The sequence below is a fragment of the Xenopus laevis genome, chromosome 5L (genome assembly GCF_017654675.1).
Source record: "Xenopus laevis strain J_2021 chromosome 5L, Xenopus_laevis_v10.1, whole genome shotgun sequence".
Lineage (NCBI taxonomy): Eukaryota > Metazoa > Chordata > Amphibia > Anura > Pipidae > Xenopus > Xenopus laevis.
The window spans coordinates 3542034-3614122 of record NC_054379.1 but is presented as its reverse complement, the minus strand read 5'-3'; the positions used below and the strand labels follow the sequence as shown (position 1 = coordinate 3614122).

Sequence of the window (72089 nt, the reverse complement as noted above, 5' to 3'; positions counted from 1 at the left end):
ATTTACAGGCTTATTTCTCATTTAAAGCATGACAACACGAAGAAGAAAGAGACATGACAGTACTTCCATAAACAAGCGTGAAAGTGACTGTGATTGTCTCAAAATCTATGAAAAATCAACTTTTTTCCCCAATGCCCAACGATGGTGAGTTTCTAAGCACCAAGCTCTCAATGTATTCCAAATGTAGTTTAAACAGCCGAAAACTCATTGCTCTTCTCCCTGCAAAATCTTTTTTCATGCGTCCTAAACTTTTATTTGCTTCTCCTGCTTCCGATTCCAAATATCCACTTAGTTGTGGTTTATTATCCATGGCGGCATGGTAGTTGCATCCCAAATCACAGCTTTCATAGCGACATCCATTCACACATATGGAAGCCAAGTGTCCTGTGATGCCTCTGTCTCATCACGAAGCACTTGAACCGTATTGAAGCCTATTAATATTCCTCCATTCAGGAGCAGCTCTTTAAAATGAGATACATAGCTGCCTTTTATGAATGTTTTTTATTACACAAAGAGAACTGCAATCCCAGTTAGTTCCTCAGTGATTCGGCATCCGTTGTATTCATCCATGTCACAGCAATTTTGTGCTCTCCAAGGTTCACATAAAGTCTGCGTGTAATAATGTCGATGCTGGAATTCAGAAGCTGAGAGCACGGCCCATCAAAAATAAACATGGGAAAAATGCAATATTCTCTAAAGCCGTTAGCTACTAAGTATATAAAATTGATGCTCTGTTCTTTAATGGTTTGTGCACATATTAAGGGCTGTATACTCCAGGGTACAATACATTTAAAGGAAATACGTTCCTGGGGCCAACATCAAAATGAGACAAATTGCAGCTTTTCCTGCCATAGGGTCATCGTCACCTTAAACATTTCATGGCCCGTAGCCACTTTAATAAAGTGATCATAAGATTTCTGCAGGGCGGACTCCTGATGAAGAACTTATAGACTGGTTTCTGACAGAATCTCTATATTACTTGATGTATATGTTTCTGTCATTCATACATGACCTGTTCATTTCCAAGCAGGTTAGTATTTATTTTTTTGGCTCTACATACAATATATTCTATCATTTTACTGAGTAACTAATTGTGCGCCTCATTAGCGCCTGTTTTTGCAATTTTTGCTAGATTGGTCAGGTTAGTCAGATGATACCTCAATTTTCAAGTAACACCTAGATTTTCAATTGTACAGAGACTAGGACTTTGACTTGCCCATGGTAGGACATGTTGATCAAAGTTTGATCTCTGATCTGGTGTCGGGGATCACTGACCTCCTGTAGAACGTATGTGTCTGTATTTTGCACCATCCATTCTTTTATTGTAACAAAGTATCATGTTTCACATGTTTCATGAAGTTTTAGATTTGCTCCAGACATAGTGACACAAATTTATCAACCCTCCATCATTTCAAAATTGAGCCTAACAGACAGGATTTGATAAACAAGTAAAATATCAAACTGTCAATCCATCAGTATTCCCTAGTTTCATATTTATTCAATTAGCTCCACGATTCTGGCCTTCTCCTACATTTCATCTGGCCTTCTCCTACATCTCATCTGACCTTCTCCTATATCCCATATGGCCTTCTGCTACATCTCATCTGGCCTTCTCCTACATCTCATCTGACCTTCTCCTATATCCCATATGGCCTTCTGCTACATCTCATCTGGCCTTCTCCCACATCTCATCTGGCCTTCTCCTACATCCCATCTGGCCTTCTCCTACATCTCATCTTACATTCTCCAACATCTCATCTGTCCTTCTACTACATCTCATCTGACCTTCTCCTACATCTCATCTGACCTTCTCCTACACCACAGCTGTAAAATTACCATGCTTTTTGGCAAACTTCCAACATGCTTCAGAATTCTTTTTGAGTCATGGCTTCCTTGTGCCACCCTCCTTTGCAAGCCAGTGTAAGAGAAACCTTTTGATTGACTGATACAATGATTTATGGTGGTGGCTTCGTGCTTTGTGGCCACTTTTGATCATCTAGGACTGGGCATCTTGGAAGCATGAAGGGATGGTGCATTATACTTTAAGAGAATCTGTTTCTGTCTTGCTCACAACTGAAATGGTGAATTTTATCATTTTAAAGCCATTTACTGGTCTAAAAATGTTCCATTCAGTATAGCGCTTATGAGTTAAATCATGAGCAATGACATTTAAATCAGGTATATATTTTGCATCATAATACATAGCATGAGTTGTCTTTTTAAGTTAATATTCCATTCTTTAATATTTTGCACCCCAATACTAAATGCATTTTTCTCTATCCATTCTGTCCTCCAGTTACCCCAGGGGAAAATAATTGATCGTGGGAGTCAAAAAAACAATGTAAGCCTGGACGAAGCAATCAAAATGCATATGAAGTTTAAATGACAATATACATGCAAATATGATTGCAGCTGTGCGTGATTTGCATTTCCATTGTTAATGTAGACTTCACACTGGTTATTAGCAATGCCGTCAATGTTACAGAGATATATACAGTACAGAATAAATATCACAACTTCACAAGCCAATTCCCCCACTAGGAAAATCATTCCCTGTAAGAGTATTATTGTGATTGCCCCTTTTTCACCTTCACCTTAAAAGCATAAAGTGGAATATATGAACGTTTCACTGTGAATACCAACGCCGCACAATATGTTGGCACTCTACAAATACATGTTAATAATAATAATACAGGTATGGGACCTGTTATCCAGAATGCTTGGGACCTGGTGTTATCTGGATAACGGATCTTTCTGTAATTTGGATCTTCATACATTAAGGGGCAAATTTACTTAAGGTCGAATATCGAGGGTTAATTAACCCTCGATATTCGACTGTCGAAGTTAAATCCTTCGAATATCGAAGTCGAAGGATTTAGTGCTATTCGTTCGATTCGAAGGATTTTAATCCATCTATCGAACGATTATTGTTCGACCAAAAAAAGATAGCTAAGCCTATGGGAACTTTCCCCATAGGCTAACATTGACTTTGGTAGCTTTTAGGTGGCGAACTAGGGGGTCAAAGTTTTTTTTTTAAAGAGACAGTACTTCAAATGGTTGAATAGTTGAACGATTTTTAGTTCGATTTGTTCGAATTGAAGTCGTAGTCGAAGGTCGAAGTAGCCCATTCGATGGTCGAAGTAGCCAAAAAAAACATTCAAAATTCAAAGTTTTTTTTCCTCTATTCCTTCACTCGAGCTAAAGTAAATGGGCCCCTAAGTCTACTAGAAAATCATATAAACATGAAATAAAGCCAATAGGCTGATTTTGCTTCCAATAAGGATTAATTATATCTTAGTTGGGATCAAGTACAAGCTACTGTTTTATTATCACCGAGTAAAAGGAAATCATTTTTTAAAATTTGGATTATTTGATTATAATAGAGTTTATGGGTGATAACCTTTCTGTAATTGGGAGCTTTCTGGATAATGGGTTTCCGGATAACAGATCCCATACCTGTAATAATAAATAAGATCATACCTAGTGCCTATATCAGGACTATCCATGGCAAACAAAAAATTAATAGGTTTAACGTCTTTAAGAAATTTCACTAGTTTCTCCTATAGTTTGTCCATTGAAGGATCCCAACCAACAATCTTGGATTTTGGCTTGAAGAAGATATTTTTCAGTAAATCTTTTTGAAGCCTTTTTTTCTGAATACCCATATGGTGTGACAAGTGTTCTAGTCCTCTCGATTCTAAAATATTCGTGTAGGATCCTGCTTTTAGTCAGTGGTGGTGATGCCTAGGGCTGTTGTGAGCTGCCATTATCTGAAGGAAATGACAAGGAAAGTCTAAAGCACTGGGGGATGGCCATTTAGTAGGAGCTCCTAGCTCAGAATGAAATTCACCAGTCCAGAGATCTTTGTAACTATGTGCTGCACCTTGATAGTATTTCCCAAGGTTCCTGTGTTAATAATATTGGCACCAAATGTACTGCCTTATCACTGGCCAGGAAGCATTGCAGGTAACACATCTCAGAAACATCACGTAATTCCTATCTGGTCAATAGCACCAGTTTTGTAGGGTGACTAATAGGCCTGCGATAATATGTTAATCTTGAGTCCTAGTTACAATAAAAAGCTGTGTTTTAAAATGTGTAATTTGGGCAGCTCCAAGAACAATTCCACTGTAGGAAAAAGCAGTGCACGGGTTCTTAAAATTAGAATTTTACCCCCTGACTTGAAGGAGTTTTGATAGGTTTGAGATGGTGTAAGATAATGATGTAAAGGTGTCAGTGCAGTAGAAACTTGTCATTCACACTCAGTCATCATCCTCTCATTTTCACAACTTAGCAACAAGTGCATATTTTACTTCTAATATTCTATAAATAACTATATATATATATATGAGAATACAATTCTATATATGCCTGACTTGGATGGATTGGGTTCTCAAGCTAGTCTTGGTCACTAGTACCCTGGCCTTGAGGCAGAGCCACCTGTTTGGCTGTAAGAGCAGTTTATTGTTTTTCTATGCGGTGGAGCGATATCAGCTCTCCCAACAGTAACTCCCTTTTTACAATTTTATAAAAGCCCTGTGATCTCTTTATTCAGGGTTTTGACTCTTTGTGAGTTCAGGATCCATGGAGCTTGTGTCAAATAAACATTGTCTTTAACCTCAATTGATCTCCGGTTCCTGAAATTCCACCAATACAGTATTTACTAAATACTGTATATATATATGTAATTACTTTATAACTGACCCTTAGATGTTTTACTCTTATTTTTAATGGTATTATTCTTAAATCAGACACATTACAGTAAATCTTGCAAGTGGCTGTTTGATTGGACTCAATCACAATTGGTTCAAAGTTGAATTCCCAAGAGAAGTGTCCAATCAGTGAGCAGACTTCTGTAGGAAAAGTGGGGCAAGTATGGAAGAACTGTGTTTTGAGGTACAGGTATTACACCTATTATCAAGAATGCTGGGGACCTGGGGTTTTCCGGATAACAGATCTTTACATAATTTGGATCTTCACACATTAAGTCTACTAGAAAATCATGTAAACATGAAATAAAGCCAATAGGCTTGTTTTGCCTCCAATAAGGATTAATTATATCTTAGTTGGGATCAAGTACAAGCGACTGTTTTATTATTACACAGACAAAAGAAAAAACATTTTTTAAAATTTGGATAATTTGGATAAAATAGAGTCTATAGGAGATGGCCATTCCGTAATTCGGAGCTTTCTGGATAACGGGTTTCCGGATAATGGATCTCATACCTGTAGTGCCGATGGATGCCGACGTAATGATTCTCATTTTACTCCCCCCATGGACAGAAGTAGGTGGAGCAGGCAGAAGAGATACGTGATTTAACATAGGACGGAGGCCTGGCCCTTGGAAAAGTCCAATTATTAATGACATTCCTAATTAGAAATAGGTCTGTTTGTTGAATTTCTGCAATGTTCTGGGGGGAGATCAATGTTTTCACAATCAGAGCAGGAATAAGATCTTCCCAAATGTCATTTGAATCCGGGCAAGGTCTTTGCTCAGCAGGAAAATACAAAATCTGAGGGTTTTTTTGTTTTTTTGCAGTCTATTTGAATAAAATATTCTATTTTAACATCATCTGTTAAAAATAAAAATGAAAAATAAAAATATTCTATTATATAGGTTAAACAGAAAGGTATTTCTGTGGATGGCTTCTGCAATCTGATAACTCACAGGGATGTTTCCCAAATTGTCTTTTTTTACTAATTGCATTTTTTCTCTGAAGCAAAAAGGAAAGCGGACTCATTTTTGAAATAAGTAATAAACTAATTTTATTATTTATGGTTTTTGACTTATTTAGCTTTTTTATTCAGCAGCTCTCCAGTTTGCAATTTCAGCCATCTGGTTGCTACGGCCCGAATTCCCCGTAGCAACCATCCACTGATTTGAATAAGAGACTGGAATATGAATAGGAGAGGCCTGAATAGAAAGAGGAGAAATAAAAAGTAACAATAACAATACACTTGTAGCCTTACAGAGCATTTGTTTTTAGATGGGGTCAGTGACCCCCATTTGAAAGCTGGAGAGACCCAGAAGAAGGCAAATAATTCAAAAACTATAAAAAAAAAGAAAAAATGAAGGCTAATTGAAAACTTAAAGGTGAACCAGGCTTTTATAGTGAATGAGTGTGGCAGCTGAGTGATCCAAGACAGAGCATTTGTTTGTTTACATAGGGTCAGCGACCCCCATTTGAAAGCTGGAAAGAGTCAGAAGAAGAAGGCAGATAATTATAAAACATATAACTAATAAAGGTCAATTGAAAAATTGCTTAGAATTGGCCATTTTCTAACATAATAAAAGGTCAACCAACCCGTTTCACCATCAGGGTGAATCCAATGCAGCAGCCAGGGGTGTAAACGACAGCAGATACAGGTCCCGTGACTGTAGGGTCGGCTATTTAAAGAGATATTGGTGACCCAGTTGGGTCCTGACCAGTGTTGGACTGGGTTCCCAGGGGCCCTCTAGAAATGTTTAGACTGCAGTCCCACTCTTGCTCTTACTACATCTGTATCTGACTTCCAATCCTCCACCTTTAACAGTTCTGCAACAGTTAAAGGAGAACTTAAACCTAAAAATGAATGTGGCTAAAAATGTTCTATTTTATATAGTGAACTTATTGCACGAGGCTAAAGTTTGAGCTTGTCAATAGCAGCAATGATCCAGGACTTCAGACTTGTCACAGGGGGTCACCATCTTGGAAAGTGTCTGTGACACTCACATGCTCAGTGGGCTCTGATTGGCTGTTGAGAAGCTAAGCTTAGGGCTCGTCACTAATTATCCAGCAGAAAATGAGCTTCCCTGGCTGTAATATAAGCTGATGCTACAGGTTTGCTGATTATTCAATTCTGATGCTAATTGCACTGGTTTCTGTGCTGCCATGTAGTAATTATGTGTATTAATTACTAATCAGCCTTATATTGTGACATTTCTATTCTATGTGTACTGTATATTGTGAGTGGCTCCCTAAGCTCAGTAAGTGACAGCAGCACAGAGCATGTGAATCAGTGAATCAGCAGAAAAGAAGATGGGGAGCTACTGGGGCATCTTTGGAGACACAGATCTTTACTGCTAAAGGGCTGTGGTTGCCTTGGGCTGGTACACAAGCACAAAACATCATGTACAACATTTCTACCTACTTCTTTAGTTAGGCTTTAGTTCTCCTTTAAAGGGATACTGTCATGGGAAAAAAAAAAAAATTCAAAATGAATCAGTTAATAGTGCTGCTCCAGCAGAATTCTGCACTGAAATCCATTACTCAAAAGAGTAAATAGATTTTTTTTATATTCAATTTTGAAATCCGACATGGGGCTAGACATATTGTCAATTTCCCAGCTGCCCCCAGTCATGTGACTTGTGCTCTGATAAACTTCAGTCACGCTTTACTGCTGTACTGCAAGTTGGACTGATATCACCCCTCCCTTCCCCCCCCAGCAGCCTAACAACAGAACAATCGGAAGGTAACCAGATAGCAGCTCCCTAACACAAGATAACAGCTGCCTGGTAGATCTAAGAACAGCACTCAATAGTAAAATCCAGGTCCCTCTGAGACACATTCAGTTACATTGAGAAGGAAAAACAGCAGCCTGCCAGAAAGCATTTCTCTCCTAAAGTGCAGTACAAGTCACATGACCAGGGGCAGCTGGGAAACTGACAATATGTCTAGCCCCATGTCAGATTTCAAAATTGAATATAAAAAAATCTGTTTGCTCTTTTGAGAAATGGATTTCAGTGCAGAATTCTGCTGGAGCAGCACTATTAACTGATGTGTTTTGAAAAAAAAAATTTCCCCATGACACGATCCCTTTAAGCAACAACTTCCCTTCCAAGGGATCATTTCTGTTGTCCAGTTGCATTTGCTTCATCTCCTTCTCACAAAATTAAGTGCAATGAACATTTATTAAGAATATTGATTCACTTACAGCCGGACTCGAGATTGGATTCCCTTAATTGTCAGAGTATTTTTGATGAGACAGTCGCAGGAAATCCACTTCTGTCTTTTATATCACAACAGCAGAAAGAGGAGACGCGTGGAAAAGATTTGCCAAACAAAACAAGTCGCTGAGAACATGTGACGGATCAGAACCTTGCGGATATGTTGAGTTTTGGGTTCATAGGAGGCGTCTGCTTTAATTCTCTGCATGTTGGGAATGTGCTTTTATTATACACTGGCAAATTCTCCCATTAACCTGGAAAAGGACAAACAAAAAAAAAAAACAAGATCAATATTAATTTTCATTTATGTCGTCGCAGCAGCAGCAATTCTGTGATTGAGCAGATAAGATCCCGGTGCCAATGAATGTGTGTTGGTAAAACGGAAAAAGAATTGCGAATTTCAGCACAGACGTAGAACGGTTAGAAAACAACCGGCGGCACAGTCTCACGGCACCGGCAATGGACAATGAATTCTCTGGACACCGAACATAATCCAGTAATGGGGCGACATGGATTTGTTCTGTAACATTCCTAAACATGGAGCCAGAAATCCACTAACTTTGCTTTATGGACTGAAATACAGAAAGGGCTGCAGAGCAAACGAGTGATGGTTTAAAGGTGCAAAGGCAAAGCAAACTTTTAGAAATAAATAATAGATTGTTTATAAAACAGGTGATTGAATACTCCCTACATGGATACACAGTAGATAACAGATAAGTACTACTATAGTTTATATAAACAAGCTGCTGTGTAGCCATGGGGGCAGCCATTCAAGCACAGGATACACAGTAGATAACAGATAAGTACTACTATAGTTTATATAAACCATGGGGGCAGCCATTCAAGCACAGGATACACAGTAGATAACAGATAAGTACTACTATAGTTTATATAAACAAGCTGCTGTGTAGCCATGGGGGCAGCCATTCAAGCACAGGATACACAGTAGATAACAGATAAGTACTACTATAGTTTATATAAACAAGCTGCTGTGTAGTCATGGGGGCAGCCATTCAAGCACAGGATACACAGTAGATAACAGATAAGTACTACTATAGTTTATATAAACAAGCTGCTGTGTAGCCATGGGGGCAGCCATTCAAGCACAGGATACACAGTAGATAACAGATAAGTACTACTATATTTTATATAAACCATGGGGGCAGCCATTCAAGCACAGGATACACAGTAGATAACAGATAAGTACTACTATAGTTTATATAAACAAGCTGCTGTGTAGTCATGGGGCAGCCATTCAAGCACAGGATACACAGTAGATAACAGATAAGTACTACTATAGTTTATATAAACAAGCTGCTGTGTAGCCATGGGGGCAGTCATTCAAGCACAGGATACACAGTAGATAACAGATAAGTACTACTATAGTTTATATAAACAAGCTGCTGTGTAGCCATGGGGCAGCCATTCAAGCACAGGATACACAGTAGATAACAGATAAGTACTACTATAGTTTATATAAACAAGCTGCTGTGTAGCCATGGGGGCAGCCATTCAAGCACAGGATACACAGTAGATAACAGATAAGTGCTACTATAGTTCATATAAACAAGCTGCTGTGTAGCCATGGGGGCAGCCATTCAAGCACAGGATACACAGTAGATAACAGATAAGTACTACTATAGTTTATATAAACAAGCTGCTGTGTAGCCATAGGGCAGCCATTCAAGCACAGGATACACAGCAGATAACAGATAAGTACTACTATAGTTTATATAAACCAGCTGCTGTGTAGCCATGGGGGCAGCCATTCAAGCACAGGATACACAGTAGATAACAGATAAGTACTACTATAGTTTATATAAACAAGCTGCTGTGTAGCCATGGGGGCAGCCATTCAAGCACAGGATAACAGTAGATAACAGATAAGTACTACTATAGTTTATATAAACAAGCTGCTGTGTAACCATGGGGGCAGCCATTCAAGCACAGGATACACAGTAGATAACAGATAAGTACTACTATAGTTTATATAAACAAGCTGCTGTGTAACCATGGGGGCAGCCATTCAAGCACAGGATACACAGTAGATAACAGATAAGTACTACTATAGTTTATATAAACAAGCTGCTGTGTAGCCATGGGGGCAGCCATTCAAGCACAGGATACACAGTAGATAACAGATAATCAGTACTATTTTATTTACTGTATGTCCAAGATGTTTCCCTTGTTCCTAGGCGAGAACCAGGTTTTGTGCTTTAACACACACGTTATCAACACAACACACACACTTTCCATTGACTCTCATGTTGTAGCAAACCATGGACACAGACTGCACCCAGACATCCGGGAAGCTAATAAATGAAATTCAAGTATTTAGATGCAGAGATGATCATTATTGCAGACTCCAGAATAAAACGGCTTTATTTCTGCATCTAATGCGACTTGGGAATCCGCAGGCCTTGTTATGAAAACTGATTGAGAATGTAAGAAGTGAATATTTGTTACATATTCCAAAAGCTTAATAAGTAATGAATAATGTATTTACGGAAGAACAAAAGAAAAGATCATCTTAAAACACAATCATATTAAATTACCTTGTGGCTAGAAATGAAATAAAATATTAAAAGTCTGTGATAAACAGCAGAAAAACAATCAAGATTTCAATCCTTTGGCTGGAAATTGACTTTTACATAAATATACTGACACTTGGGGGCACATTTACCTAGGGTCGAATATCGAGGGTTAATTAACCCTCGATATTCGACTGCCGAATTAAAATCCTTCGACTTCAAATGATCGAAGGAATAATCGTTCGAAGGATTTTAATCCATCGATCGAACGATTATCCTTCGATCAGGAAATTGTTAGGAAGCCTATGGGGACCTTCCCCATAGGCTAACATTGGCCTCGGTAGGTTTTAGGTGGCGAACTAGGGGGTCCAAGAAATTTTTAAAGAGACAGTACTTCGATTATCGAATAGTCGAACGATTTTTAGTTTGAATAGTTCGAAGTCTAAGGTTGTAGTCAAAGGTCGAAGTAGCCAATTCGATGGTCGAAGTAGCCAAACAAAACATTCAAAAATCAAACTATTTTTCCTCTATTTTCCTCTATTCCTTCACTCAAGCTTAGTGAATGGGCCCCTCAGTGTATAGGGAGATGATTTCAGGTCCCCATTTCCCATGGATCAACCCTGTTTCATATCATTGGTCACCACATAATACAACTCTCACAAACTGCTCCCGACTGCTACGATTAAAGGGGTTCTTCACCTTTAAACTAACCTTTAGGATGATGTAAACATTGATATTCTGAGAAAATTTGCCATTGGTCTTTTTTTTATAGTTTTTTTACTTGTTTAGGTTTTCCTTTAGCAGCGCTCCAGTTGGGCATTGCAGCTATCTGGTTGCTAGGGTCTTGTTTACCCTAGCAACCAGGCAGTGGTTTGAGCAAGAGACGGCTATATGAAAACGAGAGGGACTGCACAGAAAGATAAGTAATAGAAAGTAACAATCACAAGAAAATTTTAGTTTTTCGGTGCCCCCCATTTGAAAGCTGGAAAGAGCCGGAAAAGAAAGGCAAGTAATTGAAAAGCTATGAAATAGAAATAATGAAAACCAATTGCAAATTATTATAACATAATTTAAGGTAAACCACCCCTTTAAATAAGTAATGTATTTGGCAGGTGTCAATCTTGGGGTCTACATCCCTTTATTTAAACGTTGCCTCTGTTTCTCCCATACCCCGGGTACCAAAAGCAAACACAAGGGCGTCCATTGAATTAGTAGGAATTCAGCCCTAGCTTTGGCCGCCTGCCCCCCTCAATAGTGCACCCTAACTGTTCCACTTACAGACTAAGGTGATTGGTTTCTACACAGGAGTCTCCAGTAAGTGCCCTGTTTTCTAGGGGATGTACAGGGAGCCAAAAGCTTAGGTCCAACCTGCCACCAGTACAATGTCCACCAATGACTGAGAGTTGGATCCCAGGTTTGGCTCAGCTGGAGACTGGGAGTGGTTTGCTGGTCTCTGGGGGGTTCTGGGAGGAATAGACCAACATCTGGTATTTTAAGGCAAGACTTCAAGCTAGAGCTAGGGGTCCTCAAACATTTCTTACCCATGAGCCACATTCAAATGTTAAAAGAGTTGGGGATCAACACAAGCATGAATATAGTTTCAGGGGGTGCCAAATAAGGGCTGTGATTGGCTATTGGTAGCCCTTATATGGACTGGCAACTACAGGAGACTCTGTTTGACAGTACACATGGTTTTTATACAACCAAAATTTGCCTCCGAGCCTGGAATTCAAAAATAATCTCCTGCTTTGGGTTCACCGGGAGCAACATCCAAGGGGTTGGAGAGAAACATGTTACTCACGAGCTACTGGTTGGGGATCCCTGGTCTATAGGGTTAAAGGAGATTTCGGTGTGTTGTTGTCCCATCTCTCTTTCAGATGCCAAGAAATGTACAACTCCAGGAGCACAAAAAATAAGGACAGTGTAGGACAGGGATGTCAGGGGCCCACCAAAAAAAACTTTTTCTTCCTCTTTTCATGAAATTTCATTAATCTCCTATCCTCTTCTCTTTATATACTTCTTTATATACTATATCTTCTATGCTTCCCTCCATGCCTCTTCTTTGGTCTGATACACAAATAATGAATGTTCCTGGTACAGGTATGGGATCTGTTTTCCGGAAACCCTTTGTCCAGAAGGCTCTGAATTACAGAAAGGTCGTCTCCCATAGACTCCGTTTTATCCAAATAATCAAAATTTGCAAAACTGATTTCCTTTTTCTGTGTAATAATAAAAGAGTCGATTGTACTTGATCCCAACTAAGATATAATTAATCCTTATTGGAGGCAAAACAGCCTATTGGCTTTATTAAATATTTGTATGATTTTGTAGTAGACTTAATGTATGAAGATCTAAATTATGGAAAGATCCATTATCCAGAAACCCCCAGGTCCTAAGCATTCTGGATAACAGGGCCCATACCTGTAATAATAAAACAGTATCTTGTACTTGATCCCAACTAAGATATAATTAATCCTTATTGGAAGCAAAACCAGCCTATTGGCTTTATTTCATGTTTATATGATTTTCTAGTAGATTTAAGGTATGAAGATCCAAATTATGGACATATCTGTTATCTGGTAACCCCAGGTCTCAAGCATTCTGGATAACAGATCCCTTACCTATAGTAATAAAACAGTAACTTGTACTTGATCCCAACTAAGATATAATTAATCCTTATCGAAAGCAAAACCAGCCTATTGGCTTTATTTCATGTTTGTATGATTTTCTAGTAGATTTAAGGTATGAAGATCCAAATTATGGAAATATCCATTATCCAGAATACCCTAGGTCCCGAGCATTCTGGATAACAGGTCCCATACCTGTAATAATAAAACAGTAACTTGTACTTGATCCCAACTAAGATATAATTAATCCTTATTGGAGGCAAAACCAGCCTATTGGCATTGTTTCATGTTTATATGATTTTCTAGTAGAATTAAGGTATGAAGATCCAAATTATGGAAAGATCCTTTATCCACAAAACCCCAGGTCCCAAGAATTCAGGATAACAGGTCCCATACATGTATGACATCTGCTGTTTATGTGATATACAAAAGGTGATTTTCCCATGGTTGGCAAAGAAATGGCTGTGGTGCTGTCCAACCCGGAGGCAGAAGAAGTCATCCCAAAATGAAGCTACAGTAACTAATATTTATGAGAATTGAGAAATTTTTAAAACGATATTTTAAAATGATATCAGCTAAATAAATGTTCCTGTGACAGCGCTGTCACACACAGTGATCCCGGTTGGAGCCGCTAAGCAGAGGAAATACAAGAAAAGCCTCACGGTAATCGATGTCAGTGTAAATCTGTGACATGGACTGAGAGACAGACACAGACTTAACAAATCCACATAAAGAGATTGTCAGAGGGGGGGGAGAGAGAGAGAGAGAGAGAAGAGAGAGAGAGAGGGGGAGAGAGAGAGAGTGTGAGAGAGAGAGAGAGAGAGAGAGAGAGAGAGAGAGAGAGAGAGAGAGAGCTGCTTTGTGCCTATTGACTCATTGATAATGGACAATCTGTCCACCAAAGACGCACTGCGAAAAGAAAATCAATATTTTTCAAAACCCAGAGAACGAAAAAAAAAAATCGCCTGTCATAAAAGCACGAGTAAATGTCAACTAAATATATAGAGGGAACGTGGAATTAAAGTGAAACTATTGTATTGTTATAATCCTCACCGAGCTTCACTTTGTGCCAAGAGCTCATTCCTGGGAATCACCGGCCCTGTAAGGATTTAACCCTGGTGTTGCTGAACTATAGCTTTAACCCTAGCCCAGCACACATCATCAGGGGTAAAATCTTTGGGGAGAATTAGAATATTTTTCACACGCACCTCTTGTGTTTCTGGGGTTCATTTATAAAGTTTGCGCAGGGCAGGTTGGTTGGCACAGTGAATATCTTTGCCCTGCACATGGAACATTTATATAGCTGAATTAGAGTGTGCAATCAGAATTGAGAATTTTTCTTTCATACTGTGAATTAGAGTCCTGCGCGGATCCATTTTTTGGAACCCGCACCCAACCCGTACCCGCAACCTGCAATCCGTAAACCAGGACCCACAATCTGAATTCTTACCCAATTGGACCCGCTACCCGACCAGCAAGTACCTTATCCGCAACCTGAACTCACGACCCGCTGACCATCAAGAATCAGGAAGTGCTGTCATTGTAAATCGGAAGTGACATCATCGGAAGTGGGCGTGATCAGGAAAAAAAGGAGTAAAACAGGAAGTGCTGTCATTGTAAACTGGAAGTGACATCAGTGGAAGTAGGCGTGATCAGAAAAAAGGAGTAAATCTCTATTGAGAAGACCTGCGGCTCGACCCGCAACCCACAAAACCGCAGAACCACAGACCCGCGTCTGTCAGGCTTACCGTCTGATCCAACGAAGAAGGAGCAGGATTAGCAGAATGCGAACCCACAAGCGCCTCGCACAACACTAACCCACCTGGAGTGGAACAGGGAGAAGTGAAGTGGCGAGTAGCCAATGAGACTGACCAGGCGAAGTACAGAGGGTTCAGGCAGAAGCGAAGTCAAACAGGCCGAAGTCGTGGGCAGGCAGCGAAGTATCGTAATCGTAGTCAGGCAAGAAGGTCAGGTCAGGCGGCAATAAGACAATCCGGAAACAGGCTGAGGTCAAACACAGAAGATCAAATAGTAAACAATGCTAGGGGTTCAGTCAAATAACCTAATAACGAGGCAAGGAGTCAGAGTACAGATTGAGATTAAATAGAGCTATTTGGCGCCAAACTAGCGTCATCACGCTGGCGTCGCACAGCTGACGTCAGTGCGTCCGTCATTGGCGTCCGTCGCCGGCGCCCATGCGTCCGCGACCGTCGCCGGCGTCCAACACCGCGCGCCGACGCGCATCGGTTCCCCGATGAGCGTGCCTGCGCCTGTGCCGGAAGGAACGCGAAGGCGAGTCCTTACATTGCCCCCCATCAAGGAGCGGCCTCAGGACGCAACTGGCAGAAGGTTTATCAGGGTAGCTCTTGTGAAAATCCTTCAACAGCTCCGCGGCATGGATATTAGAAACAGGCTCCCAAGAATCCTCTTCCGGACCAAAGCCTTTCCAGCTGACCAGATATTGGAGATGCTTGCCTCTAACACGGGAATCCAGGATCTTCTCAACCTCGAACTCTTCTTGCCCGTCTACTACAAACAGGAGGTGGAGGAGAAGCTGTACGGCCAGGAAAATGAAATGCGGAGGCTGGTTTCAGTAGAGCAGCATGAAACACAGGATGAATACGCCAGGTAGCCGGAAGCTTAAGTTGGAAAGCCACAGGATTAATCTGCCGAGTAATAAGAAAAGGACCCAGGAACCGTTGACCCAACTTCTTACTGGGGCAGGACAATTTGAGGTTAGCAGTGGATAACCAAACGCGGTCCCCCACCTTAAACTCTGGATCACTCCTTCGTTTCTTGTCTGCATATATCTTAAAGTTCTGTTGTGCTTCTCTCATGTTCTTCTGGAGTTTCAGAAAATTATCAGCCAAAAAGGTTAACCGGTCCTTGACTGCAGGAACAAGAATATCTGAAACAATGGAGGAAGGGAAGGTTACAGGATGTAGGCCATAATTTGCAAAGAAGGGGGACTGGTTAATAGAAGAATGTTGGGCGTTATTATAAGCGAACTCCGCCAGGGGAAGGAGATTAACCCAGTCATCCTGGAGATAAGAGGAGTAACATCTCAAGTACTGCTCAAGGGTTTGATTAGTTCGCTCCGTCTGGCCATTGGTTTGGGGATGAAAAGCTGATGAAAGCGACACAGAAATCTTAAGAGCACCACATAAGGCTTTCCAGAACTGAGACGTAAACTGTGGACCACGATCGGATACTACCTCATCGGGAAGACCGTGAAGTCTTACTACTTCCTTGATGAAACAATCCGCCGTCTCAGAGGCAGAAGGAAGTCCAGGCAAAGATTTAAAATGAGCCATCTTGGTCAAGCGGTCAACGAAGACAACAATAGTGGAGCAATCACAGGAGAGTGGTAAGTCAGAAATGAAGTCCATAGACACCGAACCCCAAGGGCGAGAAGGAACTGGAAGGGGTTGGAGAAGGCCAATAGGACGAACATGAGAATCCTTGAATCTGGTACAAACTTCACATGAAGAGACAAATTTCAAACAGTCCTTAGTCATCCCAGGCCACCAAAATAGCCTTTTAGCAGAAACAATAGTTTTCTTAATACCTGGATGACCCGCCAGTTTAGCGTCATGAATGTTTTTGAGAACTTCCAAACGCATTTGTTCAGGAACAAAGATTTTCCCCTCATGAAGAAGAAACCCTTCTTTAGGCACTAAAGAAGGTTCACAAACGGTTTTAGATGCATCCTTAATTTGATTCACCAGAACAGACTGCAACAAAAGAAAGTTATTTGAATTTAGAATTGTTTCGGGAGAAGAGAGAGTCTCATCCTCAGAAGAAAACATGCGGGATAGGGCATCCGCCTTGACATTCTTGGATCCGGGCCGGTAAGTCAGGTGAAAATTAAATCGCATGAAGAAAAGGGCCCACCTTGCTTGTCTAGGTCTTAATCTCTTGGCGGAACGTAGGTATTCCAAATTCCTATGATCAGTGAAAATGAGAATTGGGTGTTTGGAACCTTCGAGGAGATACCTCCACTCTTCTAATGCTAATTTAATAGCGAGTAGTTCACGATCCGCCACGTCGTAGTTACATTCGCTCTTGGCCAATTTACGTGAAAAGAAGGCGACTGGATGGAGTTCTTCTTGAATTCCAGACCTTTGTGACAAAACAGCGCCCACAGCATTTTCTGAAGCGTCGACCTCTAACGTAAATGGAAGGGCCAAGTCTGGATGGCGAAGAATTGGAGCCGACGTAAAGAGTTTCTTCAACTTCTCAAAAGCTATCTGAGCCTGTGATGACCAAGAAAATTTTTGATTACAGCGTGTGAGTTCAGTTATCGGTAAAATAATTTGAGAGAAATTCTTTATAAATTTTCTATAGAAATTTGCGAATCCAATGAAACGTTGAACCGCTTTCTTAGAAGAGGGAACAGGCCAATCAATGATTGCGGAGATCTTCTTGGAATCCATTTGAATTCCTACAGGAGAAATAAAAACCCCAAAAAGTCTACAGATGTCTGTTCGAATACGCACTTCTCAACCTTGGCATAGAGCTGATGAGTACGGAGACGGGCAAGAACTTTCTTAACATGCATTCTATGCTCTTCCAAAGAACTAGAGAAAATTAAAATATCGTCCAAATAAATGATGACGAAAATATCAAGAAAGTCTCGAAAAACATCGTTGACAAAATGCTGAAACGTAGCGGGAGCATTACAAAGTCCGAACGGGCATAACGAGATATTCAAAATGACCATAACGGGTACGGAATGCCGTCTTCCATTCATCCCCTTCCCGAATTCTAACCAAGTTATAAGCCCCTCGTAGATCAAGTTTAGAGAAAATCTTGGCCTCCTTAAATCGTTGGAACAGCTCCGGAATGAGAGGAAGAGGGTAACGATTTTTGACCGTGATCTTATTTAAGTCTCTATAATCAATACAAGGTCTCAAGGAATGGTCTTTTTTTTCAACGAAGAAAATCCCGGCTCCGGCAGGAGAAGAAGATTGTCGGATAAATCCCTTGGCAAGGTTTTCATCCAAATAAGTGCGTAACTCCAGGAGTTCGGGCTCTGTTAAAGGATAAATGCGTCCGAAAGGAATTTGAGCTCCCGGGAGAAGATTAATGGGACAATCATAGATTCGATGGGGAGGTAGCCTATCGGCTCCTTTCTTGTTGAAAACATCAGCAAATTCCCAATACGCCAGAGGGAGTAGATCAAGAATTTCAGAAGAAGGAGAAAGGGAACATACTTTAATTGAAGAAGACGAATTCTCAAGTAAACATTTAGAAAGGCAAAATTTCGAAGAAAATGTTACACCACCAGTGGCCCAATTGATAGAAGGATTATGTCTCTGTAACCAGGGTAACCCCAAAATGATAGGGAATAAAGGAGACGAAACCACATCGAAATTCATTACTTCCGCATGAATTTTATTAATCACCACAAACAGTGCAGCAGTCTCTTGAACCACAGGACCCGAAGTGATTAGGGAACCATCCGCCACACGAAGTGCTATAGGGTTCTTCTTCGATTGAAGAGGGATTTGGAACTGAAGGGCAACTTCGCGGTCTAAGAAGCACCCACTTGCCCCGGAGTCAAGTATTGCTTGTAGTTCCACCACCTTGTCTCCCCACTGCAAGGACAGAGAGATTGTCAGTAAGGACACAGAAAAGTTGCAACCATTAAAGTCTCTTCCAAAAGTCTCCTTACCCAAGGGACGGGTTGGACAATTCCGAAGAAGATGACCCGCTTGACCACAGTACAAGCAAAGATTAAGCCTGCGACGTCTGAGGCGCTCTTCAGGAGTTAATGCAGACTTAATGGCTCCAATCTGCATCGGCTCTGGGGCAGTACTGATAGTAGCAGTAGGAACTGTAGATGTCATCATAGGAGGCATACGGATAGGAGGTGGAGCAGAAGGTAAGAGCCAAGTAGGAGATACAAGACCAGCCTTTTCAGCCTTTTCCTCCTCCCTACGTTCTCTGAGTCTTTGATCCAACTGAATGGAGGTATGAATAAGTTCCTCCAAGGTGTCAGGAATGCCTGTACGGGCCAACTCATTTTTCAGCTCAGCCGAAAGACCCAGGCGGTAGCGGTTCTTCAGAGCTGCGGGATTCCATTCAGTATCCTCTGCCCACTGACGAAACTCCAGAGTGTAGTCCTCGACAGGACGAGTACCTTGTCTCAAGGCATGCAGGGCGGCTTCGGCAGTGGAGGTTCTGTGTGGATCATCATAGACCACGGCCATGGCATCAAAGAACGAGTCCACTGTGGCCAAAACAGGACTTTGCCGATCCAACAGACGGAAGGCCCAAGTCTGGGGCTCACCAGTCAGGAAGGAGATAACAACCCCCACTCGTGTCTGTTCATTCGGATAGGTGTGAGGCTTAAGAGAGAATAGGAGTTTGCAGCTGCTTCTAAAGTTGCGAAATAATTTCCGGTCACCAGCAAACTTCTCAGGGAAGGCAACTTTCGGCTCCGAAATCTCAGAAGTGATTACTTGTACTTCGGCTGGAGCGGAGGAAGAAGATGCTGTAGCGGAGGAAGGATTAACAGCCGGGGGATGTACTCTGATGTGCTCCTGTATCTGGGCGTAACCGCTCTGAAGCTCTCGAACGGCTTGAGTCAAGGACGACAGCTGTTGCGTTAGGACAGCAAATGGGGAAGCCCCTTCGGTTGGATCCATGGCCTGGTTATACTGTCAGGCTTACCGTCTGATCCAACGAAGAAGGAGCAGGATTAGCAGAATGCAAACCCACAAGCGCCTCGCACAACACTAACCCACCTGGAGTGGAACAGGGAGAAGTGAAGTGGCGAGTAGCCAATGAGACTGACCAGGCGAAGTACAGAGGGTTCAGGCAGAAGCGAAGTCAAACAGGCCGAAGTCGTGGGCAGGCAGCGAAGTATCGTAATCGTAGTCAGGCAAGAAGGTCAGGTCAGGCGGCAATAAGACAATCCGGAAACAGGCTGAGGTCAAACACAGAAGATCAAATAGTAAACAATGCTAGGGGTTCAGTCAAATAACCTAATAACCAGGCAAGGAGTCAGAGTACAGATTGAGATTAAATAGAGCTATTTGGCGCCAAACTAGCGTCATCACGCTGGCGTCGCACAGCTGACGTCAGTGCGTCCGTCATTGGCGTCCGTCGCCGGCGCCCATGCGTCCGCGACCGTCGCCGGCGTCCAACACCACGCGCCGACGCGCATCGGTTCCCCGATGAGCGCGCCTGCGCCTGTGCCGGAAGGAACGCGAAGGCGAGTCCTTACAGCGTCTATACCCGCACCCGGAACTTCTACCCACAACCCGCAGGTTACCGCAGGTTTTTGTGGGTAATCCGTGGGTACACGACCCGCTGCAGGACTCTACTGTGAATGTCTATAAGAGCTTTTTAAATATGGCAAATTGCGAATGTTATGTGCACACTCTGCGTTTGAATTACGCCACAACTTTGGTGGTGGAGAAAATATTCGCAAAACAGTTTTGCAAATTGCGAATTTAAGTTACTGTCAATGCTATTTTGGCGCACAGTGGACGCACTCACGCAAACACCCGTCTCATTTGTGAGCCATTTACGAAAATTTATTCTCAATGCGATTTCGAAAAAAAACAGTAAGACGGGCACAGCAGGGAAATATTTTTAAAAACATGGCCAATACAACCATTTGGGAATAAACATGCGCTGCGTGAACTTTATAAATGACCCCCTGCGCTGTTTAATGAAGCCTGGAAGGTGGATTTTCAGCGTAACTAAACGCAATGACTTCACAATACGATCACATCCAGTTAATCTAATGCTGAAGAGCAGGATTTAGCCATAAAGTATTGAGGATGAAAACACAGCTTTCAGCAAGTCTCAGAGCTTTCCACGGCCTCAGACGCCTCTTTATCTGTCACGTACCCGCTCCCCCTTTGGCATCTCCATGGCAGATGGTTAAACCAGCAGAAATCTGTCACTGTCACATAGAGAAAACATCTGTAGTGAGCCCAGCGCCTTCCAACTCCCACCGACACTCCAACTGCTGCGTCAGCTTCCCGACCATCACTGAGCCGAGACTAAGGACCCGTTTTATTCACATTTAGTCAATTAAAGGAATCTTTGCATTGGGTATTTTATCCACTGGGGCCTGGGGGTTTATTGTTTACAGATTAATTGATTTTAATATGATGTAGAGCAGGGGTGCCTTACCTTTTTTACCTGTGAGCCACGTTCAAATGTAAAAAGAGTTGGGGAGCAACACAAGCATGAAAAAGTCCCTGGAGATGCCAAATAAGGGATGTGATTGGCCATTTGGCAGCCCCTGTGTGGTTTGGTGTCCTACAGGAGACTCTGTTTAGCAGCACAGCTGATTCTTATGAAACCAAAAGTGGCCCCAATCCTGGAAATCAAAATTAAACACCTGCTTTAAGGCCACTGGGAGCAACATCCAAGCGGTTGATGAGCAACATGTTATTCACAAGTGTAGGACTGGCCAGATATGGGATGACTTTGACGTAGTTGGCCAGCTTAAATATATTGCAATATATGGACAAACAATCCCTGTTTTGTTTAAAGGGTAAGGCATTTTTCAGTAGCAGTAGCACAAAATGTCTCTGTCTTAAATATACTGATAATGGGTTGAGTGCAGAGGATCTTGTATTTGTCTATATGTTATTCACAAGCCACTGGTTGGGGGTCACTAAAGTAGAGAGTGATATTTGCAATTGTTTTTTTATTATTTGGGGTTTTTCAGTTATTTTGGTTTTTATTCAGCAGCTCTCCAGTTTGTAATTTCAGCTTTCTGGTTGCTAGGGTCCAAGGGTCCCTAGTAACCATGCTGTGAACAACCCCTTTAAGGAATGGCATCAGTAAGTAGCTGCAACATTTACATCTGCAACGTTCATAAATGACCCTTTATATCCTTGGTGGGAGAGCCCTTGGAATAAATGGGTTGTAGAGAAGAGAAAAACAGAGAAGAACATGTGGGGCAGGAAAAAGAGAATATGATATAAAACATAGGAAGGTGCCAGGGCCCTGATGTCACAGTTGTCCTGGGTCTTGGCATCACGTGAGCCTCAGAGTTGGTGTCTGCGTCAACGCGTAATGCATTTAAAAAGACGCCAAAGCCTTCCCTTCCTTGTGATCATTGTCTTCCAGCGCATCTCTGAGCATTTACCTGTATCCTCAAGCAGTTTAATGACTTCTTTGCCTGCTGTATCCTTGTTGACCTCTGCCTGATTCTGATCCTGTGCTGCTCTTGACCTTCAGTCTATTCCTGCCTACTGGGAAACAGTCTCATATTGATGTGCTGATGCTGCCAGATTACCGCCTTTACCCAAACAGTGTGGGATCTGCAAGGCAGTTGAAGTCCCAGTTGCAGAACTGTCCCGGTTATACAGATCCCACACCTGCAACTGCAACAGTTATGTCCAGATCCTCCACTTCACCACCAGGGGCTGCTGCCGCACCTCCTTCTGGTCAGACCTAAGGTTCATGGTGATAAAACAAAATTTCAGGCTTTCGTCCATTGCTGTAGGCATCTATTTACTTTGCAGCCCCAGACTTATGCTTCAGAACAAACTAAGATTGGGATTGTCATCTCCCTTTTGACTTGCAAAGCTCAGACTTGGGCCCATAGTTTGAACAAAACAGCCTCTTTTTTTCAGACTATGACATGTTGATTATGATTATGTTGATCCTAAATGCAACTCTACTGCAGAGGCTGCAACAAGAGGATTGCGGCAGGGTCATCAATGAGCTGAAGAGTATATATCTACAACACAATTTATTCTAAAGTATGCTGTGGACACTCTGTGGAATGACCGGGCCCCAAAGCATCAATTCCATGTTGGTCTTGATGAGAATTTAAAATTAGGGGTTCCTGAGTCCCTTGAAGATTTTTTTGATCTTGTCATTCCAAATGACCGTAAGATCACTGAAAGAAGCCTTGAGGGGTCTGGAGCTTTTGGACCAACTTGGATGCTACCTAAAACCCCTCTGACACCTCGCACTGTTTCTCTTACTGCAAATGGAAAATGGCCTTTAGATCTCAATACGGACATTTTGAATATTCAGTGATGCTCTTTGGCCTGTGTAATGCCTCTGACACGATCGAACATTTTGTAATGACATCTTTTCGTGATCATACACCTGTAAAATTTCAGCTATCCTAGACCGGTCTGTTCCAACTAATAGAAAAACAGTTCAGAGATTTATCGGCTTTGCCAGTTATTATCAAAAATGTATCAAAGACTTTTCTTGTGTGAATGCTCCTACAACCTGCCTTACCAGCTCTTCTAAGAAGTTCCTAGGGTCTCCGGAGGCACAGCTAGCTTTTGATGAATTAAAGGCTCATTTTACTTCTGCACCAATTCTCATTCATCTTGATCCTACCCAATCTTTTAAACTTGAGGTTAATGCTTCAGAAGTTGCCATTGGAGTCCCTTCTGGTCAACTCCATCTTGTAGCCTTTTTCTTTAGAAAAAACTTTGTTCATCTGGCCGTAACTATGACATCAGTGATCGTGAACTCCTGGCTATAAAATCTGCCTTTGAATTGTGGAGACATCTGCTAGAGGGAGCTTTACATCCAATGTTTGTCTATTCTGACCATAGAAATCTCTAGAGCACCACAAAAACGTTGACACCACATCAGGCCAGGTGGGTTTTATTCTTTAAATTCCATATTACTTTTAAGCCCGGGTGCAAGGCTGATGCGCTCTCTTGTCTCTACATGGATTCCTTTGTTCAGAAAGTCCCTGAGGAACTCATCCTTAATGCTGCAAATTTTCTTCTGAAATGTTGTCTAAGTTTAATAATGCTTCCTTAGAATGTTCTTCTAAAAGAAAGTGGATCTTCAGTCTCAGGACGGTTTTTTGTTTTAACAAAACAAAATATTTATCCCTCCTGCAGCTTGGCTTGAGGTACTTAAATTTGTACACAACAACCCTACAGCAGGACACACGCTATGTATTGTATTTGTTTATGTGATGTCCTGTTTGGTCTGTGCCAGGTGTAAAGACTCTCACATTCCTATGGGTTTACTCAAACCACTGCCGATTCTGGACTGTCCATGGGAATCCGTCTTCATGGATTTGCTTCTGGCATGAATACCATTCCTGTAGTGGTAGACAGATTTACCAAAATGACTCATGTTTCTTTATTGACGAATCTTCACTTCGCTGCTGCCACAGCCAAAGTTTTTATTAAAGGTGTTTTTCGGCTTCATGGACTTCCACAAGAGATTGTTTCTGATCTGGGCTTCCAATTCACTTCTTAATTTTGGAAAACACCTAATACTGTTATTTATCTTTGTCTATGGCCTATCATCCGCAAAACAATGGTCAAACTGAGAGAACTAATCAGACACTTGAGCAGTATATTCAATGTTTTACTACCTACCTTCAGGATAATTGGGTAGCAATTCTCTTATAACAACTCTTTGCACTCTTCCACTCTTAATTTTTTGCCAGTTTCGGTTTCCACCCTAAAATGCTTCAAGATTTTCCTAAATGAATCTCTGTTTCTGCAGTGCAAGATTGTGTCTCCTTTCTAATCATTAATTTCAAGACTCCTCATCAAGCTATTAATTATAAAGTCTGATCGTAAGAGGGGTAAAGACCCGAACTTCAAAGCGGAAGATTTGGTTTGGCTCTCTACTCTTTTTCTAAGACTTACGGTCCCCTCTAAAAAGTTGCGTCCAAGGTTTATGGAGTCTTTTCCAATTGTTCAACAAACAAATTCAGTGACTCAAATTGTGACTTCTCTTCAAGTACATCTGGTTTTCTTTTCTACACTGTTGAAACCAGTAGATCCAAATATGTTCCTGGGTTGTTTTTTTCCTCCTCCTCCACAGTGATTGAGAATTCACTAACATCCACCGGCACTTCTGCCACTCCTCCACACGACCAGTTTGTTGTAATCCCAGGTACTGTATTCATTGTGTGAGGTGCAGGAGAAGCTACTGTATTCCTCACCCTAAACTCCAGCAAAATGTGAGTAGCCTGACAAAGGAATTAGTTGGCAGAGAAAAAAATGGAAAATGGAAAGAAAACTCTTTAGAGGGAAACAGATGGTGCAAGTAAAGATGGACAAAGCCAAGAGAAGGGAGCAGAGGAGACATCATGGAACAGGAGAGAGTGCAAGAAGCACATGGCCATAGTCAGGATCATAAGGTACAAACTATTTACACATTATATTTGTTTTCCCTTAAGTGCTGCCTTTTGCTTCATATGTTTTCAGGGCCAGATTACTGTGGTGGGCTCCCCTAGGCCGTGTGGTCTAAACGCACTAGCGCCCTCACCCACAACGCACTAGCGCACTCGTGTAAGAGTCGGCAGAATAGGGACGCACAGCCTCCCAAAAATCAGCTGGGCAGCATGCCGCCCTAATTTTCTGCCACCCTAGGCCCAGGCCTTTGTGGCCTTGCCATAAATCTGGGCCTGTATGTTTTTCTTTCTTTTCTACACTTCTGTAAAAATGTGATAATGACTAGATTTGCTGTAGCTTTTATGTTATTCGCTGATTTCTGCTGTAATGGCCGATGCCAAGTTATTCCCAAATCTTTTGATGCAGACGATCTTATTTGCATGCTTTGCTGGATGTCAGGTTAGTTCCAGGTCTAACTAATATAAAATACATTCTTTTGTTCCTCAGGCTTCAGCCGCTGACATTGTTCATTCTTATTTGTGTCTGGAACATCTATCCGTCAACATTTCTGCCGTCTCAGTATTTTCCAAGGGCCGCTTTAGAAGAAAATTCTTAAAAGAAAAATAATAATCCCTTCAGAACCTTCATTTAATAGTTATACCGAGGCAAGAAACCATCAAAAATAACTTCACAATTTTAAGATAATGTAAGAGGAGAAATAAACCAAAGAGTTTTGCTAAAATATTTAATATCAATAAATATTAATGTCGAGCGGTTGGTCTGAGCGATAAATACAAGGAATTCAATCAATAGCAAGTAAACAAGACTAAATCATTACTGACACGTAAAGTTATCAGAGAAGCTGTCAAAATTCCAAATCAGATATTCAGAAGTGCAGGAAATAATATCAGTATTGCTTTGAGAATATGGAAATATATATGAACAATAACAACACCTCAGGCTGGGAAAATATGCAGACGAGAAGCAAATTCAATACATATTTGTGATACTGAGAGGTGAATAGAGCAGCAGTCATTCCCAGGGGGGCCCTGCAATGACTCAGGGGCCACAGGTTGTAGGGTTTACAGTAGGGATTAGGGTTTCCACCTTTCCCCGTCTAGTATAGTTTCCCTTTAACATTTATGAAAGTCCGAATGCCACAAACTTTAAAAAATTTAGGTTTTTTCCTATAAAATCTGAATTTTTAGTTGAAAAAACCCCTCAAATTTGTTAAGATTTATTATACCCTGAGGATGGAAAAAATCAGAATCCAAAAATTCGGCATCTCAGACCAAGTCAATGGGAGAGGTCCCTATGCTATTTGGAAGTTTCTGTGGTCTGTGTTGGAATTAATAAATCCCTTTATTATGGACTTTTCGTGCAAAAAATCCAAAAAAATTGTGGTTTTCAGGAAAAAGCCTGAAAAAAATCATACGATTTGTGCTTTTTAATAATAAATAAGGTCTAATAGTGATTCTAGTTTGGTCAGACTTTTGATTTTGATTTAAGTAGTCAGAAGAATTTGGATTTTGATAAATAAGGCCCCCCATGTTGTTGTGTCAGTCACATATGAACCTCTCGTTTATTTTGCCACTGTTTTATCAAATGTTATGAAATGCCACCGCAATTATCCCTAACAGAGTGTGTTATAAAGATGCGCACATTTAAAGGATTTTGCAAAGTAAAGATGTGAAAAACCAGTGATACAATCGAATCTAATTTCCAATGAGAACAAGACAGAAGGAAATTCTATGCTGTTAAACTAAGGAAAAATGGATACAAAACACAGAGCTGTAATTTAGAAAGTGTTTTATTGGGTAACTATCATGAAAAATTGAATATAAGCTTCATCATACTGAAATGAAATATTTCTATGTACAATTCAATAGTGATGAGCGAATTTGGGGTGTTTCACTTAGGCGAAAAATTCACGAAATTTGAAATATTCGCAAAATGGTGCTGGCTTCTGTTTTGGACGCCAGCATCCGTTTTTGCAGAAATTTCGCCAGCGTCCAAAAAACGGACACCGGCGTCCCTTTTTTTTTACACCGGTGGCGAATCGTGGGAATTCGCCGCAAATTCGTGCCTGGCAAATTAATTCGCCCATCACTACAATGTAATTAAAAATTCAGTATTGTTTCTGAAATAATCAAGTTTACCGTCACATCTTTACTATCAGCATTTGTTTTTTTCATTCTGTCTTCTTGCAGGAGTTGGGTGTCAGATTTTGATTGACAGTTGGATGCAATATATCTTGTAGGGGGGGCTCCTGTTTCTGGCAGATGTCTTAGAGATTACTCAGATAACCAACTCCAGAATGGAACTAAATGTAACAAAATAACTGACTTTGGCACAAGCCCTGCATGTAGAGAGACAGGATTTCCCAATTACTGCATAAAGAGAGACACATGCTAAAATGGGGAGAGCAAAGACATAGGGGCCAATTTAATAACAATCAAATATTTTTCCACATATCTCTTAAATTCATGGTTATCCTATTTTTTTTATTTATTTTTTTTAAACTAAAAATTCAAGATTAGCTTGTTCAGTCTAATTTTCAATTTGTGGCTTTTGTTATGCAGATATTTTAATAAATGTCTAACATTTGTGGTTTAAGAAAAAGTGAGTTTAGTTGTGGTTTCAAAAAAAAAACCTCTAAAACCACAAAAATCCGGCCTTTGATAAATAGGCCTCTGGATTATTCCAGAAACGGCTCAGAATTATACAGTAGTTATATTTAGAAAAATTCATATTTTAGTATGCTGAAGCTTATATTAAATTTACATTTTCACAATATCTCCCCTTTAAAATAAAGAAATGAAAACATTTGGGTCTGATACAAATGAAGTAAAAGTCGTCAGAGAATAAATTGAAATCCTAATAGATTACCCTTGGTAACAGACTATACACAGCTCATGCTTTGAAAACATCAAGTTGGGTTATTCCGAAGACCAGGAGCCTTGCAACAGTGAAAACAAGGTTTTGAGGTTTTACAGAGACATCACTTTATTATTGAGAAGATCCAATCGTATGTAATAGACTATGAATCTTGGTGAGAAACCCCAATTCTGCTCCTAAAATCTTCATTTTTCGTGGATTCCCCAGTGATAACCAACCAAACCAAGTTTGACCCTCATCACACAATAAAACCAGGACTTCTGCTTCAAAGAATCCATTTAAGGTATAGGAAAGAAATAACAGGTTTGTAACTTCAGACAAAGTTGGCAATGATTGGAACATCCATCCAAGAAGAAGCAATGCTGAGACTGTCAAATTAAAAATAAACTGACATTTCCTTAAGCCATTGACTTAAAGAAAACATCAATAGAAATATCTCTGGGACTCAGATAGGGACAGTGACACAAAAAGACAGTTTTATCTGTTGTCAAATAGGAACAGATAAACTAAGTCAATATAGATGTGTAATTGTTACTCAATATATTTTGATTCAGATTATAAAATCTTTATGGAAGTAATTAGTAAACATTGGGACACGTCAAGAGACTCAATGACTTGCAACGGTAAACACACAATATGCAGCCTAATAGACTTTATTGTCACTTCTGTTACTGGTAAGATAGACAACTAACTTGTTTCTGTGACTTTGGATCATGTAGTTGGACCCACCGCTTGGCCACATTCTGGGTCTATTTACTATTCATTGCATTACTGAGCAATAGAGTGTGGTGATGTGTTCTACATATATCCTCCTCATATCATTATGGACTCATTAGGGTTATCTCTTCCAACATGTCCCTACTTATATATTCAAATATATACGATGGGTAATACTTCTTATAGCATGCAATCTCTTTAGTTTTCCCTATAGAAAGGCACAACAATGTTGGTTGTTGGAGTAAAATATATAAGTACAATGGGAGTGCAACTGATTATTATTAATTAGCAACAAGTATCCCCTCTCTTGTTTATGCTTTCCTCTAAAAGGAGCGTCCCACATTAATTTTCTTTCATTACTCTAACTGCACTTACCTTTAATATACGGTTTCTTAACCAAGAATTGGTTTAAAAGTAATGATGCACCTCATTGTAATTACCGATGTGGATTGTGTATTAGAGGGAATCTTGGAGACTGACCCTCCACTGGATACACTGAAGGCAGTGATCCCCAACTAGTGACTTGTGAGCTACATGTTGCTCTCCAACCCCTTGGATGTTGCTCTCAGTGGCCTCAAAGCAGTTGCTTATTTTTGAATTGCTGGTGTGAAGGAAAGTTTTGGTTGCATAAAAACCAGATGTACTGCCAAACATAACCAGTACAAGAATAGGCTGCCAGTCCACATAGCCAAATAGCCAATCACAGCCCATATTTGGCACCCAAAGAACTTTTACATGCTTGTGTTGTTCTCAAACCCTTTCACATTTGAATGTGGCTTACGGGTAAAAAGGATTGAGGACCCCTACTCTAAGGGCATTGCCAGATGAGACATTTTGTCAGCAGACATTTTTGTACAGGCAACAAATGTCCAAGATCCCTTGTGGCTGTTGGGGAAATTCAGTTACCGGATACCACTTGAGATGAAAGATACGAGGTCCATGGATTTTATACTCACAAAGAGTCAGAACCCTGAAAAGAGAAATCACAGGGTTTTTATAGATGTGGGAATGTAAGACACAAGAACATGAGTACAGGAGTGAAAGGGAGTTGTGGAAGAGCATTGAGATATCTCTTCACAGAACAGAAAAATAAAGAACTGCTCTTACAGCCAAGTGGGTGGCTCTGTCTCAAGAGTCTCAATGTATCCAAGTCACGGGGGGAATCTGCATATACAGAATTTTATTCTCTACCACTACCATAATTAACATAGACATCAAGTAGTAGCTTAGTGTTGCCTCATATGTCTCATAAAGCTCATACATGGTACACAATGCATATGTTTTACCACCAGCAATTTACTTTAGTCCCAGAAAAAAGGGAAACTTTGAAGTTTTTGTTGACCACATCAGAGGAGATTACGCTTTGGTGTCAAAAAGTCCCATTTGCCAAACAGCATGGGGTCTTAGTTTGGGTTCCTGGTTTGTTAGGGCACAGACACATGGGGAGATTCGGCTAGAATCAAAATCGCCAGCGGGATGGCACTCGAAGTCATTTATTTTCCGATGCAACGTTGGGTGACTTTGGAAAATGAAGAGTTCTGAGTGTCATCCTGCTGGCGATTTAGATTCTAGCCGGCGGGAAAAGCAGTTCGGGGAGATTAGTCACCCGAAGAAGAGTTGATTTGTCGCTGGGCGACTAATCTCCCCAAATTTCTACCTGTGTCTCTGCCTTTATAGTACATAAGCCGTCTCACATACAGACAATAGTATGTATAGTAGAATATTAGACATTGTAAGAAAATATGGCTTGTGGGATTTCTGAAAGACAGTTTATTGTATTTGTACTATGGACAGCGCCTTGGTCTCTTCCAGATAAAACCAGAATTGGAAACACTTTTATAAAGCCCTGTGATTTTGGCAAGAAATGACATACATTATAATTAAATAAATAATAGCTAATCTGCATTCTCCATAGACAATTATAAAGTGAACACTAAAAAGTAAGTTAATGAGTCTTTAAGGGAAAATAAAGAGAAAACAAACTGTGATAATAAATAGACATATTTTCACTGTTAACATCATATTCCAAGTCCACAGACGTGCGGTTTAATCTATTTCCCGTTGCACTTGATTGGCCCTAATAGAAATATCTATATGCTAACAGATTAGACAATAACGCATTATAATGAAATAATAACCTCCTAAAGCCTCTTTTATAGGACAAAATAATTCATTAACGGGCTCAAACCAGAACCATAAATCACTTGTGCTGGAAACTTCCGTAGATACATTTGTTAATGTATAAAAATGAATATGTTACTTTAATGGGGAGAAAGAACTCGGGTAAAGAGAGAAATGCGGCAATTAAAAGCTGCCTACTCGCTGAAGACTGAATAATTGCAAAGAAATTAATGAACCTTTGTCTACCCTTAACCCTTAAATGGAGCATGAATATGGAGATTAATCATTAGCAAGTTCTTCTCTATATTGAATCCTGATGCCTTGAAATGATTCTTGAATTTAAGCTACATTGTGATTAACAGTTGCAGTTTGTCTGGGTTCATTATATTAATTTGCTCTATTATGTGTGTTATTGCGCTACAAGTGAAAATAATGTGGAACAAAATGACATATTCATATCTGTTGTCATTAATTATCCCTCCTTGTGTCTTTAGATTAGATTTTTCTTTAGATTAGATTTTTGATGATTTTATTATTTATGAATTCACAGCCAGAATAAGAACAATTTCGATGTGAAATAAAAATGAAAAAGAAGAGAAGCTGAGAAAAGAGAAAGAGAATGAGATTTGGGATCAATGTTATCACAGATGCTGAGATGTTTGTAGAACTTTATGGTGGACACCACTACACGCTCCCTACTGAGCAGATTGTCCTTGGCCATTGGGTCCTGACACCCACATTGATCAAACTTACTAACCTCTAAGGAGATACAGTATGTCTGTTCTTGGAGGGGGGGCATTTACTTTATTAATTTCTTCCGCAATGGAGACATTGATAGAGAGGTGGCCTTCCAGGTCATTAGAAGTTTCCTTCTGAGGTCAGTCCCAGAAAACATGTAAGTCTTTTGCCTGCTCTGTGTTTTATTTTGGGCATGAATCTGGGTACCAGGGCTGACTCTAGGGGTAGAGAAAAAAGCAGTTGCCTATGGTGCAATTTGGGGGGGGTGCATAATACACCCTTTCCTGGCTTAGTTTAAAGGGATACTGTCATGGGAAAAAAAATATTTTTCAAAATGAATCAGTTTATAGTGCTGCTCCAGCAGAATTCTGCACTGAAATCCATTTCTCAAAAGAGAAAACAGATTTTTTTATATTCAATTTTGAAATCTGACATGGGGCTAGTCATTTTGTCAATTTCCCAGCTGCCCCCAGTCATGTGACTTGTGCCTGCACTTTAGGAGAGAAATGTTTTCTGGCAGGCTTCTGTTTTTCCTCCTCAATGTAACTGAATGTGTCTCAGTGGGACATGGGATTTTACTATTGAGTGTTGTTCTTAGATCTACCAGGCAGCTGTTATCTTGTGTTAGGGAGCTGCTATCTGGTTACCTTCCCATTGTTCTGTTGTTTGGCTACCGGGGGGGAAAGGAAGGGGGTGATATCACTCCAACTTGCAGTACAGCAGTAAAGAGTGATTGAATTTTATCAGAGCACAAGTCACATGACTTGGGGCAGCTGGGAAATTGACAATATGTCTAGCCCCATGTCAGATTTCAAAATTGAATATAAGAAAATCTGTTTGCTCTTTTGAGAAATGGATTTCAATGCAGAATTCTGCTGGAGCAGCACTATTAACTGATTCATTTTGAAAAATATTTTTTTTCCCATGACAGTATCCCTTTAAGCTCTTGAAAGAGTGGCCAAGGGTTGGGTGTGGGTGAGCAAGAGTGGGAATTGGGTGGCAGGGTAGTGAGCAAAAGGGGCACTGTTGTGGGTGAGCAGTAGGCAGTTGCAAGTAATGGGGGTATTGAGAAGGAGCAGGCACAAGAGATTCTTGACTTGGGTGTAAGTACCTCTTAGTCTCTTGGGTGTTGGTCTTGGCAGTCTCTTTCTCTTAAAAGATGCAGGAGGGGAAGGATTAAGCCTGTGAAATCAATTCTGTGGTCTTGGCAAACTCTTTCTTCTAAAAGCTAATGGCTAAAGTTATGATTATAGCTTTGTAACCACAAAATCCCTGTTTTTGTAAATACACACACTTGCATAGATACACGATAACTTCTGAAACGGGACCAGGGAATGTGCATTAATCAATCTCCTCCCTTTATATATATGTTTGTAGCTAATTTGGTCAGTAGCATTTCCATTGCATTTATTTCTTTTACTTTGCCTTGGAGTGCTCCCACAACCCCCTTTTTTTGCATCTTGGGTATTCTAAGCATATCTGGCCCAGCATGTGGGGTATAAGGCAAACTCTATTGACAAATTTTATCTGATTGTGGGATGGAGTTTTTTGGTGCAAAATAACTTTTCTGCTACAGTATGGGACCTGTTATCCAGAATGTTCAGGACTGGGGCTTTCTGTATAAGGGCTATTTCTGTAATTTTATCTTCATACTTTAAGTCTAGTAAAAATCATTTAAAGGAGAAGGAAAGACATATTTAATTTGGGGGTGCCAAAAGCTAAGTTAAATAAAGAGCACCTTTTCTTCTCCTTTAAACATTAATTAACCACAATATGATTGCTTTTCCTCCATTAAGCAGTAATTATATCTTAGTTTGAATCATATAGAAGGTTGTTGTTTTATTATTGCACGGAAAAAGGAAATCACTTCTAAAAATTAAAAGTTTTTGCTTAAAATGGAGTCACAGGGGCAAATTTACTTACCTTCGAAGTTGCGCCAGCATTGGCTTTGCGCACTTCGCTACACAAGCCTGGGAAAGCTTCATAAAATAAAATAGAGTTGTTATATTACCCTACACATGAGCCCACTATATAGTTTATGTGCCATATGTTAGGAAATGTAGGCGGGAAGGAGGGTACCCTCAAAAAAATTTACGATCTTTTTCAGCCTATCACCCTTAAAAAATGTCAACTTTTTTTGAAGCAAGCCCTATCTACTCTATTGCACTGTGCCTGGTCTGAGGTGGCAAAGGCAAGTCTGGCGCAAGAGCTAACGTTCAATAAATTCCGCAAATTAGTGAATTAGCGTAGTTATGTCCCTTCGCCAGAGCAGAACTTTGCCTGGCGTAAGGGTGCAAAGTAGCGCTAGAATAAGTCCACTTCACTAGCGAATTTACACCAGCGCCCGTTAGTAAATCGGCAAAGTAATGAAATGACGTCACAATGGCGAATTTTCGCTATCATTAGCCACTTCTCCCTTTAGTAAATTTGCCGCTATGGGAGACGACCATCCTGTAATCCGGAACTTTCAAAATAACAGGTTTCGGGATAACAAATCCCATACCTGTAATTCTAAAATGACATTTTCTTGTGACTGGCGCAATCATGAATAACTTTCTATTATATCGCCCCAATTATATGTTGTAGGTGACTGGGGTTTATTGTGTTACTATTTGAGCAGTGCTGTTTATAAGCTTGATCTCTGTATAAGAACAACTGTAATATGTCGTGCCGATGGCTTTATATAGAAATTATTGAGCATAAAACACATCACATTTACACTAAGGGGCCGATTCATCAATAGTCGAATATCGAGGGTTAATTAACCCTCGATATTCGACTGGGAACTAAAATCGTTCGACTTCGAGTATCGAAGTCGAACGATTTTGCGCAAATCCTGCGATCGATCGAACGATTCGAAGGATTTTAATCCAACGATCGAAGGAAAATCCTTAGATCAAAAAATCACAGGCAAGCCTATGGGGACCTTCCCCATAGGCTAACATTGACTTCGGTAGGTTTTATCTACCGAAGTAGGTGGTCGAAGTATTTTTTAAAGAGACAGTACTTCGATTATCGAATGGTCGAATAGTCGAACGATTTTTACTTCGAATCGTTCGAATTCGAAAGAATTTAACCAATTCGATGGTCGAAGTACCCAAAAAATACTTCGAAATTCGAAGTTTTTTACATTCGAATTCTTCACTCGAATTTTGTAAATCTGCCCCTAAGACTTTACTGAGCTTTATGACACTGTAAATTGAAGTTGGACCTCGGATGATATTGGCTGCTTTGTACATTCATTTGGACTCATTACAATAATGTTAATTGATAGAATCAATGGCATGACAAGAAATGGACTGCTCTACACTAGAACATGTGGCCTGGTAAAAAAATAAATAAATAAAAAGCTACGGTCTGATGAAACTTTAAAGTTTATGTTCACCCTTTAATGCACTTATATGTTATATGATAGAAATTCAGGTTATGGGGGAATAATATAAAAGGCATGGGTTGGTATGTGGCATGGGTTAGCCGCAGAGAAAATGCCACATCTCGCAATTGCTTTAAAAGGTGCAAATAATTGTGTGTAAAATAATATTGTGGGGAAAACATTGATGTTCAACTTTCTTGATATACTCCCCATTGATTTCTATCACATCCGGAAAGGTTTTAGATGGTGTAAATTTGACATATAGTCAATGGCAGGTCCGGGCCTTGCCAACTGGGCACTCTAGTCGGGCCACCACACTAACAGAGTGAACACTTGGGACTAGGGGTAGGCAGAAGACCATTTAACAGGTACCTGCCTAGTGTGCCCCCCCCCCCATCGTTGCCTCTTCTGCCTACCCCTAGTTCCAGCCCTGGTCAATAGACATGCTTTAGATAGCAATATATACCTAGATTTGGTTTAACAGTTGGGCTGATTTCATCGATTTCATCGATTTGGCCTGGCTTACTGGAAATATTTGTCTCCCTGGTGGGGAGGGCAGTTTTGACAGACCATGCCAACAACATGCAAGGGATCATTTCTTTACCACATTGCAGTTTCAGGTCCGAACCCACAATCAGATGCACTAAAAATCCCATGTCCTTGAGGCAACATGCCCATTTGTGCCTATTGTACCGTGGAGCCACCACCACCTCCAAAGCCAACGGTACCTCCAGGGTCCTCACATATCTCTTTCTTATACCAGAACCAAACCAGTGTCTGTAAACAAAGGAAGAAATGGCTATAGAGTATTGATTAATATGCAGGGCAAGGTGTAAGTAAATATTTTGTGCGCAACAAGTTCACTGCAAACCAAACACTACTGAGGTTCTTCTCCACCACCTTTTCTTTGTTCCCCCCATAAGGTGATGCCTTATAGGACTAGACATTTAGATCTAAATAAGATTATAGAGATTTCCAGTGCCATCAATGGGCCATAAGCATACAATGAAACTTTTACTTGATATGGACACAGTTCTGTTCTATGGGACATACAGAGGCAGTTGTAACACCCCTCTTGATCTTTAATCCATGATGCAAACTGCAAGGGATGGGGGGGTAAAGATTGGGACATGGCTTTTCTGAGCTGGAATAAATTGTTTCAGTGCAGAAAATAGACGACAGATGTCAAATTAATGAGCGTTTGAAAATCTCTGCCCTATGTGTTTCTACAACAAAGTTTTTCATTTTACAGAACTAACGGCTGATAATGGCTGACTGTTTCAATAGGGTCACTCTACGAGTGGAATGGAATAGTCGCAATAGATCCTCCAGCAAGTGGTGCAATCGAACAGCAAAATAAAATTATAATTCACTGTAACAAGTGGCAATTTACACATGCATTAATTAGTTGCTTACATACCATGAAATTCCTTTGAAAGCACATACTGCATCAACATTAATGCCTCATTACTTCATCATGACTAATGGTATTGTAATGAACAACAAATTCATTTGGATTGGGTCCTATATTAAATTGGTACCTTTCTCTTCAATAAAACAAATTAAGGCCGGATTTCATGGGGAGAATTTTAATTAGCTCTATTCTGCATTTGCATGTTTTAGAGAACATCACTGACACAGTCTTTCAGTTTAAATAGAACGTGAAGAAATTCTGTTTAATGCTTGGCCTATTATCTGTTCTTTTGTCACTTTGAGAGACATCTCTTTCTAATTACTTGAAAATTGGGGGAAAAAAACAAATAAAATGTTTGTTTGTTAGTAAAGCTACACATTTTAGGACAGGAATGGTGGCAAACATAAACAAGCATATTCAACACTAAGGAGGGATCTGCTGATGGATAGTTTCCATTTGAAGGCCCTCTATCTGCCTGAGAACATCAATACACATGTATACCTCACAAAAGGGCCACCCTGATGTTGGAGAGGTGGAAATCCTGTCAAGGGCCGAGGACCTGCGTCCCAAAAGGCCAGAACTTTCCCGTGTTTGGTCAATAGCATATTTAGAGAAGGGTTTTTTTTAAAAAAAAAATTGGTTCCCATTCTACTCAGTTTGCATGGTCCTCCCTCCAGTAGGGTAATAAACTGAGACTTTGATGGTGTGTAAGAGTTGGCACCCTAAATCTAGAACCTATGCCAAGCACCCTGGTCTCGGCTCGTGCAACTGCCTGTAGCAGCCGCCTTTGGCCTCGTGAGGAAACCTCAGCTACTCAGATGCCGCCAGGTCTTAAAACGAGAGGTGCAAGGCGAGGGGTTCTAGATGGGAAGAGGGGCACAACTGTAATGCAAAAGTCTTTGGGCAGAAGGTCGTAGTATAAGGCGCTAGGCAATAGAGTAGTCAGATCAGGCCGGGTCAGGCAAGCAGAGAATAAACGTAGTCAGGCAGGCAAGAGTCAAACCAGGAAGTCAATGAGAGGGGTTAAGCAGAATCAAAGTCGGTAATCAGGCAAGGGTCAGGATTCAGAAGTCAGGATGGTCAAATAGCCAGGCAGGGGTCAACACAGGAATCAGAATCAGAATCAGAATAGCAGGTTAGCACAAAGCTCAGAAAGCACCAGGAACAAACTCCTATAACGGGCAATGATCACAAGCCCAATTGCGCCTTAAATATTATTTGAATTTCGCGCCGTGATGACGCCAGTGCATCTGCGCCTTTAAATCACAAAGGAGCATACTGCGCTAAGGAAGCGGCGACTGTGGCTAAACAGACTGGCGTGGCGGCGTCCCCGCCAAGGGGGCAGCAGGTGTCCCTGCCATCCCCCCACTAGACCACCGGGGTGAGTTTTTATTACACGGTGGCTTTTCCCGTAAACATATTTACACTATCTCATTTGTCATTGCAAGTTGCCAATATATTTCTAGTTTGCCATTGATTGCTTCAAAGTAAACCTCCAACAACTATTACAACATGTTGGGTGATCTGGGTCACTCTACAGCTAGATCCGGCCATCCCCTTCTGCTCCAAAGCAGTATAATCCTGGAACCCACCTTACCTCTCAACTTTGACTCCATCCTACGACAAGCAGAGATTGGTGTAGCTGAGCACACTTCTACAATTTCATGCTCACTTACAACCAAATCACCAAACATTAAAACAGTAACTGCCCATTTTCTTGCCTCATATTTTCTGGCTAAAGTCAAATGGCCAGATTTAGCTGTAGAGTGACCCCGATCACCCAAAGATGTTGTAATAGTTGATGGAGCTTTACTTTAAAGTAATCGGTGGCAAACTAGAATTATATTGGCAACTTGCAATGACCAATAATATAGTGTAAATGTGCTTATAGGAGAGGCCACCTACAAAGTCTCAGCTTATTACCCTACTGGGGGGAGGACCATGCATATTGATTAGAACGGGAACCATTTTTTTATTTTAATTCTTCTCTAAACAAGTTACTGCTTAACCACAAGAAAGTTCTGGCCTTTTGGGACTGAGGTCCTGGGCCCTCAACAGGATTTCAACCTCTCCATCATCAGGGTGGCCCTGTTTACAGGTTTTAAGGCGTCCTGATGTCCTCAGACAGATGTAGGGCCTTCAAATGGAAATCATCCATCAGCAGATCCTCCTTAGAGTTGAATATGCAGGTTTATGTTTGCCACCATTTCTGTCCTAAAATGTGAGTGTTTACTCTAACAAAGTAAAGTCTTAGGGGCCCATTCACTAAGTTCGAGTGAAGGAATAGAGGAAAAATAGTTCGAATTTCGAATGTTTTTTTGGCTACTTCGACCTTCGACTACGACCTTCGACTTCGAATCGAACGATTCGAACTGAAAATCGTTCGACTATTCGATAATCGAAGTACTGTCTCTTTAAAAATTTCGACCCCCTAGTTCGCCACCTAAAACCTACCGAGGCCAATGTTAGCCTATGGGGAAGGTCCCCATAGGCTTCCTAACAATTTTCTGATCGAAGGATAATCCTTCGATCAATGGATTAAAATCCTTCGATTCGAACGATTATTCCTTCGATCATTAGATCGAACGAATTGCGCAAAATCCTTCGACTTCGATATTCGAAGTCGAAGGATTTTAATTCGGCAGTCGAATATCGAGGGTTAATTAACCCTCGATATTCGACCCTTGATACATCTGCCCCTTTAAGTCTGTTTTTACTGTTTTTAATTACTGGCTATATAAATATATAAATATCTTCATAGATAAATCCTTTCTACTGTGTTACAGAGCTGTTCTGTATAGACCAATCACAGCCTGTGGTTACCCTTATAAATTCCTCCCATAATGTTTAAATGCACGTTTTTGTAACATATTCAACAGTAAAAAAAAAACTTCAAAGAATAATTTTACCTCAATTTAGATAAACACTAATGCGAACTACTTTATTATAGGGACTATGAGTACACAGCTTATTTCAGTTATTAAGTTTTAATTTTCATAAAGTTCTCCTTCGCTCAGCACAACCGCAGCGTAATTGCAAATATTCCAGGAATCATCAATATTCCAGAGGAACGAAATGAAACAATTTGCCTGGGACGTGCTTCACGCTACTTAGGTGTGCCGTCATTTCTTTCTTTTGCATTAACATATTTCTCTCATGTAAACTATGATGACTTTGGGCACAGTTGATTTATCTACATATTAATTATATTTTTCTACGGTGGAATTCAATTTGCAGACTTGTTAGAACATTTTTTTTGGGCTTTTTATTTTGGAGGTTTTTTACGACCAGAAGGAAAATGTTTCATTATTTTCCTAATTATTATTCTTTGAACCAGCTTATTCAACTGCTGTCCTTTTCATTCAAGCTCAGAATACTTCATGAAGAAAACATCTAGCAAACTTCTGTTTAATTGATAAACCAGTTGAAAAACCTTGTCAATTAAAATCGTACCCATATTTCATGATGGGTCATCAACCTGTGGCCCTTCAAGTGATGGTGGCCTACTGGAAGCAGAAGTTCTGGAGGACGATATGCTGTCTCCCATTGATAAAGGACCTCCCAAGTACATCAAGGACCATTACTACCCAAAATAATTGATCACTAAAGCTTCTTAATCATATTTAAAGGGGGTTATTTACTAAAACTCTAATTTATCTGTTTTATTATACCCCGATGCTGCATAAAGCCTGAATCCAAAAATCCGCCATCTCAGACCTATCGAGGTCGTGTATAAGTCAATGGGAGAAGTCCCTATCTCAATTTGAAGATATTGTGGTTTGCGCTAGGTTTAGCTCGATAATCTGGTAAATTTGGGATTTTCGGGCAAAAAAGGTGAAAAAATTGAGCGATTTGGGAAAAAAGTCAAATGAATCATATGATTCAGGTTTTCTCTCGATTTATTTACTGTAAGTTATTTTATTAATACATAAAGCAAAATCGGGCATGGGAGTTTGGTCGGCTTTTTATTTCAATTATGAGATCAATTCGGATCTTAGTAAATAACCCCCTTATTCTCATTTTAGTGGTTTTAGAGGTTCTTGAATGAATGCCATGTAATTTATTAAATATCCGGAAAAAAAAGTACAAATGAAAAAAGTGCTAAACGAGCTGTAAAAAAATACAAATGCCTCTAGAACCTTGAGTGTTTTGTAGAATTACAAAAAAAATCTGATAATGTCCAAAAGTCAGAATAGCTAAAATTGGTCCAATAGGATCAGCAGAAGTCCAATTGATAGGACCTTGACTGTTTTTACTTTCAAAGTTTTGGCTTTAATTTTTAGAGAAAAAAAAGTTGATTTGTGAAAAAAATAGGAATTTGTAAGGGTTATTTATGAAAGGTCCAGTTGTTTTCCACAAAAAATTTTTTGGAGATTTATGATGCCCCCAAGGTGCAAAAAGCTCAAATTCAAAAAATACTCCAGCTAAAACCTGTCGAAGTTATGTAGAAGTCAATGGCCTTGAGGTGCCTTGAACCATTTGAAGATTTTTTAAGCCTTCATTATTTTAGTGTTTTTTTTCAGTGGTTTGCGCTCAAAAACTTGATCAATTTGAGCTATTCGAGGTTTTTTTTCGCAACTAACTCGATCAGTTCAAGTATTCAAGTTTTTGCCCCAATTGCATTGATGTGCATTTTTTACATTCACTTTTTTCATAAATAAGCAAACATTCAAGTTGTGAGTTTATTCAAAGTAGAAAATAGCTCAAAAAACTTTACAAACAACCCTATGAAAGTAAATAATGAGGCCCCTCCATTGTCTGGATAATGTAATAAAATCTAGAAACTTTTACCAACCAATCAGGTCTCTGATTTTGAACAGGTGACCAGTTAATGCTTTCTGCATTTACATGTTATAGCCCTGTTGCAAACTTCTTGGTGTACAATATTATTTTTTTCAAAGAGAAGCCTCTGATTTAAAGACCTAGAGGAGAACTGGCTCCTCTTACATTGATTTAAAAGTCACCCCCAGAGAATACAAAGGAATAAACATTGATAAAAAACTTGAAACGTTTTCTCAAGAATTTCCGATCTTCTGTTTGGGTCCTTGAATTTCTCAATAGCATGTTGATGATCATTGTAATTGAACCCATCCATCTTATTGCTGGTCGTTCTGTTCCTCTTTTACCTTCTAATCTTCCACCTATAATTGTTTTTTTCCAATTGGGTCTTCTCATAATATGTTCCAACTAAGATTCAGTCTGGTTATTTATGATGACTTGCAAGGTTGGGTTTCATTGGTTTCTGTTCTCATAAGTCTTCTCCAATGTTCAACATTCAAAGACATCAGTACATTTCTGTTCCTTTATATTCACATTCATAAAGAGTGGCAAAAACATCATATCATGGACCATTCTGATCTTTGCTTTTATAGGTACATCAGTAAATTTAAATATATTTTCCTGGTTCTACTGTCCAGCCTGTGTCACATTTCTTGACTGTTGGATCCATTGTTGTTAGTAATTCTGTGTAATCTGTTTTTAAAAAATTATTTAGAAAAACATACATTTACATTTTCCAAAAAGTTAATTTTATATATCTATAGTATATGCTTTTCTTTAAAAAAAAAAGGGGGAAAAATTAGATATGTACCTAACCATTTGTTTTAGGGTTTGGTCAAATCCTTTACAGATTTAGCAGAATGCAGAACCAAATCTGAAACCTTCAACTGCGCTGTAAAAGTTGGCGAAAATAAGGGAAAACCAGGTGTACGCACAGTGTATGTACCAAAACATGTGAGCGACGCATGCACAACTGTTTTTTTATTTTTTTATTTTTATTGAATTTAATCATCACAGCATTTAGGAGATGTATGTTACATGTGTACAAGGTCATTGTCTGAAACAATACAATTGTCTGATGTCTGTTGATTCACTTATTTTGCTGTGATTTTGGGCTTTATATAGGGTTTGGATTTCGTTTCACCCGAAACCTGATAAAAATAGCTCACATTCGGCTGAATCCTAAACAGAATCCAGAATTCGGTGCATCCCTACAAAGAATGTAGACGGCGGTTGCACCAAAGATGCAATAACTCATTAGAGGGTCTTTTTGCAAGTAACCTTGGTGGTTGCTATTAAAGAATATTCTAAAATAAAATTAGCCTGTAAACATAAATAAGCATTAAAATTCCTTGTTTTAATAATGCCTGATTTCTTACAATTAAATACAGTTCGGATTTGGTTTGGCCAGGCTCTTGGATTTGACCAATTCCGAAACCTGATAATAAAAAAAATTAGCTCACATTTGGCTGAATCTCAAACTGAATCCAGAATTTGGTTCATCCCTGGAGAAAATGTAGACTGTTGTTGCACCGAAGGTGCAAAACCCCATATAAGTGTCTGTTTGCAAGGTCAACTTAGTAGTTACTACTAAAGAATATTCTAAAATAAAATGAGCCTGTATAGCCTCTTCTGCGACTGCATGAGATCTAACATGCGTTTATTGGCGCTACAGGAGTCCTGTGCCTCCGTTATATGGGAGAGCAGGTACAATATAAAATGGCGTCCCTCCACCTAGAGTCAGGACAGGCTGAACTGTAATACCCCTCCCTGGGAAACTTCTTTCTGATCCACGATCACACACAAGGATAAAGTTTAAATGTTTATTCGCTGTTCTCTAAATAACTCCTGATCTTGTCTTTCACTCCTAGAGTGACTATAACAGATCTGCCCTTACACTTACTTCACCTATTCTGAAACCAAAATTATTAATTTACGTCAAAATTATTATTCATTTGCGTCACGTTTTCCGAGATGAAATAGGGTACTATCTAGGTTGTAGAAAATGGGTTCTCCCGGTGGGGTGCACTAGAGGACATACCTTTTAATAACCTCTGGGGAACTACTCCTCCTCGCTGCTGGGAAAAAGGACCCAGTCTAGCTGGCCAACTAAATCCATGGGGTATAGAAAAACTTTACCCTTTTATAAAATAGAATAGTGACATCTACTGGCCAGTCACTGAACTGTCAGCAGAATCCTTTCACATAGGAAAAAGGAAATGGCTTCCCTTCTAGAACTGAGGACCAATCTAGCTGACTAAATTATGCCTAGGGAACCAAAGATCCCTAAATGTTAGCAAAACCTTTACCCTCCTACACCTGTAAACATAAATTTGTATTAAAATTCCTTGTTTTAATTATGCCCGATTTATTCAAGTTAAATACGGCTCGAATTTGGTTTATCCAGGCTTTTGGATTCCGCCATATCAAAATCTTAATAAAAAAATAGCTTGGATTCAGCCGAATCCAAGATTCAGGGCGTCCGTAGAAAAAATATAGACTCATTAGAGGGTCTGTTTGCATGATAAACTTGGTACATGTATGGCATCCATTATCTGGAAACCCATTACCTAGAAAGCTCTGAATTATGGGAAGGCCATAAAATCCATTTTGATCATATCTAATTTTTAAGAATAATTTCCTTTTTCTGTGTAATAATAAAACAGTCGCTTGTACTTGATCCCAACTAAGATATAATTAATCCTTATTGGGTTTATTTCATGTTTATATGATTTTCTAGTAGACTTAAGGTATGAAGACCCAAATTATGGAAAGATCCATTATCTGGAAAACCCCAGGCCCCAAGCATTCTGGATAACAGGTCCCATACCTGTAATAATAAAACAGTAACTTGTACTTGATCCCAACTAAGATATAATTAATCCTTATTGGAGGCAAAACTAGTCTATTGGCTTTATTTCATGTTTATATGATTTTCTAGTAGGTATGAAGATCCAAAGTCCGAAAAGATCCTTGATCAGGAAAACCCCAGGTCCCAAGCATTCTGGAATTCTGTAAAATAAAATGAGCCTGTGAACATAAATTTACATTAAAATGCCATGTTCTAATAATGCCATGAATATAAAAAGTAACAAAAAATTCAAAGCCAGTCAAGGACATAATAGTCATGAAGTTTCCTTTTCTGAAAGAATTTCTAACTCTATAACTATATCAATAGAGGTACAAATACTGGAATGTTTCCCTTTAAAACCATTTGCTTATGTTTCCTCGCAGGGATGTAATTCAACAAGTCATAAAAAGTGAGTTTTATGGCAGAAAATGTATCCGTTAACCATGGCATTCATGTGATGAGCCTAAAATATCTTCCCATAAGCAGAGTTTTTAGCACTTGTGGATATATCTCTGGGAAGCTGATTTAAAATGAGGTCAATAGAACCACAGGCATTAAATAATGTTCTATGGGCTGTATTTAAGGGCAAATTCCTGTAAGGATGTATCATCTCCCATAAATAAAATATGAAGGTGCTGGAGACGGTGAAAAGATTACAGTATATTTGTTTTATATGTCTAACCAGCTCACTGTATTTCAACATGTTTCTGTCACGATCATTTCCAGTCCCTCATAAATTGCCATCGCAGGCAACACTATCCAAATAAAATGAGGGAATGTTTTTGTAGATTTGTACAATTTATGTTTTGGATTTCATGCGGCGGAGTTCGACAGACTGTATGTTGGCATCTACAGACAGCAAAGTGCAACATTAACTGCACGAAGTTGAGTAATAAAAGGAAGTGTAAAATAAAAATTGTCAGATTTTATGGGGTGCATTTGTAGTCTATTTAAATAAAGTCATAAATTGTTTTTACTTGCCCCAAATTGCTAGGGCAATTTGATTTAGGGCTTCTCAAGCCTAGTTTCCAAATTCTTTAGATATCCAACATGAAGTTCCCCTCGGTACACAAAGAAAACCAGGGACACCATGTTCAGCTGCCCACAAACTGACTAATTGACCTGTTCATATATATGGAATTTAGACAAAATATTCTCCTAGTCTCCTTTCTTTACAAACAATAATCTTTTATTCCATCTATTTAGCCTCTTTGTTCTCATAGAAATAGGGAATGGCCATGAAATAAACCAAATGTTTATAAGCAGGAGGGACCACTGACACCTGGGCCCATCAGTCCGACACTGGTCTGGGAGGTGTCTGGGAGAAAGAAAGAAAGAAAGAGAGAGAGAGAGAGAGAGAGAGAGAGAGAGAGAGAGAGAGAGAGAGAGAGAGAGATAGAGAGAGATGATGAACAGACAGATGGACAGATAGAGAGAGATATATAGAAGGATAGATAGATAGAAAGAAAGAAAGAAAGAAAGAAAGAAAGAAAGAAAGAAAGAAAGAAAGAAAGAGAGAGAGAGAGAGAAAGAAAGAAAGAAAGAAAGAAAGAAAGAAAGAAAGAAAGAAAGAAAGAAAGAAAGAAAGAAAGAAAGAAAGATGATAGACAGGTGATAGATAGATGATAGAGAGAGAGAGAGAGAGAGAGAGAGAGAGAGAGAGAGAGAGAGAGAGAGATGATAGATAGATAGATAGAAAGAAAGAAAGAAAGAAAGAAAGAAAGAAAGAAAGAAAGAGAGAAAGAAAGAAAGAAAGAAAGAGAGAGAGAAAGAAAGAAAGAAAGAAAGAAAGAAAGAAAGAAAGAAAGAAAGAAAGAAAGAAAGAAAGAAAAAGAAAAATGATAGACAGGTAATCGACAGATAGATAGATAGATAGATAATAGATAGATAGATAGATAGATAGATAGATAGATAGATAGATAGATAGATAGATAGATAGATAGATAATAGATAGATAGATAATAGATAGATAGAAGAAAAAGAAAGAAAGAAAGAAAGAAAGAAAGAAAGAAAGAAAGAAAGAAAGAAAGAAAGAAAGAAAGAAAGAAAGAAAGAAAGAAAGAAAGAAAGAAAGAAAGAAAGAATAATTATACTAAGGGTCTTTGATCACGGAATGTTACTAAACTGAAACTTCTTATTGAAAAAATATGGTTCCTTAGCCTTATATCTTTGGTTGTTTATACAATATAGTAAAGTAGATACAATGTTATTCTTAAGTAAAGTTAAACCCTTAGGGGCCTATTTATCATACGGTGTAAAATGATTTACATGTAAAAAGCAGCGTAAAGCAAATGGCGAATTTATAAACCTGCGTATTTTCATTTATTGTCGTATTGTACATGATTATTTTACTCCATTATATTGATCGTGCCACCTATTTAATTCAATTAGGCAGCAAGTAAATTCCTGTGGTAAAAAAAGGCCATAAAACATTTTGTTGGAGAATTACGGTTTCCAGCTGCTTTTTATGGTGTCATTTTACTGCAAAAAGGTTTACGTGTAATGATGTGCAGGACGGCCTAAAGCCGCGGTACCCACAGGTCAGGTGGGTTTGTGTCGGCCAATCAATGGTTTTTACGGGATGTAATGTCAACGCCCACTTCCTACTCCTCTGCCCAACTCTATTATTACTCTATGGTGCTGCTGCTGGAATGTAATATCCAGAGAGTGGTCTTTAGAATACGTTGAGTCTACGAATAAAACCATCAGAAGTGACATCAGATTCATTAACAAAACATGGAAAAACAAAACATTGCTTTATACTGTTCTCAATCCCCTGTTGCCTTTCAGACCTTTTATTTAGACCACAAAATGGATTTGCCTTTTTTTTTTTCATTTATTATGGATTTGGTTAAATTCAATCAATGCCAGCAACGACATTGATCTATTTTATTTCTTTTCTTTTTACAGAACAAGAAACTTGGTTTCTCCGTTTTCCAAGGCTCCCACTGCCGGCCATAAGGATTAAGTATCGTTGGCAAGAAAACAAAGAATTAAGATTCATTTTGTAGTGGAGCACAAACGGCCTCATGAGAAATCACAAATGCAAACGGGTTCCCCTCAATTCTCAGTTAAAGGCCGCGGTTCTGATTTGTCGTTGGCCTGGAAAATTTGGTAGAACGATCACAAAAAAGTTCAATAATAAATATAATACTCCATATGTGCAGATTTAATCGCTGATACATTGAATCTACTTTCTTGGGATAAATTGTATTTATATGTTTTTGGAATGACATCCATTCGTATACAATTTGTTATATATATTTATTTATGCATTTAACAGGCCAGTAACACTGGGAAATAAAACATTTCCCAGCAATTTAAAATGTTTTCCTATTTATTAACACTTTATTGACTGTCAGGAGAATTTGAAAAACTGAAGGAGATCACTCACACTTACTAAAGCAATATCTGGTATTTGTTGGTTCAGAAACCAGGTTATCGGGTTATAGAGTGAGCTCATAATTACTTAGTTGCTTTGGGTTGAAAAAAACAAAGTTCACAAAGACACACCCCCCTCCACACATAAATGATATATACCCATATCTATACTAACTATAGAGTTTAGTATCACAATAGCCTTTGTATTATGTCTGTCCAAGAAAGTCCCTCTTATAGTCATTAACGGAATCAGCATCACCAGGGCCGGACTGGGCCGACAGGACACCGGACTTCTTTACAAAGTTGATGGTGACAGAGAATTGCCAAACGGATTACTGTGTGCATTGTCCCACTACCATGTGCAGAGGGCACTGTGTGATATTGCAGTCACTGTTAATCCTTCATATAACCAACAGAGGGCGCTGTGTGATATTGCAGTCACTGTTATTCTTTCATATAACCAACAGATGGCGCTGTGTGATATTGCAGTCACTGTTATTCTTTCATATAACCAACAGATGGCGCTGTGTGATATTGCAGTCACTGTTATTCTTTCATATAACCAACAGAGGGCGCTGTGTGATATTGCAGTCTCTCCCCAAGTGAACTGTTGGTATAGGAATGATTAAAAGTGACTGCAATCTCAGCTACTGCCCACTGACTCGAGTATAAGCCGAGGTAAACTTTTTGGATGCTGAAAAACTCGGCTTATACTCGAGTATATACGGTAATTGCAGCCCATGTGTCAAGATTAACGTAGTTGCACTTGTACTTTCTTCAGGAGAAATTGGCTAAAAGTTTTCCAAGTCTGGCTAGCATTTCTGAGGTTCGGCAAGAGAGCGATGTGTGTGCAGATTTCTTTAGACACAAATGTGCTGCATCTATTGACGTAGGACGCTGAAGGAACCCTGGAGCTGCTCTGGAGGTGGCTTAAGGGTTTCTCTGCATCAATAGGTGTAGCAGCATTTGATTTGGAACAGGAGGCAGGACAAAGGCGGTGGACGCAATCGCAACTATATTGTGGTGAAAAGAGCACATTTTAATGTAATGGATCTTAATGGATTTTAATGAATGGGGTTTTACTTACAACCATGGAAATGCAACTGCATTTGCAATCATAAATGACCACACAAGTGGACCTCAAGTTTATTCCCCATGTCCCACTACAAGTCTCCTATTCTCTGTAATTATGGTATGTTCCTTAATGATTCATTCAGCTATTTACTTCAAAAGTTAATAACACCCGTTGTGGCACACCACATTGCAGTCAGGTTTCTGGATAATGTCTGTGCCTGTTTTTTTCCCATAATAGTCAATATAATCCTTTTAATCACTAGAAAATGGGTTAAACAGTAGGTTTCTCGGACTACACATTTCTAAAAAATATTTCCTGAATAAATATGAACCTAGAAATCAAGTGTTGTTTTTCAAGGCAGAAAAGTGGAGAAGTAAGAGAAGACGGTGCCGTGAGACTCGGAGAGAACACTTCTGGGTCAAATAAACTGCTGACCACTAAGTGCTGTTGTTTCATAGCTGAATTGTTTCACGGTGAGGAATGTTTAAGAGAGGCCCAAGTGCATCAAGTTTAGATTATTTCAGATTCCATTTACTGCTGAGAGAGGGGAAAAAATCTAATTGAAGTCATGTCCAATTTTATTCAGTCAACAACAACAAGAACATTTGGCCCTGAATTCCTCAGCATCGACGACTCTCCCTATGTGAGGGTTTGCTTTCAGGAACTATAATGGAGGGTTCTCTCCTAGGGACCTGCAAGGTTTCACGCTACACCACAAACACCTGAATAGTAAACATTGCATCTCTATATTGTCCATGAAATGTAAATTCTGGGTTAATGGCTCCAATTCTGCACTTCCCTGCCTCGGGACAAATCAAGCAATTTTCAGAAATCTTCATTGTCAATGTAAGTAACCCACGCTTTCCCTTCCTTTGCCCCAGATGAATATTTCTTAAGCTTCTTATCAAAGGGACGCTGTAATGAATTTATTGGTATTTTTTATCAACACGCTGTCCATGTCTTCTTACCCATAGCTCCTGTGACTTGGAGAACTCATAAGGCAATGCCCCATAAGGAGGTCCCCAACCTTGAGCCACATTCAGATGTAAAAGGAGTTGGGGAGCAACACAAGAATGAAAAAAGTTCCTGGTGGTGCCAAGTAAGTGCTGTGATTGGCTATTGGTAGCCCCTGTGTGGACTGGCAGTCTACAGGAAACTCTGTTTGGCAGTACAAATGGTTTTTATGCAACTATGATTTTTCAGCCCAATGTGCCATAAAGCAGGAAGACGGTATTGCTTATATTTTGGCAACAGCATTTGTATATTGCCGGTACGGTTGTTTGCCTTGACCCAATCTTCTCCAAGAAGCTCTATGACTTGCCTCAGTAGAAAAGAATTGGATTGTGTCCTTCTCATTAGAAATCTATACAAAGAAAGAACGGCTGACAGTTTTTTCTCCCCTCGGAGAAGGGACAGCAAAGTCTAATTGGCTGTTGTGCAGCATGAAAACAATTAACTTCTCTGCTTCCAATATGTCATTAAAACTACTGAATTGATCTTTAAATTGCAGCCATTCATTCTAAGAGCTAACGTGAGCTGCCCGGGAAGCATCAGATATTAACTGCCGCATTGTCTGCATGAAACCTTCCATATCAGTTTACCTGGGTGTCTTGGCTTGGGAAACATTACATGTTTGCAATTCACTGAGTCAATCATAAATAAGATGATGGAAATCACAGATAAGGCTGAAACAGCAACAGATGAATTACTGTACCTGGGAAACTTCTCATCAGTGGACATAGAATGGAAGGACCTTGAAAAGGTTCCAAGAGCCATGAAGAAAGCCAGTTTTTCACTGTTAAAATATGTTGTAAAGACGTATCTGAGTCTTGAAAATCAGACATTGGAGCAAAGGCTGCCAAGTTCTAAGGCTCAGATCTTAATGATGTGTGGGTCACATCAGGGTGAAGTGAAGTGGATGGAAGTAAAGATGGTATTCAGGTTACATGGAGCAGAGGTTATGGCAGAGCAAGGCACAAAAAGCAGCTCCACATCAATAGAGGCCTAAAGTAGAATACAGTAAATTTGTCCTGGCTGTCACGTTTGGTATCCCAAAACCCAGAATAGACGCCAAGGTTCCAGTCACGACTCACGCTTCTGCCTATAACAGCCGCCTTTTGCTCTGGGAGGAGCCCTCCACTATTTGGATCTGGCCAAATCCCAAACCAAATCTGGGATTCTGTTCATCCCTAATATTAATTAGCAATCTGAGTTCCTCTGGTGTAGCGCCTATAGGTGCTCGGTGTCCATCAGTTGGATCACACGCAACTGAAGAGTTGTAAGTGTGTCCAGTGTTTTAATAAGTTGGTATTAAAGGTTTTATTGGTTTAAAAACTATATTCGATTCAATTCGAGGTGAAAAACGTTTCTCCTAGTTCAATTCCAGATGGGTCCCATAGTCTTCACTGGATTTTTCCAAGGAATAACCCTGGAATTGAACTGTTTAGTACAACCACTTGCGTCCCCCGTGCAACTGTTCTTGTGCAATTCTAAACTTCATTTATTTTCAGGTGCAAATTATCTTTGGGCTCTTGAAGAAGCGAAAATGGCAGCAATGAAATAGCGCTGAATGCTTTTAAGGATCAATATTACTCCCGCGTGAGGTTGCTTTGAGTGATTCCAGGCTCTGTTTTCCTGCCTATACTTTTGGCTTTATGTTCATGATTATAGCTCCCCGCATGACTTGATTCCATCTTCTAACGACAGTCACAGCAGCCCCCTGTATCTTTTTTATCCGTTCTTTTCCAAAGATGTTCATTAAAGCAGGTTTTTACAATGGCAGTTCTCTCGCTATGAAAGTACCGAAAAGCTGCCACATTCACTCAATCTTATTTAGAAGTAAATCGAAGCTCTAATTGGTGCATACATCTTGGAGATAATCATTAAAACCCAAGGAATGCGCCTGTGATTTGTAAACCAAACACAATTTCAGTCTTCTCCCACGGCTATTGTGCATGGAGCAGACGCTCCTAAATATCTGAGCGAATCCTGCCGATCCTGTTATTTTAGACACCCACATATTAACCTTGACAATTATATTTTACTGCTCCCTTTTATATCTGCTTTCCAGATGGACTCGGATTCCACCAGAACAATCCAATTGAAAGTAAAATGACAATAAATGCTGGATAACGACTCATAACAGACTTTATAATCCACAGACTAAACCAGTGAATTAAATGTTATGATAATTATTAACCAGTCAGAGGGACACAAGCAGATGTCATTCTTCCATCTCATATTCCCAGTTGCAATTAACACCTGTTCCACTTGTTTCGGTTGCTGGTGGACTATTTGATTAGATTAGAAGTTTGAGTATATTTGAGAGCTGCACAACTGGGGTGTCTTGGCTTTGATTTGGAGGATAGGCCAAGGTAGTTAAATCAGGCCTGTGAGTCTGGCACCGGTTCAGAAAGCTTGGCAGGTGTGTGGCTGAAGGCAATATGTGGTCTTCCAGATGTTGTTCAGATAGAAATCGATGTTACAATGTGGCTGATATAGTAAAATAACAGCTGAAGGCTTCAGGTTGAAGATCCCTGGCCAAATGGAACTTTATTTAAACAGCAGCGAAACATACAAACCAGAAATATGCAATTTGAATTTTTTTTCATGACAATGTGACTTCTCTCTTCCTCTATATTCATGGCTGTGATGGGTCATTGTTTTTGACTAACCGGCCCTTTTAATTAGACAACAACCATCCTGAGACTTGTTTTTGATTGCAGGCTGGCACAAACCGGACTTCACTTAAATAGTTGATGCAGTTAAAAAGTATTTATTTTAACAAGAAAACATCTCAAAATAGAACCTTATGTGTTTCGTGCCTTGTGGGCTTGGCTTGAGCACCTGGACCCCCCATTGATTTTGGTAAGTAAACCCCGACATCTACTACGATTAACGCTGGATGTCTCACCCCCCCAAAAAAAAAAAACATCCTGAGAGTCTAACAGAATTAAAATATCACAAAACCATAGAAAATAGGGAAGTAGAAGAGCAAAAGAGGCTTGTGTCTAGGGTGCAACGGCAGGAGCTGTGCCTACATACTGTACCTCTTCTCTCACCTACACCTAGTTGGGACCATTGTGTCTACCAACCACCTGCTATTCTTCTCCTTCAAGTGTCAAAGCACAGACATGCAAGTTCAGGGGAGTGGTGAGCCTAGAGCACCTAGTTGGCTTAGCCTGCCACTGATCTTACTCCTCCTGGCTCTTGTCTTGTCTCCTGCCTGGTGGTGGTGCCTTGGTCTAGTTTCCACTCCTGCTTCTCTGACCCCTCCGTCTCTATCCAGATTTTCACCCTCTCCTCCTTGGCCAGTCCTTATTGGTTCTTTTTTGGCTATAAACGATTCCTTGCTTAAAGCATTCACCATCTTCCTATCAGTATATCAGAGATTTCCCCTTAGCAAATCCCTTATAACAGGGGTCCCCAACTGTTGGGGCTGCAGTCCACTACGGGGCCACGGACATACTTGAACTGGGCCGCAGAGCTGAGTCCAAATTTGACGCGGTACACACGGAATATATGTGCCCAGGGCCGGATTTATTTAGCGGGCGCCCCTAGGCCTACTGCAGTTCGTTGCCCCTTCCCTTTTTCATTATCGGGACCAGAGCAATGGGAATTGGTGCACGGGAAATTTTAAAAAATATTGTATTTCCAGTGCATCCGCAGTGTTTCTGCACCAATGTGGGTGTGGTTGGGCAGCATGCCGCCCCCTAAAATCCTGCTGCCCTAGGCCCGGGCCTTGGTGGCCTTTCCACCAGTGCCGGGCTACGATGGGCAGGCACCCTAGGCAGGCCCGGCAGTCACAGCACCTGTTTAGTGTGCGCATGCGTGAATTTGTGCTCGCGTCCGCATGCGTGAATTGAAGTTCGTGCGCATGCACAGAGAGTTGGGCAGAGAAGGAGGAGGAGGTACGTGCCTGGCGCCCTCCCAGATTTGCGCCCTAGGCACGTGCTTACTCTGCCTACCCCTATTTCCGGCCCCGCTTTCCACAAATCTGGGCCTGCACGCACAGTTAACGCCCCCCCCCTCCAGTTCTTGAATAAAATTAGGGCGTTACACCGGTCCCTGGGGAAAAAAAGGTTAGAGACCGCTGCCTTATAACAACCTTCAGCTTTAAAGGGCACTTAATAAAGGCAGCAGTGATTATTAAAGGAATTGTTCAGTTTAAAATTAAAAACTGTGCAAAATAAAAAATGTTTTCAATATTGTTAGTTAGGCAAAAATATAATCTATACAGGCTGGAGTAAGTATCTAACATAATATATAACCCATCTTTCTTTATTACAAACATTTTTATTTTGCACAGCCTCCAGTATTTACCCAATTTCATTTTTACAGTTTAATAGTGTGACAAAGTCACCAGGGAAGGTGTAACATTAATTTAAACAGGTCGTTAACCCACAAACACAATTTTCTCTTAGGAAAGAAAATATAATTCTTTTTATTTGGGGCGATTACGTTCCTTTTAAAACCCCAATAAATATATATATATAATATCATCCCTTTACTTTACCGTCATTTTATTTCAATTATTTATACTAACGCTGTGTTTGTGAAATTGGATTGTCTGACAACTTGCAACACTCACACTATGACTAATTCAATCTACCAGTAAAAAAAGAAAACAGAATCTCTATCATTTCAAGCCTTCCAGCAATTCCCTTCTTATTGATCTCCTGCAATTAGATACTGCCCTTTACAATCTTCCATAAATACATGTGCCCGAGCTTCTCTCATAAATCCTCCCACAATTTCCTTTTCCTCCTTTTCCATTACTTCATTTTATACCCTAGTATTAAACCAATAGCTTTATTTTACATCACCTTCCCCCACAAACTGTACCTTGACTCCCTCATTAACTCTCGTTCCTCTAAATGTCATCTGCTCAGCACCCTCCACCTGCTCAGTTATCATCTGTGTCTGCACTAAATAGAGAACGTTGGGTTTACACAAGGTTTGAGCTGAAGAAAAAGTAAAGGAGGGTCATGGTCAGATGTCTATGTTGTGTTTCTATGGTTCCCATGCAACATTTGTAACCAATAAAACATGGCAGGTGCTATGTAGCCCAATGAAATTGGTGTAAGTTTAGATGTCTTTGGTAGATCATCGGGTTAGGCCACCACATTGTTGGATTGGTTTGTCCAGGGCCCACCAGAAACTGCCACCTCAAGGGCCCACCACCCCAGCCATGGAGGCTGCAACCCCACCCTACAACGTACCTCCTTTTGCTTGCTTGGCAGTAAAAGTTTGTGACATACTTAGTGAGAAAGTCCCAATGTAAAAACCTAAAATGGTTATTACTGTATCTCATCTCAGTAATGTGTGGGGCCTGGGTGCTCCTGCTCCAAACCTACAGCTCGAGGTGGAGGTATCCAACCGAAGAAGAAAACGGCAGGCACTCACAGATCCCACAAACAGACTTGTAAAAGAACTGAGAACTTTATTTAGGCCACAAAATAGATAAATACATAGCCTTACATGTTTCATGCCAGTGGGCACGAAACGCACAGGCACAAAAAGCACAAGGCTATGTATTTATCTATTTTGTGGCCTAAATAAAGTTCTCAGTTCTTTAACAAACCTGTTTGTGGGATATGTGAGTGCCTGCAGTTTTCTTCTTTAGTAAAAGTTTGTGGCTACTGCCAATGATCCCCCCGTCCCAGTCCTGGGTTGGTAGGTGCCCACTGTGTATTCTCCCTGTTGGCTCAACCCAACGCTGTCCACTAGAAATGTGTAGACACAAACCTGTATTAACTGTCTGCTCTATGAAAGCAACAATATACAATATTCTGTTTATATGAAATCCATGTGCAGATCTGCTTGTATTACTGGCTCCTCATTATCGGATCTGCTGCACCGAGAATGACAAAACTGACGGGTGGCAATTAGAAAATGTTATCAGGCGTTTGTATAAAGAACTGGCCTAATATCAAGGGCTTAAAAAGAAAATGTTAAAAAATAAACAGCTGAGATGTTTGTGTTTCCAATTAAAATTTTCATTATAACAAAAATACTAATTTTATCAATGGGTCATGGTGGAAAAACATTCGCTCCCCATCCCAGGATTCCCCTCTCTTGGAATGCTGCCGGCACAACAGACAGAGCTTATGTGCTAATTGCATTGACCAAAAATATAGGCATCTGGATTTTGTGGCAACACTTGTAAATAAGGGACTTCCTTCTTGAATGTTGAACTGGATGGAGATTAAACTAACTTTGTATCTGCTGCAGGTGAAGGAGAAGCTATTTTGCAGATCTAGAAAGTGGTTGAGATTCACAGCCAAACTGTGGTACCGACAGCTGCTTTCCTTCCTAATTGGAAACGTTGTACAAGAGACCATTTATAAGAACTGTATAGTCACAATCACTTGACTCATAATGTTAATTGTTTATATATATATCCATATTGGGTATATTCTCCTCTTTAATTGTCCCTTTCCACTTTGGACTGATTCAATATATATATAAAGCTTGCAGTGTGACTCTCTAAATTGCATTAATGGCACAATGTGCAGCATAGAACATTCAAGCCCCTATTCATTATTTCTAGTTACTGAGCAAAACGTAAGTACCGTATATACTCGAGTATAAGCCGACCCGAGTATAAGCCGAGGTACCTAATTTTACCTACGAAAACTGGGAAAACTTATTGACTCTAGTATAAGCCTAGACACAACTACAGCCCTGTCTCCCAGCAGCGCACATTCTGCCAAAGCGACCCCCCCATCAACCGGACTTCTTTGCAAAGTTGATGGTGACAGAGAATTGCCAAACGGATTACTGTGTGCATTGTCCCACTGTCCCACAACCATGTGCAGAGGGTGCTGTTTGATATTGCCATCACTGTTAATCTTTCATATAACCAACAGAGGGTGCTGAGTGATATTGCAGTCACTGTTATTCTTTCATATAACCAACAGAGGGCGCTGTGTGATATTGCAGTCACTGTTAATCTTTCATATAACCAACAGAGGGCACTGTGTGATATTGCAGTCACTGTTATTCTTCCATATAACCAACAGAGGGCGCTGTGTGATATTGCAGTCACTGTAATTCTTTCATATAACCAACAGAGGGCGCACTGTTATTCTTTCATATAACCAACAGAGGGTGCTGTGTGATATTGCAGTCACCTCTTATTCTTTAATATAACCAACAGAGGGCGCACTGTTATTCTTTCATACAACCAACAGATGGCGCTGTGTGATATTGCAGTCACTGTTAATCTTTCATATAACCAACAGAGGGCGCACTGTTATTCTTTCATACAACCAACAGATGGCGCTGTGTGATATTCCAGTCACTGTTATTCTTTCATATAACCAACAGATGGCGCTGTGTGATATTGCAGTCACTGTTATTCTTTCATATAACCAACAGAGGGCGCACTGTTATTCTTTCATATAACCAACAGAGGGCATTGTGGGATATTGCAGTCTCTCCCCAAGTGTACTGTTGGTATAGGAATGATTAAAAGTGACTGAAATCTCAGCTACTTGGGTCGGGTACCGCCGACCCGAGTATAAGCCGAGGTAGAGTTTTTCAGCACATTTTGGATGCTGAAAAACTTGGCTTATACTCGGGTATATACGGTACCTTGGTTTACACTGGCCGAGTGTTTTTCTTTCTCCATTATAAGTCCAAGAAACCAATTTATGAAAGTGCCTCGGAAATCTTCCTGCTTTGGAACAGTAAAACTAGAGATATGCCATTATAAGGTAGAAATTCCAAATGCAATAGGAGCACTCGGCAAGAGAGAAGGAGTTTACAGTTATGAGGACAACGATATCATAGGACATTAGAAATAATAGGAATATGTCACACAAGCTATGGGAGATGTGAGGGAAGCCTACTGATCTGCCTGATTTTGCACATGGAACATTTTATGTTGAAAATAGCAAAATACCAACATTATATGTAGATAAAACTTGTAAAGGTAAAGAAAATAGAATTTACAGTGCTGTATGGGGCAGGAGAAGACACCAAATGATGGAGAAGAACTCTACTGAAAGTTGACTGGCCCATCAGGACACAAGGAGAAATCCTGGTAAATTGTGCTGCTCTGGGTATGTGAATGGTGGGTGGAAGGAATTGGTGGCAGCATTAAGCCAGCAGGGAGAGGGGTGGTTGGTGCCGGCAGGGCCCTGGAGGTTGTGTGGTACCAGTGGTACCTTGAGTCTTCAATAGTTATATGCGCATTGGCCCAAATCTTTCACACAGTATTTCCTTACTCTGCCTGGCTTCTGCCTCCAGCAGTCTCTATTTATAGTATGGATGAACCGAATCCAGGATTTGGTTCGGGATTCGAACTTTTTAAGCAGGATTCGGCGGAATATTTCTGCCCGACTGAACCAAGTCCTAATTTGCATATGCAAATTAGGGACGGGGAGGGAAATTTCGTGACTTTTGGTCGACCGTATCCGAAATAGTGGATTTGGTGTATCCCTAATTTATAGGCACGTGCCTGCCCTGTCCCCTTCTTGTGACATCAGAGATGGGTAAGTTGGGCGATATCTATAAATAGAGGAGCCTTGCCAGGTTGGGTTGGGAATAGGGTTATGGTCAGGTGTGGGTCAACTTTTTGTTAACCCACATCCCTAGTCTTCAGTCTGATACTGACTGAAAGGGTACGGAGCAGCACCACACTATAAAGAAGGCTTGTAGAAGACTTAATGAACTCTCCCAACTGGACTTTCAAACAAAGAATCTTACACATGGAAATACCTTGTTTTCATTTTCAGAATGCGAATCCATAACTAGTCACCATCATGTCTTCTGTTCCTGATCTTTTGCCTGTTTTTAACCTTGCTGTATCACTGTCTGAACCGAACCTTGCCTGTTTGACCACTCTTCCAGAGCCTGACTTGGTTCCGTGTTACTGATTGGTTTTTACTCTGGCCAGTATATCTTGACAATGCTTCTGGCTCCTGATTCTCTACTGCAATGTCTGACTGGTACTGATCCGGCTTGTTTATCCTAAATACGCTCCTGGTTCCTGATCCTGTACAGCACTGTCTGACTGGTACTCAGCATAACTAACTGATACTGGGCCCCATAGCAAATTAATTTTAGGGTCCCCAACATAGTCAGTGGTTGGCCTGTTTTACCAATGTATATTGAAGTTGCTTATTAGTTAGGGACTCATGGGGCCCTCTATTCCTCCTGGGAACTGATCCAGCCTGTTTATCCTGACTTCGCTCTTGGTTCCTGATCCCGTACTGCACTGCCTGTCTGGTACTGATCCGGCCTGAACTTACCCTAACCAATAGAAGGAAAACCATGTTCAAGTATAAAACTCAACATATTTATGCCTGACAATTTTGGGTTCTATCAGAATAAAAACATGTATACGCAAACACCACTCAGTTGCTGTTTCCCTTACAAATGCTCATAAAAAATATAATTTTCTAGACGCACAGTGCCATTGGGTAATCCTAAATTGAGAACTGCTAATTGAAGTACTAAATGCTGCCCAAAAGAAAGTAGATTGACAGGAGCCGTTACAACCACAGGTGAAAATCAATGAAAAAACGTTATTACCAAGAAATCATTAAAAACAAGAACAGGTATCACTCTAGAGACCTTTAACTAAACCATGCTGTGTCTAGTCACCTGACGCGTTTCATGCCTCACTTTGGCACTTCATCAGAGGTGGCAGCAACCACGAGGGTAATCATAAGACCATTCACATGTAAGTGCCTTCAATGTACTGACTAAATGCTGCCCCTGGCTCATACCATTTACTGGGCTCACACACAAACCAAGGGCACACATACATGCTATAAGGGCTAAATGGCCCTTATTACTATATAAATTATCTGTTGGTTAAGGATTCATTCTGAAGGTAAAGTTTCCCTTTAATAAATCACAATAACCATTTGCCAAGGGACAATTTAAACTGCAGGTGCCAAAATATGATAACACAAGGTGTCCAAATATGAGACCTTGTACAAACATGTTTTTACAAAAAATAATAGTGCTCCCCCAGCAGAATTCTGCACTGAAATCCATTTTCCAAAAAATAATATTTAATTTTGAAATTTGATGTGGGGCTAGACATGTTCTTAGTTTCCCAGGTGCCCACAGTCATGTGACTTATGCTCTGATAAACTTCAATCACTCTTTACTGCTGTACTGCAAGTTGGAGTGATAGCACCCCCTCTCTTCCCCTCCCCTATCAACAAAACAATGGGATAGTAACAAGATAACAGCATCTGCATTGCTAAAAATGCTCCCATGCCTCACCTAGTGGTAGATATGAGAATAGCATTCAATATTAAAAATCCAAGTGCAGCTAACCCAAGTCACTACTTGGTAGGAGAAACAATAGTTTGTCTGAAAGCAGTTCCATTATGGAGTGTTGACCCTTTCTGAAAGCAAATGACCAGGCACAATGACCTGAGATAGCACTTACACACCAATATTACAGCTAAAAAAAATATTGGTTCAAGAATAACATTTTAAATGGTAGAATGAATTAAATGCAATGTACACGGTCTAATTTAGTAATTAAAACTATTATAATTATGACAGAATCCAGAAGCTCGCCTCCAGGCAGGGCTGTGCTTTATCCATAACATACTAAAGGTATAAAAAGGTCTTATATTGAACAAAATAATCAAATATATTCAACTTATTTGTTTTCATGTTTAAGTAAATTTTCTAGTTGTCGTTTCTGTATTTTCAGAAATATATAAATATAATGCAGGTGTGTTACATACTGTAGAGCAGAATAAGAGCCACAGGAGAGTCATAGATAGTCTCTAAATAAAGAAAAGATTAAAGGGTCGGTATTGATTACACTAAAACAGCATGGAGAGTCCTTAGCAGAATTAAAAAGCAGAATTGTAGAGATAAACAACAGACAATACAAATGCAGCACTTCTGATGTCACTTTATGACAAGTAAATCTCCTATTTAATAACAGGTATTTACAAGTAGGAGCTGAAAGAGAATCATTGAAAGGAGAAAATAATTATAATTATCATCTTCTCGTCCTTTTCATGTGTCTGATGCTCTCAGTCTGGCATCAACAAGGAGAGGATTAGAGGTGTTGAGACCAAAGCCATGCCCTATGTATTCCTTACATCAATCAGACCGATTCTATCTCAGCTAAATGAGACCAGGAGGAAGCCATCTTAGATTTCCCCGACTCACTGTATGTCTCATGGGGCTGATGGGTAATGCCTAGGAACTGTAAACATAAGTCATATAGATTATGATCTTTAACATTTATCACAATCTGCAATAAGTGAAGTGCTTAGAAACCCTACCTGTCTATCCTGGAATAGTACAGGGTGGAAGAGGTTTGCATAGCAGTAAAAGGTTTCAGTTTTACGCTTAGCAAGGTAATCAACTGGATCCTGAGAGCAGAGCTTCCAATAGAGGTAAAATGAGTGTTTCCCCATACCTGTTGGGTCAAGCTCCTCCCTGTTTGTCAGAGAGTGACAAGGGCCTGAGTGGGAGTCAAGGGACCTGGAGAGCCTGAGATTGAGAAAGGCTGTAAAGCCTGAATTTGAGAGAGAGACAAGGGATGGTGGATCCACAGATTGAGAAAGAGTCAAGAAGTGGTTGAGCCTGAGACTGAGCCAGAGATTGAAATAGTGCCAAGGACCAGTAAAGCCATACTGAGAGAGGGAGTCAAGGGGCGGTGGAGCCTAAGATTGAGAGCCAAGGAGCCTGAGATTGAGAGAGAGCCAAGGGGCAGATGGAGCCAGATTGAAAGAGCCCAGAGGGGTGGTGGAGCCAGAGATTAAGATAGAGTCAAGGGGCTATGGAGCCTGAGTAAGAGTCTAGGTGTCTGAAGAGTCTGAGATTGAGAGAGAGCAAAAAGGCTGTTAAGGCTGAATTTGAGAGAGAGAGACAAGGGGTGGTGGAGCCACAGATTGAGAAAGAGTCAAGAAGTGGTACAGCCTGAGACTGAGCCAGAGATTGAAATAGTGCCAAGGGCCAGTAAAGCCATACTGAGAGAGGGAGTCAAGGGGCGGTGGAGCCTAAGATTGAGAGCCAAGGAGCCTGAGATTGAGAGAGAGCCAAGGGGCAGATGGAGACAGATTGAAAAAGCCCAGAGGGGTGGTGGAGCCAGAGATTAAGATAAAGTCAAGGGGATGTGGAGCCTGAGAGAGAGTCATGGGGGGTGAAGCCAGAGAATGAAAAAGGCCAAGGAGCCTGAGAGTAAACCAAGGGGCCTGTGGACACTGAGATTACGTGAGAGTCAAGGGGCCTGGAGAAAGTCTGTGTTTGGGAAGATAACATGAAACTAGACTGCGTATCCTGGCTGACAGCAAAAGAAAATGATGGTGATCTGTGAGTGACAGGGTGCTGACCTTTTGGTGGTCCAGTGTCTAAGAGATGTATGGGGGAAATGAGGAAGACTACAATCACATCTTTCAGCAACTGTTGTGTTTTTGTGTTGACTAGTACATGGTACTGTTCATGTGATTTTAAGCATTAAAGTAAAGGCAAAGTCCGGTTTTTCAGCATTTTTATTCTCTGCATAAAAACCCCTTAGCCTACCATTACAAAATCTGATCTCCCCACAGCGGCTGGAAAAAAAAAATCAATGGGGCTGACGTAGTCTCCAGGCGTCCAAGGCAATTTATCATCTGTGATTTGAAGCCAAGTCGCACAAAAGGATAAAAAAAATCTTCTACATCTGCACAGCCTTTCTGATGAAAATAACATGCAATGATAACATTATAAAATACAACGTATATGAAGTGTATTTTGATGGGAGTAACCAGTAATATGTTTGGACACAATCGTATCAGAAGACTATATGATGAAGGTCCTCAATTGTGAATATATATATAGTAATTCATGATTTCATTAAAATGACAGTTGGGCCATATCTCTGTGAAGAGGTGGCACTGGCACGACTGATGGACGTATTTATCAAAGGGAAAATTATCTAAGTGAATAAGGAGTGTGGGATGTAAGTGGATTTTAAGGAGGTTATATATCAAAGGTAGAATTTTACTTGAATGAACTTGAATGAACTCACAACTTGAATGGTTTCTAATTTAAGAAAAAACTTAAATGGATATAAACTTTAACAACTGAAAATTCAAATTAATCGAGTTTTCGGCATTAAAAAAAAAACTTGAATCGCTCAAATTGATCGAGTTTTCGGGCAAAACTCTCCAAAAAAAACTCGAACATCATAGAGGCTATTGACATCTTCAGATGGTTCAAGGGACCTCTGCCATTGACTCTTACATGACTTCGACAAGTTTTAGATGGTGTACTTTTCGATTTTGAGCTTTTTCTAGGGTCTGGTATAGGTTTTTTTACCCAAAAAAAAAACCTTGAAAACTCACATCTTCCTGGAAAACAACCCGAACCTTAATAAATCTGCCCCTAAATGTTTCTATTTTATACATACATTCAGTGTATACTTTATATGCCAACATGTCTGATGTCTCGCCTTGAGATTACACCAGTTCACTAGGACTAGTGATGGGCGAATTTGCGCCGTTTTGCTTCGGCGACTTTTTTTTTGACGCTGGTGAATTTTTACCAGAGAATTTTTGCTGCAGTTTTGGCGACGAAACGCACAAATTCTCCGCGAATTCATGCCTGGCGAATAAATTCGCCCATCACTAACTACGACAATCTATTTTGCCAGTGAGATAATAGAGATAAGATTCAGACAACTGCAGGGGTGAGATTTAGGGCATTTTTATGTAGGTGTATTCGTGTGTGTTCAATAAAGAAAAGAACCTAAAAAGTGATAGTACAGGCATCCATTATTCGGAAAACCTGTTATCCAGAAAGCTCCAAATTATGGAAAGGTCACCTCCCATAGACTCCATTTTATTTAAATAATCCAAATTTTAAAAATGATTTCCTTTTTCTGTGTAATAATAAAACAGTAGCTTGTACTTGATCCCAACTAAGATATAATTAATCCTTATTGGAGGCAAAACCAGCCTATTGGGGTTATTTCATGTTTACATGATTTTCTAGTAGACTTAAGGACAGGACTTTTCTGGAAAAGCCCAGGTCCCAAGCATGCTGGATAACAGGTCCCATACCTGTATCCATTTAAAAGAAATAGGTGGAGGATGAATTTGCATTCCAAACCCCTGCATCATAGTGAGGGGCAGGGTTTCTAAAATAGAATTCCCGAAATGTTTCCAGCATCATAAACAAGTGCAAAGTGCATTTTTGATAGTGTGCCAAGCACTGAAACCATTCCTTAAATTCCCTACGGAAGGAGCCATTAAAATTTCAGGACAATTCAGATAAAATTTCACTAATTTGAAACAGCCACAGGAAGTCTAATAAATGGAAAACACATATCTAAATGTATACTATAAATACCATGGGTATGAGAATATTTTATCCTGAAATCTGTCGCTCCAAAATATGGCAATGCCAATCCCAACTGTTTTTCATTTACTTTTTTGTGTAGTAAAGAACTTTTACCTTTTCATGGATCTATCTATCTATCTATCTATCTATCTATCAATTATCTATCTATCTATCTATCTATCTATCTATCATCTATCTATCTATCCATCCATCTATCTATCTATCTATTTATCATCTATCTGTCTGTCTGTCTATCTATCTATGTCTATTTATCGTCTATGTATCCAAGTATCAATCTTGTTTATCATCTTTGTATCTATCTATCTATCTATCAATCTATCCATTGATCATCTATGTATCTATTTATCTATGTAACTATGGCTATCTATGTATCATTCTAGTTATCTATCATCTTTGTATCTATTTATCTAGCTATCATCAATCTATCATCTATGTATCTATTGATCTATCATCTATGTATCAAGCTAGCTATCATCTATGTAACTATCATTTTTGTATCTATCTATCTATCTATCATCTATCTATCTATCTATCTATCTATCTATCTATCTATCTATCTATCTATCTATCATCTATCTATCTATCTATCTATCAATCTATCTATCTATTATCTATCTATCGATTATCTATCTATCTATCTATCTATATCTCTATCTATCTATCTATCTATCTATCTATCATCTATCTATCTATCTATCTATCGATTATCTATCTATCTATCTATCTATATCTCTATCTATCTATCTATCTATCTATCATCTATCTATCTATCTATCTATCATCTATCTATCTATCTATCAATCTATCTATCTATCTATCTATCGATTATCTATCTTCTGTATATCTATCATATATGTATCAATCTAGTTATCTATCATCTTTGTTTCTATTTATTTAGCTATCATCTATCAAGCTATATCATCTTTATAACTATTAATCTATCATCTGTCATCTATGTATCTATCTATCGATTTATCATCTACATACATACATACATAAATACATGGACTTATTTTACAAAATAGTAAGAAAAAAGTTTTATTTAGTCAATGTTTTGATCCCTCAGGGACCTCTTGAGGAAGGTTTTCTTGAGGGCCCTAAAAATTGACCAAATAAAACTTTTTGACTTTTTCACCATTTATGAAGTCCTGCAAGTGCTCAGTTTAGTTTTATTTAAGTTTATTTAAGATCACTTTAATGAAACACCAGGCCCATTGCATTTCATGGACATGGAGTGGAGGACCAGAACTAGAGGTCGGCAGAAGAGGCTTGTTCCCAGGCTGCATTGTGGGGGGCGTTGAACACATTCCTCTTTTGCCAGCCTTCCTCTAGTTTTGGGATGTCTGAAGGTCCAGGATTCAACAACCACACCAGGAGATGAGGGTACGGACACTGTGTTGTGCCAAATAGATGAGCTATACATTACTATTCTAAGGTATAGAAATTCCTTTAATGCAAAAAGCTTATTTACCGTAAAATCAAAGGTTTCAACAAAACATTGAAGCCTTTTGCATATAACCAAATATAGAATTTTGGATTTTATTACCCAACGGAGTGATAAAAAAAAAATGGCACTTGCTCGGCCTGCTGCACTGCCGGCATCTGCCATTGATTGTTCATTATTTTCAAGTGTGCGGGAAAGTACACACACAAAAATTAGACTTTGTGAAGTTAAGCTCACTTGGTAAAATAATTGCCTGTCACGGTACAGTCTGCAAATGAGATATTCTGAAAAGGCTGAAGACAGGAATGATATAGAAAATGATTGCAAGTCAGACAAAGTGGGTGGAAAAAAAAACATAAAACTAATTAAAATAGTTTCCAATGGAACAAGAAGTGTTTGCTAATTAAGCTTGCTATACATGTTGTCATTCACTGGAGGCAGAATAAGACAGATTTTTTTTCTGATTTATTTGGAAGGAAAATATCTGCGGCGCGGTCACTAAATGGCACTTTTTTATAGCGTTAGACACAAAAATTCGGTTTCCACATGAACAATATTCTACATCTGGATCTCACCATGCAGAGCTTTCTTGTGCACATGCCAGAAACCCAAGGAAAGAATGATGTTAGATTTGGTTTAGAATTATTTCAAGTTTTTTTGCTGGTTCTACTTTCTATTATTTCCTCCCATGAGGAAGTATAAGTGTCGTTATAGTCTCGCAGGATACTGTTTGCCAGAAAGGAACTAGAAATACTAAGAAATGAATTCCCCTGCTCCAGAATTTGAAAAATTATGATAACTCTTTAAAAATGAATTCAAGACAAAAAATTCCCCACGACTCTATTTTACAGAAATGTATGTACTGTTTTTGTGCAAAAATAAACATTTTGATGACAGTATTAGTAACGCGTGCCTCAAATATATTTCAACCCACACCCAACCTGGTCGATTTATATACCTACCCCTTCTCTGATGACAGTGAGGGGGCGGGGCGAGTGTGAGTATATAAACAAATGCTTGGGTTGCTTGGCAAGGTGCAGAATGGTCATGGACACGCCAGCTGGCGGTAAATTTAGCCTGTGACCCCCTCTGATGGCAATTTGAGAGCCTGAACCCACACGATTCATGGGTTTCAAGTAGACTTGAGTATCACTAGACGGTATCCCTTGAAAGCTTGTTTTCTTTGCGCCAGTTGCAGCTCAATACCTTCCAGAGTTAATGGAACATGTCCTTATTTACATTTGTAGTTTCCGAATGCGCCCCTTTAGCCTGCTCTGCTGAAGCAAGTGCACACGGGAACCCTTGAATTTCCATCAGTCTGGACTTGGCTCTAGTTCCAGGGTTCCGTTAGCAGGTTGTGTCAATCCGGGGTGATTATAGGACATAAGCTCTCTGCTCTGCACTAGAAGAACCAAATTTCTGGTTTAATAATCGTAAATTCAGTTACAAAGTTACCAAGATCAGCTTTTTGCCTCCCCTGTTAACTACTGAGGAGCTGTCTCCTGATGCCAGTCTCTCAATTTGCCTCATTGCAGCAGCGCCCCTGGTGCCAACAGCTGAAACTGACTTGCACAAATGTAAATTGCACAAAAGTAAATTGAACACTAACATTGCACAATTGTATTGACACCTCGCTCATTGATTATTACACCCGCTGACATGTAAGGCAGCAACAAAGGATTTCTACTTCTGTCTTTTGGCCAATTTCATGCCTTTTGCTTATTGCAAATTCTTAAGTTCTGCCTCAACTTTACATCGACATATCTCCCCGACCTCTCCTCCACTTCCCATCTGGTCTAGTAAAGGGCAATGTTGGTGGTCAAGTCTGTAATACACCGTAGTACAAGTCCAATCCACCTCCACTGTGAATGCATTATGATGGTGGTCATGTCTTTTGGCTGACACTGAGTCAGAAGGTCGTAGTTTGAAATCTTTTGTGGGCAGAAGGTGCGCAGAGCCCTTCTGAGACATGTGGCCTGAAAAGCTGACAGTTTGGCTAAGTCACTTTCTATCATATTCCAGCACTCCCATAGCCATAAAGAAGAGTTGGCAAGACTGTATTAAGTGGACTTTCAAGCATTGTTCAAAGTCTTCATGATGTTTCCAGCTTTGCTGTGCCAGCTTCTGATGTCATCTTCAGTGCCGCCATCTTTTCCTCATATACTGGCAAGGGAAATGAAACAATGTATGAATGGCAGTGACACCTGGTGGAAAACAATTCACTACACTGCCTTCTGCAAGAGTAACGTAGATGTGCACAAGCCAACCACAACTTTCCAAACGTGGATGTCTGTATCTCCTCTGTGGTACATGTTCATACAGTATCTATCCAGGGCAGGATTTCCTCCCATAGCACCCCTAGTCCTATCATACGTCCCGCCCCCTACTGCTCACGTCTTACACTTGCACCCCTACTCCCTTACTTACTTCCCACTGCTGCAGGTACACGTCACTGATCGTCAGAACTGAGGACTGAATGGGTGGTAGATTCATGCAACTGTCATCTTCTCCTGCCCAGTATCCAGTTCAGATCCTCCCAGTGAGCGGCTGCCTCCCAATCTTTGCTGCCCTAGGCCCAGGCCTTTGTGGCCTGCCCATAAATCCAAGCCTGTATCTTTCTCCCACTCACAACAGCCTCTTGTTTCAAGCCACAATTTCTAGGGTGGGTCTATAAGAGGGAAACAGCATAAAAATAAAATAAACGTAACATTTTTATTTCTCGTGAATGAACTCATTCATAAACACAAGCAGAGAATTTCCAGTATAAATGAAAGGGAAATCGCCATTCACCAGAAATGTATAATTTGTAAAATGTATTTTCTGCTCCGGTAAATGGGATTCATTTTTATAAAAAAAACAGCTCTATTATTTTATTTCCGTGGCTTATAAAACAAACCACAGAGACGAGAATTCTCTTCACACCCGGCAACCAGTAATTGCTGAGATGACGCTTTCTGTAACGTCTCGATAAGCCGCTGCATATCCCTGTGGTTTGCTTTTGTGAACTGCTTTATTGAGTTCAAATCCCCAATGTTCAGTTGTATTGAGGTCAGAAAACTGTAACGGCCAATCAAAAACATTGATTTTACGTTGAGTAGCCACATAGCTGGTCGAACTGAGTGCCTCCGTCATGCTGACACACCACTTTATCCCTAGTAAAAGTCTCCCAGCAGAGAATTGGAACTGGAATTAAGACCTTATACATTATTGAATCATTATTTGATTTTAAACAATAGGCAAGAAAATGAAAAAATAACCCCTAAAATAGAACCTGCCAATCCTCATGAGGAACAAGGAACATGTGCTTCGAAATTACGACCAGTAAACAGTCCCTATATTTTCCTAATTGCTGACAATATGGCTGCACAGATTGATATCCATATTGGCACATGCAGTTCCACATTCTATACAATAGTATAGTTGGGTAAAGAACTCTTGGAGTAACATCTTTGATCGGGTCTCATAAGATGACAGATACAGGAACTCACGGGCGTATCAAACATTCAGCCATAGTCCTAAGGGAATCCAACCAAAAAACAGACCTTCTAGTTGGGCTTTCAGTGGTACCTAGAGTGTAATGATCCCCAAACCTCACTCTAATTGTCCTTTCTGTCCTTCATGCTGAGCCGCTTCACTGCTGCAGGGGCCCCACAGTTTGCAGGTGGCTATGAACTAATAGGCTTGATCCAATGGTCCAAGAGAACAGCCATCGGGCATTTTGTCCTTAATTTGTGGCTGCTGTCCTTATTTCCTGACACCTGGGGAAAGATTTATCAAGGGTCGAATTTCGAAGTAATGGGAGTTTTTTGAACTCCCATAACTTCGAAATTCGAATAAAAAAAGACCAACTGAAATTTATTTAAAAACTCAAAGGGTTTTTTTGCGGGTGAATAGGCTATTGTTCGCATCGAATTATGATCAAATTCGATTCAAAGTATTTTTTTAAAAAAACTTACATTCAAAGTCCACCAACTCACTCCAAACAGGTTCTAGGAGGTCCCCCATAGGCTAAAACAGCAATTCGGCAGGTTTTAGATGGCGAATGGTCGAAGTCGAAGTTTTTTTAAAATTTGAATTGAATTTGGACTATTCCCTAGTCGAAGTAAACAAAAATAGTTATAATTCAAATTTTTTTACTTTGAATTTTCAATTTGACCCTTGATAAATCTGCCCCTTGGTGTCGGTATTCTCTCACTCCTAGAGCCTGTAAAGCTCTCAAGTCTGGTCCATTAGAAACTGGAAAGCTTACATATTTCATGTGTTCATTAGGTTTGTGGGCAATTTTTTCTCTTAAACTTCTCATGAAGATAGACATTAATAATACATTCAAAATGCAAAGAAGAAACAGCTATATAGGTATGGGACCAGTTATCCTGAATGCCCGGGACCTGGGGTTTTCCAGATAATGGATCTTTCTGTAATTTGGATCTTCATGCCTTAAGTCTACTAGAAAATCATATAAACATGAAATAAAGCCAATAGGCTGGTTTTGCTTCCAATAAATATCAGACCCAAATATCAGACTGCTTACTTACTTCTGCCCATCTGAGCGGCGGCGTGAATGGGCAACTGTCAGTTATCGTCGTTGCAGAAGAGGTTTGGAGGGGTTCCCTTGGCCAGTAAAAACTCCCCACATTTGGCCTTCCTGAGCGGCAATGAATAATGGCGTGGCCTTGTCCTTGGCCTGGCAGTCGGCATTTGCACCTGATACATAATGAAGCTTTTAATAGGAAATTCATTATAGATAACGGATCTTTCTGTAATTTGGATCTTCATCTCTTAAGTCTACAAGAAAATCATATAAACATGAAATAAAGCCAATAGGCTGGTTTTGCCTCCAATAAGGATTAATTATATCTTAGTTGGGATCAAGTACAAGCTGCTGTTTTATTATTACTCAGAAAAAGGAAATCATTTTAAAAAATTTAAATAATTTAATTAAAATGGAGTCTACGGGAGATGGCCTTCCTGTAATTCTGAGCTTTATGGATAACTGGTTTCTGGATAATGGATCACCTTGGAGTCCTTTATTAAAGGGCTGGTTCACCTTTAAGTTACCTTTTAGTATGTTATAGAATGGCCAATTCAAACTTCTTTTTATTTGATCTCCATTTTTTTTTATTGTTTTTGAATTGTTTGCCTTCTTCTTCAGACTTCTTCCAGCTTTCAAAAGTTGGGTCACTGACCCCATCTTTAAAAACAAATGCTAAGGCTACAAATGTATTGTTATTGTTACTTTTGATTCCTCCTATTTCTATTCAGGCCTCTCCTATTCATATTCCAGTCTCTTATTCAAATCAATTCATGGTTGCTAGGGGAATTTGGACCCCAGCAACCAGATGGCTGAAATTACAAACGGGAGAGCTGCTGAATAAAAATCTAAATAACTGAAAAAACACAAATAATAAAAAATGAAAACCAATTGCAAATTGTCTCAATATACCCCTCTCTACATCATACTAACAGTTAATTTAAAGGTGAACAACAACCTTTAAAGACTTGGCCTGTGACAAGAAGGTTGTGGTGGCAAGTAACGAGTGCAAGTGGGCTGGAAGGGGGCCAGGCAATGTAGCAGCGCTGCGCAATATGTTGGCGCTATATAAATACATGTTAATAATAATAATAACAATAATAATAATAGTATTGCTTTGGGCAGTAATACTTCTTCACCTTGCTCTGAATGTTGGCAAATTTAAGTAAAGGCTAACAATAATATTATAACAAATACAATATATCCTTCTGTCTCCTTGGACTTTCATATTTTGTATAAAAGCAATCAGACTTAAACCGTAGTCCATTATTCCATATATATGTATATAAGAGAGAATAAAATGCAGTGTATGCAGATTCCTCCATAAGCCCCTGACTCGGATGGATCCTGTTCTCAAACTAGCCTTCTATACCTCCCAACATTTTTGAAATAGAAAGAAAGACAAAAAGATTTGCCTAAGCTTGCCAAAATGTTTTTTGACCATGTCCATTTTTGTGGCTAAACCCCCTAATTACCATGTTCATATTACAAAAATTTGTCAGGTTATGAATGTTTGAACACATTCCTGTGGTTTTTATGTTATTACAGTTTTTACCAATGAAGGTGAATTTCCCTTCAAGCTGCAAGTCACAGTTTCCCCAAGAGACCTGCTTATCTTAAATTGTTACAATTACTTGTTTGCTTATCTTAAATTGCTACAAAAGTATCCAAGTGACTTTTCTGGGCTCTCTGCCAAAAGCTAGTTAAGTTTTAGAAACTTTGTATCTTTTTCTGGCTGTTCAGTGCAGGAGATAAAAGAGAAAGTCGGGAGATTTCAGTAAAAATCCGTGACTGTGGGCTAAGCTGTCAAAATCGGGACTGTCCCGCTCAGTTGGGAGGTATAGTCTTGGTCACTAATACCCCGACCTTGAGGGCATAACCACCTGTTTGGCTATAAGAGCAGTTCTTTGTTTTTCTGTACAGAGATATCTCTATGCTCTCCCACCAGTAATTCTGTTTTACTCTCGTACTTGTACTTTCTAATGTTATATGTTCCCAAGTCTATAAAACTTTGCAATTCTTCTGTTTTGGATACTGACTTTTTTAGAGTTCAAAATCCAGAAACGTTGTATCTTTTTCTGGCTGTTCAGTGAAGGAGATCAAAGAGAAAGTCGGGAGATTTCAGTAAAAATCCGTGACTGTGGGCTGAGCTGTTAAAATCGGGACTGTCGCGCTCAGTTGTGAGGTATAGCCTTGGTCACTAATACCCCGGCCTTAGGGCTTAACCACCTGTTTGGCTGTAAGAGCAGTT

At 39.9% G+C, this 72089-nt stretch overlaps 1 long non-coding RNA gene across 1 annotated transcript; it reads right to left on the bottom strand.

The window, feature by feature from the left end:
• Window positions 1-65757: 65757 nt before the first annotated feature.
• LOC108716299 lies at window positions 65758-67965 on the bottom strand. Its single transcript, XR_001935639.2, has 2 exons — window positions 67735-67965; window positions 65758-67470 (listed from the first exon to the last, which is right to left on the bottom strand). It is a non-coding gene; the product is annotated as an uncharacterized LOC108716299 (long non-coding RNA).
• Window positions 67966-72089: the final 4124 nt, after the last annotated feature.